At 41.6% G+C, this 72089-nt stretch overlaps 1 protein-coding gene and 1 long non-coding RNA gene across 7 annotated transcripts in view; one reads left to right on the top strand and one right to left on the bottom strand.

Moving 5' to 3' along the window:
* The window catches only part of LOC116423706, a 2724-nt gene extending 2656 nt beyond the window's left edge, over positions 1-68 (bottom strand). The window contains exon 1 of the long non-coding RNA XR_004234212.1: positions 1-68. This exon is cut by the window's left edge and continues 201 nt beyond it. This is a non-coding gene — a long non-coding RNA (uncharacterized LOC116423706).
* Positions 69-11073: 11005 nt separating this feature from the next.
* On the top strand, positions 11074-43799 carry MPP2 (membrane palmitoylated protein 2). 6 transcript variants are annotated; one of them, XM_031966054.1, is made up of 13 exons: positions 11074-11324; positions 14769-14832; positions 21819-21937; positions 28448-28600; positions 28907-29056; positions 30285-30512; positions 32909-33040; positions 33313-33418; positions 33505-33573; positions 33860-34021; positions 36539-36741; positions 37612-37740; positions 41541-43799. In XM_031966054.1, exons 2-13 carry the CDS (start codon positions 14802-14804, stop codon positions 41715-41717), a joined length of 1659 nt encoding a protein of 552 aa, XP_031821914.1. In that variant the 5' UTR covers positions 11074-11324; positions 14769-14801; the 3' UTR covers positions 41718-43799. The 6 variants fall into 6 exon arrangements, with proteins under 6 accessions (XP_031821914.1, XP_031821915.1, XP_031821913.1 ...); XM_031966055.1 differs by lacking the exon at positions 11074-11324 and adding an exon at positions 12513-12674; XM_031966053.1 differs by lacking the exons at positions 11074-11324; positions 14769-14832 and adding an exon at positions 19121-19338 and having other exon boundaries at positions 21819-21919.
* The last annotated feature ends 28290 nt before the right edge of the window (positions 43800-72089 follow it).

Consider the following 72089-nt stretch of genomic DNA (forward strand, 5'->3'; position numbering starts at 1 on the left):
ATGCCAACTTCCTGGTTATGCTCTCTCTGCTCCACCAGCTCCACACTGACATTCTTTTTCCTGCTCTGCTTGGCTCCCAGCCCATCTCTTTACCCTTATGTTCCCCCTCTTCCACAGAGCATGGGCAGGGAACAGGATGGCATCAATTGTACTGAGCAGGAGCTTGAGAAGGGGGAAGCATAGGGGTCAGGAACAGTACGTGCTGAATACATCTAGACTCCTAGGAGCTCTGAAAGGTGCCCCCATCAAGGCAGAGAGTTGGATGTTTGACAGAAATGCTTAGAGAAAGACTTGGATGAGATCACGGTGGTAATTGGAGGTCAATGAGAGCAATAATAACCGGCATTTATAAAGGACTTGGCAGTTTATACTTTCACATATGTGTAACTTAAATTTTCATATCTTTTTTTTTCCAATGGGCAAAAATCTATTTTCTTTTTGTCCCATCTTCCTCCCCACAATGAGAAAAAAAAGGATAAACAAAATCTTGTAACAAATGTGAATCATGTAAAACAAATTCCAGCATTGGTCAGTGCAAAAAACAAAACAAAATAAAATAAAAACAACTCTCATTCTATACTCTGAGTCTATCACCTAGGTGATGCAGCAGATATCATCGTATGTTAACTAAGTGAACATTGGCAAGTCACTTAAGGAAAGAAAGAAGTGAGCATTTATTGAGCTCCTACTGTGTACCTGACACTATGCTGAGTGCTTTACAACTATTTTCCTTGTTCCTCACAATTATTCTAGAGAGCATGTGCTATTATTATCCCATTTTAGAATTGAGGAAACTGAAATAGAGTTATACATGTGTAATTTTGTATAACATTTAGTCCTTTTATATAAGAAGACTCTCATAAAAGAAAAAAATGAAAGAAAGAAAGTGAAAATAGCATGTTTCAGTCTGAATTCAGTCAATACCAGTTCTTTCTTTAGAGGCAGGTAGTATGTTTCATTATAAAGCTTTAGCTTTTATTTACTACTGAGAATAGCTGTCATTCACAATTCTGCTGTTACTGGGCAGTGTTCTGATTCTGTTCATTTTACTATGCATCTGTTTATGTAAATCTTTCCAGGTTTTTCTGAAATCATCCTGCTTGTCACTTCTTATAATACAATAATATTCCATTACAATCATATATCACCTACCAGTCTAGCCATTCCCCAATCGATGGGATCCCTTTGATTTCTAATTCTTAGCCACCACAAAAAGAGCTACTATAAGTATCCTCTCACTCCCTTTTTTTGGATGTCTTTGGAATATAGAATTTAGCTAGCTGCTTCTAATTTAACTTCTATCTGCCTCGGTTTTCTTATCTATAACATGGGGATACTAATAGGTTTATCTCTCAAGGTTGTTGTAAGAATAAAGTAAAAACCTTAAACTGATATGTAAATGCTAGTTATTATTAGATGTTATCTCTATAAGAAGGTGGGTAGAATGTTTCATCTATTTCATCATTCATCCTATGGAATCCTAGTTGATTGATCATTGAGTTGCTCAGAGTTCTTAAGTCTTTCAAAATTGTCTTTATAATGTTGTTAGTAATAAAAAAGTTCTTCTGGTTCCACTCATTTGACTCAGCATCAGTTCATACAAGTCTTCCTGGTTTCTTTAAAAACTATGCCTTTCATTATTACTTATGGCACAATTGTATTCTATTTCATTGATATACTGTAATTTGTTCTGCCATTTCCCCATTCATAGAGATCCCTTTAGTTTCTAATTCTTTGCCACCACAAAAAGAATTGCTATAAGTATTTTTGTACAATTTGCTCCTTTTCCACTTTCCTTGATCTTTTTTGGGATATAGCCATTGTAGTGGTATTGCTATTGATGAGTAGTGTAGTAATTTTTTAGCTATTGCTCCAAATTATTTTTCCAGAATGATTGGACCAATTCACAGCTTCACCAATAATGCTTCCATGTGCCTGTTTTCCCAAAGCCTGTCCAATATTTGTCAGTTTCCCTTTTTTGTCAGCTTTGCCAATCTTATGGGTATGGGATTAGGCTTCAGAATTGCTTCAATTTGCATTTCTGTAATTATTAGTAATTTGGGACTTTTTAAAAAATATGCCTATTGATAACTTTAATTTCTTCCTTAGAAAAATGTCTGTTCCTACCAATCCTTTGATAATTTATTAATTAAGGAGTGGATCTCATAAAACTTGTATTAGTTCCTTAAATATCTTGGTAATGAGGATCTTAAAGAAACTTGCTACAGATTTTCCCCCCTCAATTACCTGCTTCCCTTCTAATTTTAGCTCAATTTGTTTTGTTCATAAAGAACCTTTCAAATTTTATGTAATCAAAGTTGCCCTTTTTTTTTTCTGTATTACTCTATCTTTTATTTGATCATGATTGTTTCTTTATCCAGCAGCTATAGAGTAACTACATGGTACAGTGGATAGAGTGCTGGACCCGGAGTCAAGAAGATATAAATAAATTCAAATTTGGTCTCAGATACTTTTTAACTATGTGATCCTGCACAAGTCACTTAAAAAAAAATCCCAAAATCTCAGTTTGTCTCAGTTTCCTGTAATAATAGCACCTACCTCAAAGGCTAGGTGAAGAACAAATGAGATAATATTAATAAGATGCTTAACATAGTATCAGAGACATAGTTGGTGCTATATATAAATGCTAATATTATCCATAGACCTAGAAGAAAATTTATTCCATATATGTAGTTTCATATGACCCCTGTATCAATTCTGTGACATAGGTGATACAAACATGATGTATATTTTGTAGTTAATAAAAAAAATGATTCTGGGTCTAAGGAGCTGGGACACTGCACCCACTTTTTTCTCTTTATGGGACCTCTTTGCTCTAAACCCATACATATAGTCCAGATCAAGTTTAGTCCTTGGAAATACTCATCTCTAATAAGAGAGAGACCAGGTTTCTTTTCTTCCTGCTGTCTGGCTTGCTAAATCCCCTATCTGGTCAAATTATTTAAAGCTTAGGTTTTTGACTCATGTTGAGGTCTCTCCAATGAGTGCAGGGGCAGGGGGAAAGAGGAGAGGCAGTAAAATTATTCATTATAGCATGAATGAGGTATGGGACAGATAATTTATTCTTATACACAAAATAAATGCTAAATTAAAAGATCAATAATCTAGATTGACAGAATGATGTAAACAGAATTCCTTACTACTGTTACAAGCCTTCTGGGAGACTGATGTTTAAATTTTATCAGAACATAAGGCAGTTTATTTGAAGGATGGTTGAGTAAGCATTTGACATTTCATCTCAGCTCTGCACTGTCTCCCTCAGTTTCCACTTGATTTGTTTACTTTTCTTGGTGGTGAAGTTTTCTCATGAAGTAACTCCCATTGCTTCCAGTAAATTTTACTCAATGGACCTAATAAATTCAGATCTCTGACACACAAGACACTTGAAAGCCTAGATCTACTACCTTGATATTTATGCTTAGTCACCTATTTAAGAAAAGAAACACACAAAAAACAACCATAAGGTTGGGTTTCTGCCTACTCAGGCTGTCTTGTGATAGTGGTTACTAAATTGCTGAGTAGAGGAAGGATCAATACAATCCCTCATCATTCCTAGAAGTCTTATTTACTTAATGTCATGAGGAGTAGGGTAGTGGGGAGGGAGTAGAGAGGTGGACTGGGTAGGTGTGAGGAGGTGGGGAGATTGAAGGAAGAGAGTGTGCAATGTAGGGGCTATCTTCCTTTTTAATTAAGAGAGTGTCTAACCTTTTTCCTGCTGATGTAGCCCCGGTGCTTACTCTTCTCCAGGCTCCAGCCCTTTCCCATCATTCCATAGAACCTCCTCACTCATGAAGTTTGCTGGGTTTCTCATGCTGGTCATGCATACCATCTCACAATCCCTTCCTCTGATTGAACCATCCCAGAATCTCCATTTTAAGAAAGTACCCAGGAGTGCCACGTCTTCTTTTTTCCTCCAGGCTACACTTCAGAGTTTCTGGACTTTCTCTACTTCGGTCAAGAGCCTGTACCTTCTCTTCCCCTAATTCCCCTTTTTTTCAACTTCCTTTTATGTGTTTTCTTCCCCCATTAGAATATAAGCTCCTCAAGGGTAGGGACTGTTTTCCTTTCTGCTTATATCTTAGCACAATGCCTGGCATTTCATATGAGTGTTTAATGATTATTGACTTGACTTGTTGAATGTTTATGTTTCTGGAGTCCCCTAAAACACCAGGACACAAGAGAATCTGAATTCAAATTCTGCTTCAGACACTTATGAATTGTATGAACCTAGGCAAGTCACTCAATCTTATTTACTTCAGTATCTTCATCTGTAAAACAAACTAGAGAAGAAAATGCCAAATCACTCCAGTATCTTTGCCAAGAAAATCCCAAATGGAGAAAACAATGATACACACTCCCTGGGATACTCCCATAAGCCAATCCAATCTTTGTTACTCACAGATGAGAAAACTAAAATCCAGAGAAGGGAAATTATTTGCCCAAAGTCATATGGTTAAAGTAGGGTCCCAAATTCAAATCTTTTAATCTAATTCCAACATCTTTCCTTTTATATCATATCTGCCTTTCTCAGATTACTAGAATTGCACTGAGATTATTAAATCCCTAGTTTATAGCCCACAGTCCACTCACTTTAAGTACTCTCTGCCCCATTGCTCCATCTATTGGAAACCTCTTTCTATTTAAATCTGATCAGATTCCTATAGCAATACAGATACTTCTTTCCCACAAGATCCTATAGGGTCATTTAGTATTGGCCCTGCTCAATAAGTCAAGAATAAATTATAGAAATGATGGGGGTGGGGATGAGTGAGTGCTGTTCCTTAATTGAAGGCTGAGAACAGGAGTTGAAAGACAGGATGAGTGCTGTGGGAGAAGATATTCCCTTACAATGAGCACAGTTTTATGCAGAAACTATTCCCTTATTTCTATCCACCAACTCATAACCCTGTCCTGACCATATCTCATCAAGTGAGAGAGCAGTGTTCAAATAGTAGACTTGGGGTCAGTTTTGTCTTAAGACTGAGGCTAGGACACCTGGTTTATCAGGTTGAAGAGGATGGGCTGATTAATGTTAGAGGAATGTGTGGTATGTAAGTGGAATAGTGCCAAAGTCAGAGTGAATTTGGAATTAGAGTTCCTGGGTTTAAATCTAGGCTGTGCTACTTTCTTTCTGTGACCATGGGCAAGTTCTTTCCTCTTTTTGGGATTCAATTTCCTTATCTGTAAAATAGAAGGAAAAGAGTAGAGAACTTATAAAGTTCTTTCTCTTATTAGAATATGAACTACTGGAAGGCAGATAGCACGTTTTAAATTTTTCTTTGTATCTTTAGTACTTGGCACAGTACCTAGGATATATTAAGTTCTTAATAAAGGTTTATTGACTGACTTCAACCTCTAGACTTATATCATTAATTCTTTACCTTCCTCCTGGTAGTCCCCCTACTTCTTATTCTTTTTTAAAATAGTATTTTTTCCCAAATATGTGCAAAGATAGTTTCAACATTCACCTCTGCATTTGTGTTCCAGATTTTTCTCCCTTCTTTCCATTCCCCCCTCCCTCCTCCTCAAGCAATCTGATATGGGTTAAACATGTGCAGTTCTTCTAAACATATTTCCATATCTGTCATGCTATACAAGAAAAATCAGATCAAAAGGGTTTTGACACACAAAAGAAAAAAAAAAAGCAAGCATACAACCACAGCAAAAAAAATAAATAAAAGGCAAAAATACTATGCTTTGATCCATATTCAGGTCTCTATAATTCTCTCTCTGGATGCAGATGGCAATTTCTGTCATAAGTCTATTGGAATTTCCATGAATTACCTCATTGTTGAAAAGAGCCAAGCTGATCATCAACCTGTTATTGCTGTGTACAATATTATCTTGGTACTGCTCACTTCACTCAGTATCAGTTCATGTAAGTCTTTGCAAGCTTTTCTAAAATCAGCCCGAAGAGCCCTTATTCTTGACAGTGGGATGATGAGGAATTTGGTAGAAGATAGAAAAGGGACTTTACGTTTGGACTCCTGTTGCTTTTTTTTTTGCTCCCTCCCGTTAGCAGAATAAAGGTTAATGATCCCTGATGGACATTTTGGATTCGTATCCCATATATCCTACTTTCTGGACTGTGTGACTTCTGTGGCACCTTTAGTGTACACAAAGAGAGTACAAAAAAGAATAGCTAGCAATTTATAGAACCCTTTGAAAGGAGGGAAAGGAATATTGTTAATGATCTACATTCTTCCTCCTTCCCCCAATCAAAAAACTTCACTTACTTTGTATACCTTGTATTTTCATAATTCTTTATATGTTGTTTACTTAGAGTAGTGCCTACTATTGTGCTACTGTGTTAAGAGCTTTACAAATATTATCTCATTTTTTTTATCCTCCCAATAACCCTGGGAGGTAGGTACTATTATTATCCCCACTTTACAGTGGAGAAAACTGAGGCATACAGAGGATAAATGACTTGTCCAGAATCTAGGTATGGCCAAATTTAAACAAGTTTTTCTCAAGCATTTATTAAATACCTACTATGACCAGGCATTCTGCTAAGTGCTTTTATAGAAATTATTTCATTTTATCTTCACAATAGTCTGACCATGTAGATCCTACTGTCCTTGATATTTATTTGGTAAAAATACTGGAATGATTTCTCATTTTCTTCTCCAGGGGATTAAGGCAAACATAGGGTTAAGTAATTTGTCCATGGTTACCCAGCTAGTAAATGTCTGAGAGTGGATTTGAACTCTTCCTGGTTACAAGCCTAGCATTCTATCCACTTGACTACCTTGAAGCTGTTCCTCATATACCTGACCTGCTTTCTCAGTTTGGCTTCTTGGAATCCTCAGCTCCCTTCAAGACTTAGTGAAAGCATTATCCACTCTTTCTTGATCATTCCCATTGTTAGTGACCCACATTTTTCCTCCTTTCCCCAACCAAAAAAGCCCCACTTTATATACACTTTGTATTTTCATATCTCTTTATATGTTGTTTACTTTAGTAAAATGTAAACACTTTAAGAGAAAGCTTGGTTTTATTTTTGGTACTTACAATTCCAAGCTCTACCTAACACAGAGCACCTAAAGCACCTAACTATTGCTTTAAAGTGCTTATTGAATTGAATTATTTCAAATATCCCATTGTTTCAATGATTTCATGTGTCTTATCACTGTATTAAATGTCTTATCAATCAATAAGTATTTATGTAATTCTAGGTCTAGGGACAGGGATACAAGAAAAAAGAATGACATCATTCCTACTCAGATCTTAACAATTACATTGTTCCAGAGAAATGGTCCCTGAGTTAAGTCAGGAGAAAAGAGCTTAAGTTTGGTTCTGCCACTGACTCTCTCTATAAGTTACTTCTCTGTGGGCAGAGCCATAACTAGCATTTTTTATGTCAAGGTAAACTTTCATAAAAGATGATTCAAGCATAGTATAGTACCTTGAAATCAATTTTTAAAGATGAATTTATTTAGATTTGATGACAGAGGTCCTGGGATATAGATTTTCATGAGTTGAGATCCCCAAAATATAACAAGACTGATTGGAAGGGCTTTTTGGGGTGGAGGGTGGTAGGAGAGGAAGTTAGTGCTAATTAGTAGTTCCCTACTCTTTTTTCCAATTTTTAAACATTTTTATTTAAAATTTTCAATTCCAAATTCTATACTTCCCTTCGTTCCTTTCCTACCTGAGCCAATAAGAAATTAGATATAGGTTATACATGTGCCACTACATAAAACATTTCTATATTAGTTATCTTGTGTAGTACTTTCCTGTTTTAACTAATTCTTGCTTAGATTAGAGTTTGAATCCTGCCTCAGACATATTCTGGTGACATGATCCTGGACAAGTTCTTACTATTTATGTATATGTATATATGTATGCATGTATATATTATATATTCATTTAATCCTTACTATATATGTGTTTACATATATACATATATGTGTGTATATAATATGAATGTTTTGCACATCATAAAGTATCATACTATTATTATAAGAGTTAATTAGACTCAGAGAGGTGAGATGGATAGAGAGCTGGCCTTGGTAAGGCAAAACTCTCCTGATACATTACTATTGGCCTTGTGATCAAATCATTTAAATCTTTTGTATCCCAACTTTTAGAAGACCAAAAATTAATGAGTAGTTACCAGTCTGCTTTGGGAATACCAAGCAGGCATTCTTGATTTCAAAGAAATACATCAGCAAAAACAGAACCCCCAACTCTTAGGTTTTAAGCTTAGTTGTTTCTGTGCTTCTGAAAGAATGAATCTGAACATCCATTATAGTGCTCTGGTTATGACCCTGTCTGTCACCCTGTTTCCCTCCTTTTTTGGTATAGACCTTCAGCTCTAACCATCAAGGAATTTTTAAGTTAAATGAGGCAAGGATTTCATCTTATAATTCTGTACTTGTCCCATACATCAAAGATATCAGTCAGATAACTGGGCTGGGTCAGCCTATAAAAATAACAGGCCTGGAGGCAGGAAGACTTATCTTTCTGAATTAAAATCTGACCTCAGACATTTACCAGCTGTGTGACCCTAAGCAAGTTGCTTAACCTTATACACTATCTTTGCCAACCCCCACCAAAAACAAACAAACAAAAAACTTGGGGTCACAAAGAATCCATACAACTGAAAACAACAGCAATTTCTCAGATGCATTAATTGATAGGTCTAAAATTTGAAAATTTCATTTCCACACTCTTTTATCACCCTTCTCATCTCATCTTTAGAGGAAGAAAAGACTGGGCTTATAAATTATGATAGTTGCTTTACTAGACCAGAGGCCAGGAGGGAAGAATCTAATCCTATTCCCTGTGCTCTCCCCACAAGATACAAAAATCTAAAAGGCCTTTACCCAGGAAAAGAGGATTAGGCACAGGAAATTGGGATAGGCTGACTATAAACTGAGGGCCCTCTTTGAACCAGAATAGAGGTAGTCAGCCCCTATAATTATATATCTGAAGCTAGAAGTCATATTAAAAGTCATCTGTTTCAAGCCTCTTTGCAACACTTTGCAGATGAGGAAACAGACCTAGATATGATAAGAGTATTGCCCAATGTCACATAGTAGGAATTTGATTATGATTTGAACTCCAAGTAACTCCAAATTCACAGCTCTTTCTGTATACAGCCTCTAGTAGAAGATTCTGGCAAACTAAATATCTCAGAGAGGAAAGAGTTAATTAGACAACTCTCAGGTGTCTCTGCCCATGACCCAGAATGGGCCCAGAAGAGAGCAATTCTTTAGCTGGGTTGGAAACTTGGGTATCTAGCATCAATCAATTCAGTTTCCTTCAACCTAATGTTCTTCTGAACCAGGGAAAAGTGTCAAAAAGGGACCTATACTTACCCCCAAATGCTGAGTACATAAGAATTCCCTAAGGAGAAGATAGAAGCCAGTAGAGAATGTATGCAATTACTGGCAGTAGCCAAAATTTCATTAAGATCCATTAAAATAATAATTTATTGGTTTAAAATTGATCCCATAAAACAGATTTTTTTTTCTGAAATGGGAAAAAGAAATGGCATCCGAGGCTTTCAGAAAGGAACAAAAAAAGAAAGAAGAAGAAGGAGAAAGAAGAGGAGGAGGAGGAGAAAGAAAAGGAAAAGAAGAGGTGGAGAAGAGGAAGAAGAAGAAATCATTAAATAGTGCTTTTGAAATTATGACGCTAGGTTAGGCACCCTCTCTGTCCAGTAAGTCCTTGATAAGAAGTCAAATCGCTAGCTTCTGTCACTGTGACTGAGATATGAATCGATGGAAAACAAATTGACTGGAGTGTCAGACAGAGGACCTCCGGTTCGGGTGCCACCTCTGACACCACCCATTTGACCTTGGCAAGCTCCTTCATATATCTAGGACCGTTTGCTCATTTGTAAAACGGGGGCTTGGGCTGGCTAGCCTATGTCTCTTTCAGCTCCGAAGCTCAGAGTCTGTGATTTCCTGGGATAACTCGATTTCTACGCCCCGGGCTCAGCAGTCAGTCTTCTAAGGGATCTCGAAGCGCTATTACAGATAACAGTTCATTTCTACCCTACTACTCTTACTAAGAGTAAGAAAGGAAGTTAAAAAGTATCCGATGATTATTAGCAAGGAGGGGGACTATGTGGCGACGAGACCCATTTCCAAAGACTTAAAGCCATTTGGCCCGAAATGCTCAATCAAGTTTAGAACTGACAGAGGAAGGAATCGAACATCCAGCTCAAGCTTCCAAACTCCACATTCTCGGTACGCCCTAGGACAGAGCATGCTCCAGTTTAGAGCAGCGGGGAACCGAGCATGAGGTTGTTTAACTCTTTGTAAACCTCTGGAGTAGGTGTCCGGAGGCAGGGTATGGAGGAGTCTATGGGGCAATCTTATGGGGTTCTACAACCGGAGATCTGGGTAAATTAGAGGTCAACGATTCTCTCCCAGTTGATAATTTAGGAGACAGCCTCAGAAAAAGAACCGTTTTCCCAGTTTACCGAGCTAGTAAAATAACAGAGCTAGAATCTTGATCCATATCCTGGGAATCCAGGCTCAGGGCTTTTTGCCCTTTCTTCCTGCTTGACTGAGAAGAGGAGCTCTATCCCTTAGTTCTTGTGTCTGCTTCTAATCCCTCTTAGAAGGCCATCTCTTTCTACTTTTAAAGTATGGGACTCTGATGTCCTTAGCTCTCAGGGTTCTGCTAAACAGAACTTTCAGCTCCCTGAAGACTTGGGTTCAAATTCTGCTTCAGTAGCTCCTGGACAAGTCACAAAACTATGCAATGCCTCAATTTCTTTATCTGTAAAACAGGGGTTAGATTCAATGGTCGTCTAGATTCTTTTGCGTGCAGGGGTAAATGGGTGTATACCAAATATCCCCAATCCCTCCATTTGGGAAGTAGGAGAAAACTGAGGCAGGGAGAAAAAAAGGGGAGGGAATCGTTATTTAACCTCTTAAGTACTTAAGTACCCGCCTCCTCCCCACAGCTGGGTAGGAGCGTGAGTACGCTGAGTCCGAAACCCTTCCTCATCGCCCCTTTAAGAGATTCCCTAAATACCAGTGGAAGGTTTCGGGGCTCAACCCGCCTCCTTCCCCTCCTCCCCTTTCAGCTCCTTTCTCCAAGCTGGGAAGCCAGTAGCTGGTCATGCCCCGCCCATTCTTACCACTCGGGCTCCAAGGTTCTGTCCCTCCGCCCATTATTCCCGCAGAAGGCCCCCCCACCCCCGCCGGCTCGCGCCCCCTCTCTTCTTCTAGTGGGGCATTGCCGCTTTAAGAGCGAGAAGAGATTGACAAGCTCGAAGAGCGGCTGAAACCGGAGGCTGAACCGGAGCTGCAGGGAGCAAAGGACTCCCCGGGGCGCAGGTAGGCGTCCTCCTCCCCTCTGCCCCTTCCTTAGCCCAGAGCCCTTGCACAGAGCCCTAGGGCCTGTGTCCTCTCTTTAGTCCTAGTGCATCTTTGAGATGCACAAGATGAGACTCTAGTCAAGGGGACGTGGGCACCCCGCCTGTGCCGCCCCCTCCTCATCCCGCCAGCCCACCGCCAGTCATCCATTTGGCCCCTCCCAGAGGAATCTTCCACCCCAGACCCTTTTCCCCGGGCTCTCTGAGGGGGGGGGGGGGAAATATAAGGAAAGGGCTGACATCCCATGTGAGCCTTCCTCCCTCAGTCTGGCCGTCTTCCTGTTGATCCTCCTTGCTTAGGACTCCAGAAGGATGGGGACGTAGGGGGTGGCACCTGGAGACCTCTCCTATCCACCATGTGAAAGACTCGGAGGTGACGTCAAGAGGCACGGGTGTTGGGGAACTGACATCTGAGTGGCATATGGGGCCCTGGGTACCCCATAACTACTATGCTGATCGGGACTGTCAGAACAGTGTTACATAAGGGTCGTTTTGCCCCTTCTACCTCGTCCTCCGACCCTCTTCCCCGCCGAGTCCATCCCATCTCCCAGGCTTGGGGGAAAGCAGAGCCTGATGGAGAATGGAGGGCAAGGGACAGAGACCTTCTTAGGTGCCTTTGGTACCTTGTGTCCTCCAGTGAGGACGACACCGAAGGGGCAGTGTGCCTTGTGTGCCTTTGGGGTCGTGGGGGGAGGGGGGGGAATTTATTGCTCTATTGGGAATTGAACTGGGAGATGGGGAGGGTATTCTCAATTATGTGAAATGGATGACCAGGGAAGGTGGGAGGGAGGATGAGGGACCCAGGATTGGGGGATGCTGACGGGATACGGTAACTGAGGCGGGGGAGGAGAACTACACTGTGACCTCATCGGTTCTTCTCCCTCAGGCACTCAAGATGCTGTTTCTTTTCATCTTGCACAACACTCGCACCCCCTTCCCAGGTCCTAGTGCCGGGAGTGTTTCGAGGTTGAAGGGGTAGAAGGAGCTGTAGGAATGGGAAGGAGAGGGGGCGGGGACTGAGACTGGGGACCTGGCGGCCAGTCTGTCCTTTTGACAGTGGTAGCCAAACCCTCAGCCCATGTGATCTCAGTCAGTTCAGCTTCTCTTTTATCTCGGTTATTCATGAAAGGGAGGGCGTGTATAGTTAGGCCTTTCTTTTCTCGGAGTACCCTCACCCCTCCCAAGTTCCCTCCTCCTATTCAGTAAATAGCAATCTGGGGATTTAAAAGAATCAGGTGTTACCCCACACCTCCATTTTTACAGCTGAAGCAACTGAGTCCTTTACAGAATATGCAGGGCCTGGCAAGATGGGGTAAGGGGATGTTTAGGGTAATGTTCCTCTCTGTTACTTGGAATTCTCAGGGATTATTTGGGGTTGGTTTCTGAGATTCCATATCATCTCATCTTTCTTGGGGCTTTAGAATCCCCAAATCAGTTGATTTCCAATGCGCTGCCTTGGTGCTGGTGATAGACATGGTAGGAGGGGGTTGTACATGCTCAGAGGTGTGGCTATAGATTGGGGAGAAGGCGGAAGAAAGCACCTGTGCCTGAATTTCTAGAATATGGAAAGCATTTCCCCAGCTGTGGAGATATCTAAGACTTTGGCACAGGACCAGGCTGGCTGGCTGAACTGGCACTGGGGTTTCTGCTTTACCACAGCTCTCATTCCACTCCCTTGGGAGGACTGGGGCTGAGCTGGGGGAGATGGGGGGAGGTGTGTGTGTGGAGGGAATAAAGAGAAGAATTGAAATCGTGGGAAACTGCTTTCCACCCAGAACTGATCCAGGACTTGATGGGAATGAGCTGGATAATGTCAGCTCATGAGCCAGAAGGCTCTTTTCCCACCCCCTTCATACTCCTAGTACACATCCCTTTTGGGAAAGTAGTTATCTGGAGTTACCTTTGTATTGAGCTGGCCCATTTCCAATCAAGCAACACCAACTTGCAGCATTTCAGAGGTGAAGAAAATTCCAGTGGGAAAATAAAGTCGGGAAGCAAGCGTTATCTCCACTGTCTTGCAGAGGAGGGCACAGCCTTAGAATCTGTCAGGTGAAATGAGTCTCCCCAGATTTTTCCCAGGCTGAGTATTAGCTTGAGAATCCTTCGTTTCTCTGGACCTTCTCTCCAACCATCCTCTTGTCCTCCTTGGAGCAGAGAGGGGCTTTCAGCCCTCCTGATTTTCTTACATTGCCCAGAGAGGCCCATGATTTTGAGAATAGGGGAGAAGAGAAGCTGGAGTGATAAGTCTCTGAAAAGATTTGTTGGGGGGGGGGCATTAAAGTTCTGGCAGTCTCTTCTCTCCTCTTCAGGACACAGAACATACTGGGCATCATGCCTCACAGTGGGCACTGCCAACAGGCTTCTGAGCTTTTCTCTCTCCTGCCTTCCCCCCCCCACACACGCACACAATTTCCTCACCCTTGCTATATGTGCTACAGTCTCCTGTAGCCATGACAACTGGGAATTAGTTTTATCTGGCAGTCCAACCCCTCCCTAGAGCTGGGATGGGGGAGGGGAAGATGATCATTGGGTTTACTATTCCTATTCTCTTCTGTTCTAGGGGAGGTGGGGATAACTAAATACTCCCCTTTTCTACCCCTGTCCCAAGTCTGCTGAATTTTTTAAAAATCCTTCCACATAGGGGGATCACATGCCCTAGATTGTGGGCACCAGTCAGAGAGGGCATCAAAGGGAATCTGATAACTTCAACCTTCATAGTTGACTATGACTCTACCTAATTTGGCTATTCATATGTGCTGTTGTTCTATTTCTGTTAAAGTTTATAGAGGGCTTTAAGATTCTGGAAAGGGCATGGATAAGGAATAGACAAAGATCACTCCCTGATAAAAGAGTTTACTTTTGTGAGAGTGGGAGGGAATAGGTTTGCTCCCAGCTGCCCTTTCAGGAACATTTATCTTACTTGGATCATAAATTTAGAACCAGAAACAACAGTCCTGTCTTACAGAAGAGAAAACAACCGAGGCTCAGAAGTTTGTTCAAGGTCACACAGGTAGAAAGTAGCAGAAGCAAGACTCAAATTTAGGTTCTCTGAAGCCAAATCTAGAACTGTTTTCTTTGCACCATAATGTCACGCTGACTCTCAATCTTAGTTCACCACCTTCATGCCCTTCCGTGACCACATTCCCTTCTTTTCCCCACAGATAGGGTTTGGGATTCTTCTCTAGGGCAGTCTAAGACATTCTTCTTGTCTTCATCTCTCATTGCATAAGGGCTGTTCTCTGTGGTCCTAGGATGGAACTTCAAGATGGGGGAAAGATGAGCATCAAGCATCCTAACTACCCAATATGAACAATGCCTTTTCCCTCTTTTTTTTCCTCTTCCCCCTCCTTTTCTCTTTTTTACTCCAGCCCCTCCTTTTCTCATGATGTCTTCTTTCTCTCCACAGGAGAGCTGCCTGAAAACCACAGCTATCCTCATCATGCCTGTTGCTGCTACCAACTCTGAGTCTGGTAAGGGGATAGGATGTCCCTTCAGTTAGGACTCCCTGTTTTAGCCCATAGAGTGTATGAATAATGGGTTCAGAGGGTCCCCCATCTAACACTGTCCATAGTTTGGAAACTCATGGTAGCCATGCAACTACTTGGGCAGAAGCTAGGTGCCTCTGAGAAGTGACACCAAGGAAAGGCAACAATTTTCCCAGAGCCATTATAACACATATTGTTGTTACTGTTGTTCAGTCATTTCAGTCATGTCTGACTCTTATTTGGCAAAGATACTGGAGTGGTTTGCTATTCCTTCTCCAGACCATTTTACAGATGAGAAAACTGAGGTAAACAGGATCAAGGGTCTTGCCTAGGATCACATACTTAGGAAGTATCTGAGGCGAAATTTGAACTCTGGTCTTCCTGATTCCAGGCTCAGCCACCTCGCTACCCAGATGATGTGTTAGGGAGATTTAGGCCATTGGTTTCTCTTCCCCTCAGGAAAGGGTAGACTCCATCCATCCTTTCACTCAGCATTTATTCCATTCCTTTATGCAGAAATTCATACAAAGATTCATCAAGTAATTCAGTACATTCAACAAACAAGCATTAGGGAAGAAGGAGGTTTGGGGCTGGCTTGAAATGTGAGGTGGTTAGTCTATGAGCATTTATTGAGCATCCACCATGTACAAAGTACTAAGAGCTAAGGACTACAAAGAAAGGCAAAACCCAGTCCCTGCTTTCAAGAAGCTCATCATCTAATGGGTAGGATTTTGTTAGGGGGAATTATGGCAGAGAGGGCATTCTAGATAGAGAGAATAATGTGGGCAAAACTCAGAGGTAGAAAAACACAAGATATATTTGGGAGGGACTGAAGAGATTGTTTAGTGTGGACGGTTCATGTAGAAGAGAAAAAGCTGGAGAAGTAGTTTGGGTCCATGCTGTAGATTTGAGTGCTGGGCTAAAGGATCTAGTGTGTATGAAGGATTCTGAATAGGGAAGTGAGTTGCTCAGACACAGACCAGTCCTCAAATAAGAATAAGACCTGCTGCTTCCCTTGCAATTTACAATCTTAAATAGGAAGGTTAAGCTAGAACAGAGGAAATCCACTTGCCTTAATGGCACTACTCAAGGATTCATTTCATCACTCCTCTCTACCCATTCACCCAGTAGGTTGGCCCTGGGGCCAAAGGTTATTGAGTTTAATAGAAGAAATGAAGAAATTACCTCCTTCTCCCCCTACCTCATTACTAACTGGCCTGAGTGAGGTTAAGGTGTATAATTGTGATCCTGCTTACTCGGCCATTATACATACATAACAATAGTACACTATAGGATTAGCGAAGTAATTAATGTAGTTCATCTATTTGACCCTGAGAGATAGGTGCTATTAGCATCTCTATTTTACTGATAGGGAAACTGAGGCTGAGAAAAATTACATGACTTACCAAGGTCATACTAGTAAGTATCTGAGGCAGAATTTCAACTCAGGTCTTCTTGACTAGCAAGTCTAGGGCTATTTCCACTAGACCATCTGGCTGCCTCATTTGGCTTTCAAGCTCTGATTCTTTGATTCCCAGCTTTATATATAGATTCTCTTGTCTTGGACTCAGCTCTTGGGCTGGCCCTCTTCCCTGTGTCACAGCAGGATTGGTGCTGGCTCTCTGCCACTTAATGGAGCTGTATAAACCTGTGCCTCAGGGATCACACTGCCCTACCCATGTGGGTGCCTCTCTGCTCCGTGCCAATCTCTGTGCCCGCTCCACAATGTTTACATTCCTTCACCTTCTTCTTGGTGCCTTTAAGGGACCTTCTGTAAGCTGCTTATGGGCTAATTAAACCCATCCCCCTGAGCTGATGATTAGGGACAGTAATCCTGGACCATCCAGTAAATCCATTAATGGCATGGGGAGAAGAGAGTGGGGGTGGGGTATCAGGACCAGGGTGGACCGTGGACATGCCAGAGACCTGTATCTCTTGCCCAGTGAATCAATAGTGTCCAGTAGGGGTACGGCAAAGTTGGGGAGGAACAACAGCAGAGCCAAGAGAAGAGGGAGATGGGAAACTCTTGTCACTTCTCCAAACACCTTCTATAAGGGACTTCTTTAGAGTTCCTAGAACATGACACTTAGGAGAGGGACTCCCAGTTGTGCCCACTGATCCTGACTTAGGGGTAAAGAGGTAAAAATAAGAACTCCTCCCTCTGGGTCCCTACCTTAAAACTAGTGCTACCTTTCTTTACCTATAATCCTAGACTAATGATGCTATGCTGGTAGTAGAATCCCAGGATCATAGAGAGACCTCAGAAGTTATCTAATCTAAACTCATTTTGCAAATGAGTAAACTGAGGTCCAAGGTGGTTGATATACTTGCCCAAGGTCAGATAGATAGTAAGAGAACTGAAATCTCATGGCTCCATACTCAGCACCCTTTCTACTATGCCCTCTCAACCTCAACAATTTTCATTTATGACCTTTTACCTTCCACAGTGTGCCCCACCTCTTTGGATATTTAGAGCCAGAAGGGACCTTTGTTGTTGTTCAAGCATTTCTTTTTTATTCCCTTTTATTTTTTAAATAATGATTTTTTAATTTTCAAAACACATGGAAAGATAGTCATTTCAACCATGTTTGACTCCTTATGTCCCGATTTGGGATTTTCTTGGAAAAAATAGTAGAGTGATTCGCCATTTCCCTCTCCAGCTCATTTTACAGATGAGGAAACTGAGGCAGAATATGTTAAGTGACTTATCCAGAATCACATAACTAGTCTCTGAGGCTGTATTTGAACTTAGGTTTTCCTGACTCCAGACCCAGCACTCTATTTACTGTACTGCCTAGTTACCCCAGTGTATTTTTTCACTTCAGGCTTATTAATGATAGAGAACAACTTTGGGAGTGGGGGAGGTGGAAGTTTGCAGAAGAGCTGGGGTCTAATATGCCTGTCTATCTGGGGGAGGGATGCTTCTTTATTTAACTCTCCTTCACCCTACCCTCTCTGGTCGGTTGGATTATCTAGAAAAACTACTCGAGTGAGCTTTGCTACTTCTTTTGTCTTATTTAAAGACAGTTGGGCTTTTGGCAGACAGCAGCTTGCAAAGGGTTAAAGTGAGCAAGGTCCTTGCTCTGCTCTATTCCCCTCTCCATAATATCCTGTCTACCGCAGAGGAACCTTCCCTGATCCCTTCTCTCTTATTTGATCCCAGAGAACTTGGGGACGTGCTTTTGCTTTTTTTCTTGTAATGGGTGGGGTAGATGTGGAGTGACATGGGTGGGTTTGTCCTTGATATCTGTGCCTGCTATGCTGGATCCATCCATCCAATTTGCTCTACTAGTCTCCTTCCTTCTCTCAAGGTTACAGCAAAGAGAGAGGGGAGGGAAAAGGAACCTTGGGGGTCTGCAGGATTGTTTCCAGGCTGTGCTGTCCCTTTAAATCTGCTTCACATCCCTGAGTTAATGTCCTAATGTATAATCCTGCCTGCTGCCATGGCAACCAGGGGTGCAGTTCGACCCACCACCACTCCTCCGGGAACAGCAGCAGTACCCTGGTGACCGCTCCCCGGGCACCTCAGGCAGGGAATGAGAGAAGGCAAGGAACTGGCAAGGGTTTCTTCATCCTTCCTTTGCCTCGTGGCCCTCCTAGAGGGTGAAGAGAGTTAGAAATTCAGTCTTTTCTCTTCCTTCATTCCAAAATGCCAATCACGTCAGAGAGGCAGCCCCTTGCCCATCTCCCAGGGAACAGAGAGATGATTGAGGAGGAACAGTGAGGGCTGAGCTGGCTGGTTTTGTTGGTTGGGAAGGGGGAGTCTGAGGCAGAGCTCAATTAAGCCCATTTTCTATGCAGTCCTTGGCAAGACCTGGGGGGTCATTGCTGGGCCATCTTTTTTGGCTGGGCTAAAAACAGAGAAGATCAGAGAACTGGGAGGAGGTGAGCTTGAGGGGATCCTGGGATTGGAGAGAGCAGTGGAGCAGAAGCTTCTGAAGCTATGTGGGGGCCCCTGGAAGAGGGGGTACTTGGGGACTTGAAGTATGGGATGTTTCAAGGTAAGTGAAGAGGAAAGAGAAATTGAGGAGGAAGGTCTCCCTTCCTCTCCGTGACTAAGGTCTTCTTGTGTCAGGTTTGTGGAGAGGTAGGGTGGAAGGGGGTGGCCCTCTGGGCACTGTGCCAGGCCAGGGGGTGGAACCATGCCTGTTTTCCCCAACATCCTCACAGATCTAAATGGGGGAGGGGCCTTCCCTTAGAAGAAGAGACTCTACACCTCCCCCCTTTTCACCCCAGCTTCTGCCAATCAGGAAAGCTTTGGAGGCAGCTCAGCTCTACCATTGGCTAGCCCCTTGGAGGGGCTCCTGGGGTCCCTCCTTCTCCAGGCTTAGTACCTTCAGGCTGGGAGGGTGGCAAACAGTAGCAGCTACTGCAGCACTCAGGGCTGGGGGGCAGGGAACAGGAGGGGCATGGCGGGCAGCCCAGGCAGCGGAGCCTCCTTGGAGGGCATATCCCTGGGGTCTTCAGAGGAAGCGGAGCTCCGGAGGGAAGGTAGGGGAAGAAGTGGGATTGGGGTTGGAATGAGTGTTGTCAGATGGGGCCGCTCTGAGCAATCATGAGGGGGTGGGGGCAGAGGGCACCCTTCTCCTGCCCAATCTTTCACTCATTGTCAGAGGTGTCAGAGGAGGGGGAACCCCTTCTCCCTGGTCTAGCTGGGTTGGCAAAAGTGACATCTGCTGTATATGTCTGAGTAAGGAGCAGGGGGACTTTTTTAAGAGTGAAATTCTCTATCAGGTTCTTCTGTCTGTTACCCCCATCCAATTCAATCCAGCTCAACAAGCTTTTAAGAACCTACTATGTGCAGGATATTGTGCTAGGAACTGAGGATAAAAAGATAGAAACTAGGTTTTGTCCTTAGTGCCCATCATGGAATACACCTGTCCTTACTCTCTTGAAAAAGTGTGACCACTCCACTCTTGAATATATTAGAGATTGGTCAGATTCATTTGGGCACCTGAAAAGGAAGGTTGTTAAGCCAGGGACAAGGACCTACCCCTGAGGAGTAGGGTATTCAAAGGGAACTGGGGAAAAACAGGTGAGAATTGGAGTATCCCACATAGGGTGAGGGGTGAGGAGCTTGGAAGCTGCTCCTTCCCTGACTTCATAGTGTATTATACAGTATTTTAGAGTTTAGGGCATGTAACCCAACCCTTCCTTACACAGAAAGGGAAACAGGCCTGGAGAAGGGACTAGTGATTTGTTGTCCTGTAACTAGGAAATGGCAGAGATGACTCAAAGCCAGATTGTGTGCTGTATCCCTCTGGTGTGGTGGTGATTGAAAACACAGAATAAGAGTGAAGACCTGTTGGTAGGAGGGGGAGACTTGAATTGTATCAGGGCCAGAAATCCTAAAAGATTAGGGAAAGGAGTTGGATGAGGAAGACATTTCTAAGGAAAATGAAGAAGTAGAGGGAAGGGGAACAGAAAAATGGGGGAAGGGGAGCCTATTGCTGCCATTCTGATGAAATCACCCACTGTCTCTGTGCCTTATCCCCCTCAATTCCTCCCTAAAGGAGGGGAGCAGTGACAGGAACAGGCAGGAAGTGCCAAGGGCTGTCTTCATGCCCATTCCCTTGGGTGCTGGTGCAGATGCTAGTGTGGGTGGTATGGGGATGCTGGGTAATGATACCCCCTGTCCATCTTTGCTTCCAGCTGGGCACACCCACTTTCCCCCCTTCTCCCTCATTCTGAAACTCATTTGTTTCCTATGTCCTGCCTGCACACACGCAGCTCCCTCCTCAGGGACCACGATGGGCACTGGTTGGCACAGCTCTGTTACTCCAGTGGTCCCCATACATATCCTTGCATCCCAAGGCCATGGCTGAGGCTTGGAGGTATATCTCCCCAGCACTTAGACAAGTGTATTCTCCAGTCCCAATGCTTTCTCAGGCTACTTTTTGGCCGCTGTCCATGATGGCTTAGAGTCACATACTACCATGGGCTTCAACGTGTCTGGACAAGTCGGTTTTCGAGGTTTAGAGTGGGCACACGTGTTGTTATGAGGAAACTCTGTAAACCTAAAAGTATTGTGTGAATGATCATGTGCTATATATATATGACAGAGACAGAAAGAGGAGAGACAGAGGGAGAGGGGAGGGAAGGAGAGAGGGAGGGAGAGAGTAATGGTATGAGTTATTCAGGTCCTACTGTGTCCCATATGAGTGCCTCCTTAGCATCAGGTCATGTCCTGGTGCCCCGTTGAGCATGGGCTGTCCTACTTATTCCTCCACTGAAGTCCAGCTGGGAGTAGATAGGAAGAGGGATAGGATGGGCAGGGGGAGTTTTAGATTAAAATCCAATTGAACATTTTTTTTTTGACCAATTGACCATTGGATTTTTAAATTCCATGGAACCCTGGCAGAGATGTCCGCCAACTCTGCCTTAATTCCTGGAGCCATCTGACTCTGTAGGCAGAGAATGGAGCCTGGAATCTGATACTACTCCCTTCTACTTCCATTCCAACACACCCAGCAAACAAATACACACACACACACACACACACACACACACAGAGTTCCTCTTGTGGTTGTGTTAACAGTCTCTCATCTGCTATTCTTGGAATACTCAAGGAGGTGGGGGTAGGGAGGAGGAGCCTAGGAAGTATCCAATTTTCCCCCTCATCCCTGAGACTAAGAAGACATCTTCAGGGACCTTGCCCCCTCGGTGACAAGGATAAACTCACACCCCTATGATGATTTGTTGATGCTGTTTCTGCTCCTTAGAACTAAGTTTCTCCATCTGCATTCAGTGGACAGCCAGTCAGCAAGCATTTATTTACTTGCCACATGCCGGGGACTGTTCCGAGTTCTGAGGATACAAAGAGAGAAGAGGGCTGGAGATGTGGTATCCCGTCCTGCCCCTCCTGCCCCAGTAAAAGGCTAGGATGCAGTTGGATCCCACTCTCTGTTCTATCCTCCTAAATTTGCCATCCACCTTTCTTCTTTTCTCCCCCCTTCTCCATTTTCCCACAGCCATGCAGCAAGTCCTGGATAACCTGGGGACCTTTCCCAATGCTACAGGTGCTGCTGAGTTAGACCTAATCTTCCTTCGAGGCATCATGGAAAGTCCAATAGTAAGATCCTTGGCAAAGGTACAGTTCCACAGGGAGGTGGGCATGGGGGTGTGGTATACTGGATGGGTGGGTGAGGGATCGAGGACGAGAACTCAGTCTTTGTCTTAGGAGACAGGCTTTTGAATGTGCTGCCCTGTGGCCTTAAAATCTGGACACACACAGAGAGCATGGGATGATATGTATCTGCATATGTATCTGCACTCATTTATTTATTTATTGGTGGAGGCAATCGGGGGAAGTGATTTGCCCACCCAGCTAGTAAGTGGGTCACACAGCTAGTAATTGTATGAGGCTAGATTTGAATTCAGATTCTCTTGGCTCCAAAGTATTCTTTCCACTGCACCAACTAGCTTCTTGAGACATGAAGTTGGGTGATTGTAGGTAGGAATGCGCCCCCCCCCCCAGATCTGGCTTAGACCATTTTTGTGTGGGTGAGTATGATAACTGATAATCATAACAATCAGTTTATGTAATAACCCTTTTAAATATGTGGCTGTGTATGCTTCTGTCTATGTATGTTTCTGTGACTTGTATGCATTTGTGTATCTGTCCATATCTGAAACTTTGAGAGTCCATCAATGCTCCCCATCCCCTGCCATCTTTGGACCAAATGCTTGTCTCTGCCAAGAGCATCAAGCTCTCTCTGCCTATGTTGGAGTTCTGCTGAGGCACAGTTAGCATCACGTGGCTGTGCAACTCAACTCGGGATCTGGCAGCGGGGTATCCATCCCCTTCCTGCCTTCTCAGAGATTCCTCGATAGGTCTGTAATCCCTGGAAGGGGTCGAGACCACTTTAGTTGCAGTGAGGTGGCAAACACAGAGACTTTTGGGTTGTCATTGTGCCAGATTTGGATGTGAATGGCTAAGTGAGGATGCGAGTGTGTGAGCCTCTATGGTCTACAGGTTAGCATGTCAAGGTATTTGGCCAAAAGCCTATAAACCTTCCAAGGAAAAAAAGCTCTGATACAAGGTAGGCCTCAGGGGATACTTTGTAAAAAACAGAGATAGCAAAATTCAGAAAGGAGCAGAGTTAGACTAAGTTCCCAGGCATGGAAATGGGTAGTGTGTCAGTTTATTTTCTATACCTATATAATTGACGTCAGCCTGTGAATGAACCTACCCCACCTTAAATAATTTTTGCTCTAATTTCCGAAGCAGCTGGCACAGGGAGAACCTCTTAAAGGTTACACGAGTGTCTGCCAAATAGTAAGCAACATCGATTTTTCCAGAATTATTCTTGAATACCTGCTGGTTGGAATTACACACTGGGAAACTTTGGGCACAGTTCCAGAGACACCGGGCAAAAAAGAAAAGACAATGGGGGAGTTGTTGGGTCGGAGAGACTCTCCAGGTCAGGGACTCCATAAATGTTACTTTGCGGAGTCAGAAGAATCTGATGGCATCTGCCTTGGATCTTGGCAGTGGGCCTGGTCTGGGAATGGATAACCGTGGAGATTTGTCTGAGCTTGGAAAAGGTGAGATTGACCAAGGAGAAGCATCTCTCTGCTTATGGTCGTTTTTAATTATCCTATACCACTTGGAGCAATATGGACTTTAATATAGTCAGTCTCAGGGAATTTTGAGCCAAAACCTAGTCATGAAAATTAATTAATGCCTGCTTGAAAATTGACCTGAAAATCTGCAGGATTAGGATGAAGTGGAAGCATCCCACGGTAATGATACCTAGTCTTACAATTCTGAACTCAGAGTGGCCTAGAAGAGTCCAGGGCTGGTCTTAGAATCAGGAAGAACTGACTTCAAATCCAGCCTCAGATATTTATTAGCTGTATGACCTCAAGAAAGTCACTTAATCTGTTTGTTTCAGTTTCCTCGTTTGTAAACTAGGGATGAAAACCCTCCCGAGGTTGTTGTGAGGATAAATGAGATCATATTTGCAGAGAATTGCAAAATATTTGTAAATCTGAAAGCACTAAATAAATGCCAAATGCTATGTGCCTTTTGGGAGAAGCCTTCAGTTTCTTAAAAAATTAATTATGAGTACACATCAGGGAACAAAAGAAACCCTAGCAGGAAGCACAGAAAAGCTGGATCACTTTGAAAACAATGTATAGGATATATTATAGAGGTTTTTGAGAAATGGAAGTTTGTTTTTATTGAATCCTCTCTTATGTTCTGCTGTATACATGGAAATGTTCTTTATTTTTCTTTTCTTATTTTGTATTTAACTTTAAAGTGAATAAAACATTTCTTTTTAAAGCAAAAAAATTAATTATTACCCTGGTAATCTAGGTTCTATTTGAGGGGAATATGTCTTCTTATTATCCATGTGAACCTGGGCAAGTCACTTCACCCTGTCTGCTTCAGTTTCTTCATCTGTAAAATGAGCTGAAGAAGAAAATGGCAAACCATTCCAGTATCTTTCCCAAGAAATCCCCAAATGGGGTTATGATGTCATTCACAACTGAAACCATTGAATAACCACATATTTTTTTTAATGTCATAATCATTTCTAAATATATTCTTCCTCCTCTCTTCTTACACCTCTTGTAACAAGGGAAAACAGTTAAACCAAACCAACTAAAGTAGGGACCCAGTCTGACAGCATATGCAACATCCCATCCCTAGATACACAGTCTCCAGACAAAGGAAGCTCGAGCATTTACATGATTTTAGAATTGAAAAAGAACTCGGAGACCATCTTGTCCAATCTATGTTCAAAAGTATTTGGCAAATGCTTGGAGGCCTCCAATTAGGATGAACCTATCACTTCACAGCTCGGTGGTGCAGTGGAAAGAGTGCCAGGCTTGGAAGCTGAAAAACCTGAATTCAAATCCAGCTTCAAATTCTTATAGCTACTTTGACCCTAGGCAGATCACTTAACCCTATTTGCCTCTATTTCCTCATCTGTAAAATGAGCTGGAAAAAGAAATGGCAAGCCACTCCAGTATCTCTGCCAAGAAAACCAGGGGTCACAAAGATTCAGACATGATTGACATGATTGAAAATCATACGAACTCTCAAACCAGTTGCATTTTTGTATGCATCCTTTAATTCTTGGAAGTTTTATTTGTTTTTGACATCAAGCCTAAAATTGGTGTTTTTATAACTTTACCAATAATTCCTGGGGGAAAGAATAGAACACATTCATCTCCTCTTATACACAACATCCTTTCAAATACCTGAACACAGCTACCATGAACCCTCTAGATCTCATTTCTAGGCTAAATATTCCCAATTTCTTCAGATGATCGTCATGTAACATGGACTTAAGTCCCTTTACCCTTCCTGTTGCTCCTCTGCACATACTCTCCAGTTCATCGATTTCCTTCTTGAAATATGGCATGGTGGGGACAACTAGATAGTACTGTGGATAGAATACCAGTCCTGGAGTCGAGAGGACTTGACTTCAAATCCACCCTCAGACACTTAACACTTACTAGCTGTGTGACCCCAGGAAAGTCACTTATTTCCAATTTCCTTGCAAAAAAGAAAGAGGGAAAAAAATATGGCACGCGAATTCTATATGTGGTGTAGGACAGAGTATAGAGGGTCCTCCCAATCCTTGGAAGCTCTGTTCCTCCATATGGCCCATGACTGACTTAGCTCTTTTGGCTGCCACATCACACTGAGGACTCCTATTGAACTTGTGATCCACTAATCCCCCTGGATATTTTTTCAGAAAGTTTTTATCTATCCATGCCTTCCCCCATCCAGTATGATTGAAGTCGATATTTTGGACCCAACCTTCAGTTTATTGTTGTTCGGTCATTTGACATTTTTGATCCCATTTGGGATTTTCTTGGCAAAGATACTGAAGTGGTTTGCCATTTGTTACCCCACCCTATTTTACAGATGAAGAAACTGAGGCAAATAAAGTTAAGTGATCTGCTCAGGGTCACACAGTCAGTCCTTTGCCATTTCCTTCTTCTACTCATTTCACAGATGAAAAAACTGAGATAAACAGAGTTAAATGATTTGCCATAGCTACTTTGTGTCTGAGGCTGGATTTGAACTCAGGAAAAGGAATCTTTGAGACTCTGGGCCTGGCACTCTATGTGTTGTGCCACCTAGCTGCCCAAATGTTAGACTTTACATTTATTTCTATCTAATTTCATCTTATTAGATTCATCGCAATGCTCTAGCTTGTCAGTGTCTTTTTGGATCCTGATGCCATCATCTATGTGTGTAAGTGACCTTCCTGGCTTCATATCACCCACTTCTTCTGAGCCCGCTACCTATGTCTTCGTCCACCTCCTCATTTATTCTCTCCTTCCCTGATAATGAGACAGACCCACATAGGGTATAGAGACTTGGACTCGGAACTGGAAAGACCCATCCACCTCTTTCACATAGTAGCCATGTGACCCCTCATCTGGCCAGTTAACCTCTTAAGGCTCCAACAATAATGATAATAGCCAGCTCTTCTATTGCTCTTTAAGGTTTGAATAGTCTTTTGTCTATTATTTTCTCTCATTGATGCTCATAGAATCCTATGATATAAAAATGCACCCCATTTTACAGATGAAGATACTGAGGTCCAGACTAATTAAGTGACTTGCCCTGAGTCATATAGCTAGTAAGAGACTGAGATGGGATTGAAAATCAGGTCTTCCTGGTTCCAGGATCTATTGTCTCTTTCAACTAATTATTCTGGGTGATTCTCAGACTACAAGTTACAAAATATGGTATCCATCTGTATTGGGAGAGGATCGTCTAGGGTTCCCTAAACCAATAAAACCACAGGTCCATTCCCTTTCTCTTCTCTGATGATATAATTAGAGCACTTGGAAAGATATCAGCCTAGGAGCTAGACAGTGGGTACCAATGCAAATCTCCATTTACAGGCATGAAAACTGAGGTTAGAGGGGGTGAATTAATTCAGTTTGGTCACATGCTAATGCTAATGAGTCTAAGTGAGGTCCAGAATCCTAGCTTTCTGAATTTTCCTTGATGCTTAAAAAAAAAAATCACACTATGCTTCTTCACAGATCAGAGCTGCCAGAATATCAGGGAGCAAAAATAATCTTTAAAAAAATAAAAAAGGAAGAAAGGGAAAGAAACCATTTAGTAAAGTTTTCTGACTTGCATTCTGGGCAGTCTTCCAGTCATACTGCTCTGCATCATAAAGAATTCTGACAGATGCTTTGCTATAAAAGAGGTTTAGTCATGCTTATTAGCTGTGTGATCCTGGGTAAGTCACTTACTTATAAACTGTTTGCCGCAGCTTCCTTATCTGTAAAATGAATTAGAGAAGGAAATGGCAAAGCATTAAGTGTGACCCTGGGTAGGTCACTTAACTCTGTTTGCCTCAGTTTCCTTATCTGTAAAATGAATTAGAGAAGGAAATGGCAAGCCACTGCAGTATTTTTTTTTGCCAAGAAATCACCAAATGGGATCACAAAGAGTTGGATATGACTGAAAAGCAACAATTAACAGTTGAGGAAACAAGACGGTCAAGTTAAATGACTTACTTAGAGTAACACAGCCAATGAGTGTCTAAGCCCAGATTTGAATTCTAATCCTCCCAACTCCAGGTCCAGTGCTCTAATCACTGCTTCTGAATTGGATGAAATGATGGGGTTGGGCCAAATAGTAGAGTCATACAATGACTCCAGCTGGAGATTGACCCCCTCTTTAAACTTGCTTGCTTCAGAGTGGAGAGGCTCTTGGATTTTCCCCAGTCTCCTAGTTTGCTCAATAGGTATTTATTTGAGAGGTAGTGTGATGCGACAAATAGTAGCAGTTGGGAATCTGATACTTTTTAATCCAGGTGAGCATGCACAAGTCACTAATACTTTCTGAGCCTCAATATCTTCATCTGTAAAATAGAGATAAATATACCTGTAGTACCTGTTCCAGAGGGTTATTGTAAACCTCAGCTTTGACTCACAAAGTGCATCGAGGACTTTACAATTCATAGAACCCTGTATAAATGTCAGTTGTGATTTCTACCATACAAGGGTATGAATCAGAAATAATTTATCATTTGATAAATCTGAAAATGCAAAGTACTAAAGAAAGAAGTCTCTGATTTAAAAAAAAAATTGCTTGGAAAATGGAAATCAATCTGGTGGAAATTAGGCTTAGACCAATTTTCCACAATCAATTCAAGAGTTATTGAGATATCTGGAATAGGGAAGGGAAAGGGGCATGGTGGGTAAGATTTTAAGATTTCTACATGGATGGTCAAATTTCATAAGAGTAAGCTGAAGATACAGAAGTACTGAGGAACTGAGTGGACCACTAGACTCTCCTTGTCATGATTTGAGTGTCATCTAAGAAAAGAAATTGTTAGGGGGAGGAAAAAAGGGTGAGTGTGCATCCGTGAGTTTGTGCTGGTGATTGCATATGGGATATGAAATCTAATTGTGTGCATGGGGGTGGAGGGTGAGTTCTGCCAACTATACTGTTAATTGGTATTAAGTGGCTGGTAGGGATGCTCCAGCTGCCAAGTGAGAGGTGCCAAGGAGGGGATCCCTGTAAGGGTTTTATATTTCACAAGGGACCTCTGGTGGGGTGGGGGTAGAAGGTAATCTAAGTTCTTCCTTTCCTTCTCCCTCTCATCAGGCCCATGAACGCCTGGAAGAGACCAAACTGGAAGCTGTTCGGGACAATAATCTGGAGCTGGTTCAGGAGATCCTTCAGGACCTGGCCGAGCTGGCTGAGCAGAGCAGCACTGCCGCTGAGCTCGCCCATATCCTCCAGGAGCCACACTTTCAGGTTGGGGTCCTCTAGGTGGGAAGGACAGGGGACCTGAAAAGAGAAGTCTGAGAGACTGGTGTTTGGGTAGAGATTTGGATAATAGGATTAGTTTGGTCCTGGCAGATCCCCCAGGGAAGTCTAAGGAAAGAAATTGGATGGAGGAAAGAAGGTTGGGTGAGGAGTTAAGACTCAATGAGGGAGACCTGGGAAAGAGGTATGGGAAGTGGGGTTCTGATAGGGAAGGGGCATGTGGGAACTGATGGGAAGGCCTCCGGGGCAGGGAAAGCTGAGCACTGCTGTGTCCTGACTGCTGTGTTTCCCTAGTCCCTCCTGGAGACCCATGATTCTGTGGCATCAAAAAGCTATGAGACGCCACCTCCTAGCCCTGGTCTGGATCCCATGTTCAACAACCAGCCTGTCCCTCCAGATGCTGTACGAATGGTGGGCATCCGAAAGACCGCAGGAGAGCACCTGGTGAGGGCACTAGGGTAGGAGGTAAAAGGAAGAGGGTGAAGGGTCATCAGAGAGAGTGGTGGGCACTGGGGAGGGCATGTCCATGCCATGGCCAAGGGGGACTGCAGAACACACTAAAGAAGGGATTGTAGAGGGCTTTGGGGAAGTGGGGAGACATAGAGGCAGCTGGGGAAAGGACTAGCAAATGAAGCAGGGGGTCACCAGTGAGGAGGGTCTAACCTTAACTCCAAGGGAGAAAATACAGAAATTCCAGCATCTGGGGGCATATATACATTTCAGGGTCCTTTGTCAGTAAGTAAAAGACAGGAAGAAACCGTTGTGGTTTAATAAAAAAGAGGACTGGATGTGGGTACCAATCCTACCTCTGATAATACTCAATTGTGGGGTCATTAACAAGGCATTTCACCTTTTGAAGCCTCAGTTTCCCCATCAGTAAAATAAGGATAATAATACCTTAGTACTTGTGAAGATCAATTACTCAACAAATATCAGTTAAGTACCTACTATGTGCCAAGCAAGAGGGATACATTCAACACAGATGAAAAGTAAAACACTCTCTCCCCTCAAAGAGTTTCCATTCTTTGGTAGGTGAGAGTAGGTGCGTATTAAGTGGATATAAAATAATTATAGGCAAGCTAACTTTGGGGGTGCTGTGAGGATCTCAAGAGCTTTATTTAGGAGGTGGCCCAGTCTGAGCTGAGCTTTGAAGAGCAAATGAGGTCATTTTAAATGCATATAAATCTTGAAGGACTTTATAAGCTCCATGATTGATTATTATCATTACTATTATTTTCCCCTTCTCTGAGTTAGGGCTGCCTTATTAATTGCTTCATCTGGGCTAGTTAGTAGAAGGGAATTAGGGAAGGAGGTGTGTGTTCTTAACCTTGGCTTCTAGCCTAGGAGGTCAAAGAGAGGAAGAGGAACATGAAGAAGAGCAGGGAGAAGAGGAGAAAGAGGGAAAAGGAGGAGAAAAAGGAAGAAGAGTAGGAGGAGGAAGAGAAGAAAGGAGAAAAATAAAGGAGCAGGAGGAAGAAGGGGAGGAGAAACCATTTAAAGAAGCTCTGCTAGAGGAGCTGAGGGGCCTGGAGCTTTAGGTGGAGATCCCAAAACACCCAGGATCCTGAGAACCGATCAGGAGTTTGGGTTGGGAATGGGAATGACAGGTTCTGGAGAGAAGACCAGGACATTTAAGCCTGTCCTTTAACCCACCTCTTCCTGCTTTGCCCAGGGGGTGACGTTCCGAGTGGAGGGCGGAGAGCTGGTGATTGCCCGCATCCTTCACGGGGGCATGGTGGCCCAGCAGGGCCTACTGCATGTAGGTGATGTCATCAAGGAGGTAAATGGGCAGCCTGTGGGCAGTGACCCCCGGGGGCTGCAGGAGTTACTCCGAAGTGCTAGTGGAAGTGTCATCCTCAAGATCCTGCCCAGTTACCAGGAGCCCCACCTGCCTCGACAGGTGGGCATTCAGTTGGCATCTGTCCCTCAAAATCAGGCCCTGTCCCTGGACCCCAGCATCTTTTCCTCTACACTTGATTGCCCCCCCACATTGTTGGCTGTTCTGAGGGGAGCTTCATGTAGACTCCTTTCTCTCCCCCAGATTGTGTGTATCTGTGTATGTGTGTTACAGGTGAAGTGTGACCTGGGTATACAAGCATGTGTGCATGTTCTGGATGAAAGGGTTTGTATGGTCTGTCCCCACGCCTGCTCATGGGGGGAGACTGGGATCTCTGCACAGAGCCTGTACATGTAGCCTGGCACAGATATGGCGTGGAGATGCATGCACGTGCAGAGACAAGGGGAGGTAAGGAAAGAATGCTGGATCTGGAGTCAGGAGAGGTCTGGTCTGTCCCAACTCCCGGGTATGTGACCATGGCCAGTCATCCTCTCCGAGCTTCAGTGTCCTGGAGGTGAAGTAGTACCTATTTCATAGGGTGATGGTTGGGCATCAGATGAGTTCATGGATACAAAGCACTTTGTAGACCTTAAACTGTTATAAAATAGCCAGTGACCAACAAAATTACATGTGTGTGCAACACCCTTATACACATGTGTGCGTTCTTGAACTTGCATGTGCATTCCATGTACACAGTGTATTCTTGCACAGGCATATGCATTTTTGCATATATGTATGTTCTTGTGTGTGTCCTTGCATATCCATATCCAGGTGTGCATACATGTGCATATACATCCATCCATGTAAACAGTACATGCATATGCATCCATGTATGTGTGTGTCCTTGTACATGTGTTCTCACGTGTGTGTCCTTGTACCCATGCATGTATTTGTATATATACATTGCATACATGTACACCGTGAACCTTGTACAGACAGATGCATTCTAGTACACGTGTGCATTGTTGTATAGGCATGTGCATTTTTGTATATATGTGTGTTCTTTTGTGTATGTGTCCTTGCATATCTGTATACAGGTGTGCATACATGTACATATACATGCATCCATATAAACAGTAAATCCTTGTACATGCATATGCTTCCATGTATGTGTGTCCTTGTAGATATATGTGTGTTTTTGTACACATGTGTGCACCTTTATATATTTGTGTATGTGCAATGCATTTATGTACACTGTGCATCCTTGTACATATACATTCTAGCACATGTGTGCATCCTTGTGTGTTATGTCCTTGTACATGTGTGTGCCCTTATACACATGTGCATTTGTGTGTGCCCTTATACACATGTGTGTGCCCTTATACATATCTGCATTTGTGTATATGCATTGCACCTATGTACACAATGCATCCTTGCACAGATATATGCATTCTAGCCCTTATATACGCATGAATTTGTATATATGTGTGTGCGCCCATATAAACAGTGGATCCTTGTAACGCAGCCATGTGTGAGTGTCCTTGCAGACACTTGGGCATCTTTGTGTGTATGTGTCCTTGTATAAGCATGTGCACCCTTACATGCTTGTTATTTGGTTAGTTCAGTGATGTCTGACTCTTCATCTCCCCATCTGGGGTTTTCTTGGCAAAGATACTGCAGTAGTTTGCCATTTCCTTCTCCAGTTCATTTTAAGATGAGAGAACTGAGGCAAACAGGAGTAAGTAACTTGCCCAGGGTCACATGGTTACTAAGTGTCCTGGGCCAGATTTGAACCCAGGAACGTGTGTTACTCTGTGCACTGTGCTACCTAGCTGCCTCTTGTATATTTGTAGGTACATATATTGCCTTGTACACATGCATGTGTTTGTGTATGGCATGTATGCATATAAGCCTGTGTGGAACATTTCTCCTTCTGGCACTGAGCATAAACAGCCAGGGCTACTCCTCCCGTCAAAATGAAACTCCCCAGGCCTGGCTGTCTCCCAGCAGCCTGTGGGGTTTGTCTCTAGAAAGTGCTTTATCACAACTCGAGCCCAACTGGCAAGAGAGGGAGGAGAATGAGGGATCCATCTTGTTGTGATGGATCCCTTTCCTTCTCCCATTAGAGACTCTGGAGAGAGATAAGGAAGAGTGATAACCCTGCCCATAAATGGGAGGGACAAAGACAGAACGAATCCACTGCCCTTTGTTCTGGGCAGAGAAAGGAGCCTGGCAGTGGATGGCAGAGCAGGCAGAGACAGTGACATTCCCCCTTAAAGGGGCAAGGGCTGGTGTGTGTGAGTGTGGCTGTCTGTATGATTCTCCTTTCCGTCCCACTCTCTTCCGTCCCCCTGGGACTTTAGAGGCTGGGGGCTCGTACCTGGGTACCTGTGAAGTAGGGAGTGGGGCACTTGTCATTTCCATACCATCCCATTCCTGGACTCCCTTCCTGATACTGTGCCTCCTCCCCCCTGCCCCATGGCCATTGATCCATATGTGTTCCTCTCCCCTTTCCCCAGGTGTTTGTCAAATGCCACTTTGATTATGAGCCGGCCCGGGATAGCCTGATCCCCTGCAAGGAGGCTGGCTTGCGCTTTTGTGCTGGGGACTTGCTCCAGATCGTTAACCAGGATGATGCTAACTGGTGGCAAGTGAGTGCCCATGACAGTACTTGTTGCCCCCAGAAGCCAAGCCCTGTGCCCCAAGGATGCCTTGGATCCTCCCTGACTCTGCTTGTTCAGCTTAGTCCAACTAAGCAAGGGGGTGGTATGGCTATTGGGAAAGGGGGAAACCCGAATGTCCTCCCTGAGGCTGGTCTTTTCCTGAGGGAGGGTATCAGAAGCCGGCTAGATGGGAGGGAGAGTGAAGAGGAGCAGGGGGGATTGCAAAGTTCTTAAGCCTAGTGGGTATGGGGGTGTTTCAGGCATGCCATGTCGAGGGGGGCAGTGCCGGGCTCATCCCTAGCCAGCTGCTGGAAGAGAAACGGAAGGCCTTTGTCAAGAGGGACCTGGAGATGACACCCACCTCAGGTAAGCCCATTTGGGTCAGCTCTCGCCAGCATGGGAGTATAAGGAGAGCACTTCTAGGTACCCATCTCTCCTCTCCTCATGGCCAGGTGCCCTGTGTGGCAGCATTTCGGGCAAGAAGAAGAAGCGAATGATGTATCTTACTACCAAAAATGCGGGTAGGTATGCTCACACCTGAGCACTGCCGTCTTTTTCTGCACCTTACCCTCAGCATTCTTGCCCTGGATGCCGCATGAAAACTGTACCTTAGTGTTTCTTGGACTTTGCCCCCAAGCACTAATCTCAGGTCTCCTTTCTGAAGATTTCCTACTGCCAGCCAAGACCCCTTGGCCCCTAGCACCACCCGTGGGCATTGCATTCATCTCCCTGAATATTCCTCCGTGTCCCTGCCCTACGTATCCACGCCAGTCTGACAGGTGGTGCACTTGCTCCCTGTGCTCTCAGAATTTGATCGGCATGAGCTTCTGATCTATGAGGAGGTGGCCCGGATGCCCCCTTTCCGCCGGAAAACCCTGGTGCTGATTGGAGCGCAGGGCGTGGGGCGACGTAGCCTGAAGAACAAGCTCATCATGTGGGACCAGGACCGCTACGGCACCACGGTGCCCTGTGAGTTGATGCTGGGTGGGCACTATAACCCAAGGGAGGGCACCAGGTGGAGCAGTAGACATTGGTTTACCTTTGTTTCTTTCTCAGCACCTAGAGCATGGTCTTGTCCATAGAAGGTATGGAAAGAGGTATGTGGGCAATAAGTGGAAAGCCCGACCTGGAGCAGGAGCACAGGTGCAAATCCCATTCTAGACACTAGTGTGTAATGCTAGGCAAGCCACTTAACGTTTGGGGACCTCAGTTTCCTAATCTGTAAAATGAAGGGGTTGACCTTGATTATCTAAAATTCCTTCTAACCATCTTTAAAAATTATTTGGTAAATTAAAAAGTACAGTTTGGGAGGGGCAAATTGGGAATGCAATCCAGGCGGGGGTGGTAATATAGTAGTAGGAGGTGCTGGTGGTGGTGGGGTTGGAAACACCTACAAACCTTCCCTCTCTACACCACCCCTTTCCTATTATATACCAAAAACTACCACAACACCCAAACACTACCACATTTAAATGCAAAAACCACTAACTTTACTCCCCTAACCTAAAATATTACTGATTATCAAACCCCTTCTCCCTACATGTCCCTAAAAAACCCACCTTACATTTTGCCACCGCTTGGGGTTAAAATTAATGTGGGCCCTGTGTTGGAATGAATATCACCCTTCCACTACCCCTCCACCCACACTATTTCACCACTCTCCCCCTCCCTGCCCCTCTTCCCCCGCTTGCTCCCCTTCTGTTTCAAACCCACCTCTTTCCCTTTTCGTTTTACTGCCATCCATCCCCATGCCCACCCACCCACTCCTGGTGCCATACCCCTTCCCACTCCCCCCACCCTCTGCTCTCCCTCTGCCCCACTGCCACTCTCCCCCGCTTCCCCTCTCCCACCCCCCCTCCCACTCCTGCCCACTCTACTCCCCATACTACTCCACACCCCCCTCCCACTCACCACCACCTACACTACCACCACACCACCACTACCCACACTACCCACCATGCTCCACCTCTACCCACTACTACTACCCTCCCCACTCCCTACACCCCCACTCCACTTACTCCACTCACCCACCCCTAACACCACTCCCCTACTCTACTACTCCACCACCCCCTCTACTCCCCACTTGGCCCCCTCTACTCCACTTCCCCACCACTCTCTCCCTCCCTCCCTTTACCACTCCACTCCCATTACTCCACTAACACCACCCACCTCTACTACTACTCCACTACCCCACTCTACTCCACCCTCTCCCTACCCCCCACCCCTCCCCCTACTCCCACTCCACTACACCTCACTACTACCCTACCATTACCCACCACACCACTCTATTGAAAGACGGGAGTCAGTCATCTGGGTAATTACTTTCACATTTATCTTGACAACACTATCTTCTCCCTGGGCCTCATCTTGTCATCTATAACATGACAGAGTTGGGGTCCATGATCTGCAAGGTCCCTTCTAGCTCTAATTATTAACCCTAGGAGGCTGGGAAATGTCAGCTCTTATTTTTTATTGATATTGTACTTGATTAGTCAGTGAGCACCCTCTTCTGGTGGACAATGGGTACTGCATCATTGAGTTGGGAACTGCAACCCAACATGACTCTAGGTGTTATATTGAGATGTGACCTTCTTAGCCCTTACCCTCCCCTCTAAAAATAGTAATGATGATGATAATAATAGCTTGTATTCATACAGCATTGTAATGTTTTCAAAGTACTTTACGAACATCTTCTTTTGTTCTTACTATAATCCCAGGGGCAGGTATTATTATCATCATAATTTTACAGATGGAGAAACTGAGGCAGACAGAGGTTAAGCGATTTGGCTAGAGCATACTAGGAGGTGTTTGAGACTAGATTTGAACTCAAGTCTTCCTCCTTTCAGGCTCAGTGTTCTATCTACTGGGCCACCAATCTGCCTCAAGAAATTGGTAATGCAGCTTACAAGATAAGACATGTCTATAGCCTTCAGTCAGAAGGGATCAGGGATCTCAGAGATTACCTAACTTCTGTGTTTACATCTCTGGAGATAGGGAAATCATTACCTCTTGAGGAACTGTTTCCATTTGGGAGACAGCTTTACTCTTTGGGAAGTTTTTTCCTGATTTTTCCCAAATTTTCCTTTATAACTTCTGCCTGTGGGCCCTTCTGAGCTCAAGCAAACTACGTTTATTCCCTCTTCCATGTGCTAGCTCTTCAGTAACTCTCATGTCTTCCTTATTATGACCCAAATGGGGTCATGAAGTGTCAGAAATGAGTAAACAAGGTGTGACTTTCTCTGGGATTGTGAGCATCCCTAGTTAGAGAGTGGGGACCACAGAAGGCTCATACTACCAATGTAGGTTGAGCCTTTTCTGGTTTGGAGATGGGGAAGTTGAAGCTGAAGTTATGTGACTTGTTTAGAGTCATAAACCAGTTAGGGGCTGAGACAGGATTGAATTTAGGTCTTCCTGATTCCAAGCTCGTGATGCGATTTAGCTGCCTCAGCACATTCCTACGTGTTTTCCACCCTCTTTGCTTACTAGATACATCTCGTCGGCCCAAGGACACTGAACGGGAAGGCCAGGGGTACAGTTTTGTGACCCGGGCAGAGATGGAGGCTGACATTCGTGCCGGCCGCTACCTTGAGCATGGGGAATATGAAGGAAATCTGTACGGCACTCGAATTGATTCCATCCGAAATGTGCTCAGTGCTGGCAAGGTGTGCGTGTTGGATGTCAATCCCCAGGTAAGCCCTGATCTCCTGGCCACTTCCAAGCTACACACCTATCCCCAAGAGGGAGCTTCTTCATGCCAGCAGCAGCCCAGTTTTCAAGGAGCAACCCTAAATAACATTGCCATCCCTGGGATCCTGAGTTTGATTTCCAGTCTGACTATCTTTCTACCTCTATGTCTTTAGGTAAATCACATAGGACCTCCGAGCCTCAATTTCTTAATTTGTAAAAACTGGAAAAATGGACTGGATAACCTCCAAGGTCTTTTCTGTCCTTAAATCTACAATTCTATGTTTTTATGTATGATTGCTCATTGTATGATCTATGACCACCTTTACCCTTCTATTACCAACCCCAGGTCATCTTCCCCCTGACCTTCCTTACCCTTCTCATGAGTCTTCTTCTCTCACTTTTTTTTTTCTTAATGGATTCTCCAAGATACCTAGATCTCCCTTTCCTGGGAGCAAATTCTACTCTGACTTTATATGCTTTTTTTTTTTTTTTTTTTGAGGCAATCAGGGTTAAGTGACTTGCCCAGGTCTTATTTGAATTCAGTTCCTCTTGACTCCAGGACTAGTACTCTATCCTAGCTAAATGGTACAAAGCTGCCTGTGATATACTTTTAATATTTTCCTTGACCATGGACAATACCCCATCTTCCAGGGACCTTCTGTAACTTTATATAATACCTTTTACCCATCCCTAGAAACCCTGGATTTGAACCTCTTGCTTCTATCTCTTTACCAAGGCAGATGAAGATCCTCCTCCTATTTTGTATTTCATCTGAACCCTGAAGTTGGGAAAGTGCTATAGAGATCCAATATTGGGGAGGGGAATAAAGAAAAGTAAGGAGATAATGCTAAATACCCTCTCTTCTTCCTCAGGCAGTGAAGGTGCTAAGAACTGCTGAGTTTGTTCCATATGTGGTTTTCATTGAGGCTCCTGACTTTGAAACTCTGCGTGCCATGAATCGGGCTGCTCTGGAAAGTGGGGTGGCGACTAAGCAGCTCACGGTGAGCAGGACACAGAAAAGAAGTGGAAAGATGGGCACAGGGGTGGAAAGTATAAGGATAGGATAGTTGGGCTGGCCCAGTGGGAGGGGTACAAGAAGGGCTCAGGGTACAATGTATTCCCCAATGGGATACAGTGGGAAGGCTGGGTCGCAGGTTGCATTTTCATCCTTTCACAATAATTTATCAAACATTCATTAAGCAGCAGCTCCATTGTTGGCCCAATGAAGACATAAATAGATATATTAAACTCAATTCTTGCCTCTCAGGATATTACATGAGATAACAGGACAGTGTGATAAGAGACAGGAGAGAAAGACAGACAGACAGACAGACAGAGACAGAGAGAGAGGGACAGAGATCTTGATCTAGGAGATATGCAAATTTTTCATGGGAGTGATGGCATTTGAGACTTAATCAGGGCAGATAAAGATAGAATGGAGACCTGGGATACTCCAGTTAGTTTGGGATTGGATCACAGAACTGAGTGGTAGGATAAGGAGTTTAAATTTTATTAGACAGGCGTGGATAGTTACTGGAAATTCTTGTGTAGGGGAGTAATGGGATAAAATGGAGCCTTTAAAGATTTCTTTGGTGTCAATGAGGAGAATGGATTGGGTTTCAATCAGGAGGCAATTAGAGGGGTCAAGGTGACATGTGATGAGAACCTGAACTAGATTAATGATTTGGAGTGCCATGGAGGAAACATAGTTGATATTGAAGAGGCAAAATTAACAAGACTTGGTGACACATTTAAGTGGAGAACAAAGAAGATTCCAAAAGTCACTCATATGTTTTAAGCTTGAATAACTTGGAGGGTGGTGGTACCATTGCCAGTATTAGGGAAATCAGGAAGAGGAATGGGTTTAGTGGGGCAGATGATGGATTCAGTTTTCTCTATTAAAATTTAAGATGCTAGTTGGATAATTGGATGGAGCTGATAAATGACAGTGGAGAGAAATAGAAAGGAAGAAAAGGAAAGAGGAAGGAAGGAATCTTGATCTTAGAGGAAGAAGCACTGGTAGACTGGTGAGGATAGAAATCAATAGGAAGGGGGCCAGGCAATGAATTTTAAATGAGGAAAAAGTGAAGATTAATGAGTATAAAGTATTTTCTTGAGAAGTTTATTAGTGAAAAGAGGGATAAAAAATAAAAGAACTCTTTGAGATGTATCCAAGTGACAAGAATAATTTTTTCCCTTTCAGACAGTTCTCCCTGTCTTCCTCTGACCCAGAGGAAGATAGCAGTACAGGGGGAAGAGACTGAACATGCAAGCAATGGGGTTAAAAAAATGAAGCAGGGTTTAGTAGGAGATGGGCAGAACTAGCCTGGAGGGCTCAGGTAGAAGGGTTGACTTGGGCAAGAAGAGACATTTCTTCCCCTGGGAGAGAAGAGGAGAAGGAAATGGGTGAAGATTTAGAAATACTGAGAAGCAGAGAGGAGGGGAGTCAAACTGGATGTCTAGATCTCTGAAAAGTAGGAGGAACCAAGCATGTGTTCTGAGAATATAGGAAGCAAGGAATTTAAGTGGTATGGGAACTTATAGTTAGTGGAAAAGTTTTGAATCCACCTCTGTAGGGAATACAGTGGAGAGTCAGTAAGAGATTAATGAAAACCTTGCTGAACAGAAAGAAGCCCATTTAAGCGAAAGAGCTGTGTTGTTGGCCCTTGTTAACCTGTTTTGGGGACTTCTAGAAATGCTAGGTTGCATAGTGTTTAGAGTGCCAAGCCTGGAATCAGGAAGATTCATGAGTTCAAATCTGGCCTCAGATACTTAACTAGCTGTGTGATCCTGGGCTGCCTCCAAAAAAACTTCCCTGAGAAACCTGCTTTCTCCCAGAGAGAACTATTATTATTTTAAAGAAGAAGATCACCACAACTTAATCCTGTCTGCCTCAGTTTCTTCATCTGTAAAATGAGCTGGGGAAGGAAATGGCAAACTGCTTCAGTATCTTTGCCCAGAAAATTCCAAGAGAGGTCACAGATTCAGACATAACTGAAAAACAACAACACATAGAAAGATGGCCTATTTGGCAGGATCATATATAGAATATGTAAAAAGGACTAAAATATAATTACTTTGGGAAAAATGAATTGGAATCCAATTGTAAAGGGCCTTAAATGCCAAGCAGAGGAGTTTCTACTTAATCCTGGAAAAATAAGGAGCCATTGGATGACATGGTCAGAATCGCACTTTTGGTAGCTGAGTAAAGGATAGATTGGAGTGTGGAGACTGGAGGCAGGGACAATAATTAGGAGGCTATTACAATAATAAAGGTGAGAGGTGATGAAGAACTGGAGTAATATGATGGCTTTTTGAGCAAAAAGATGAGATGAATGCAAGAAATGTGAGAAGTCAAAGAGAAAGTATGTGGGGTGAGGTAGAGAGAGGGTTTGCGGAATACTCATCAAGGGAGGTGTCAGGGAAGGGAGTGGTACAAAGAGATAATGAGCTCTGTTCTGGACCTATCAAGTTTGAGATGCCAATGTGACACTCAATTTGCAATGTCCATTAGGCAGTAGGAAATGTGAAATTGGACTGGAGCTCTCTTGAAAGGCTGAGGATTTCTGTCTATAGCCTTTTCAGGGAATGAATCTATCCATCCATCCATCCATCATTCTATCATTCTTTCTATCTCTCGTTCTAGCTACCTATTAAGTGAAGCTCCAGATATTGGATATTATCTAGAAGAGAAATGAACATCTATGTAGGGACTGGTTGGAAGCAGACTGGTGGTGGAGAGGTGTGCAGGAGACAGTGCTGCTGGATCAGAATGCTCAGAATGTGGAAGGAGGACATTAGGAGGAGATCTTCCTGTCTGCCTTCCCAGACTTGGCACAGGCTTGGCAGGGATCACTCTAGTCCCTTTCCCAAGGTTTGGTGCTCTCCTTCTCCATTCCTAGCCTGACCCAGAAGCAACAATAAGACAATGAGAGAAAAGATCCAAGTTCAATAGGAGAGGAAAGGAAGGACAAAAGGAAGAATGTGATTAAGACAGAGAGGGAAAGAGAGGGACAGGATTAGAGAGAGAAGCCTTCTCTAGCTAGAGAGTTCCACCAAGATTCTACCCCAGCCCAGGCTCTCAATAAAGTTGATCAGTTTCTGCTCAACCCCCAATCTTCAGGTTCTCTTTTACTGGTGGACATAGGTGGGCAGCAAAATCTTGGTCTCCTGTGATCTCTATCAGGTTGGGGAAGGCATTTCTTAAGCAGATATAAGTGGGCACTCTTGGGGTTTCCATGAATGACAACTGGAGCAGCTGATTGTGGGCCTAGATGGCATGATAAAGTGATTCAGTCAGTTAGGAAATGAGATAGGGCTTGATTCATGTGGTGCTTGCTAGCTGTGTGATCTTGACCAAATACTCTTAATTTCCCTGATTCCTCAGTCGGCTCATCTGTTAAAATAGAACAAATGATAGCATCTATCTCACTCGGTCATTGTAAGGCTCAAATGAAATCATTTATGGAAAGTGTTTGGGGCTATGTAAATATGAACTATGAAGCTGATGGTGACTTCTTAGTGAGCCTAGGTAGGAATGCCCCTGCCCTGGAGATCATCTTCCCTCAGCACAGGGAATCGGTGATCATTTTAATATGCAACATAGAGGGAAAATCCTAAGGGGAAGGGACTATTCAATTCAGCTGTCTGGGGGCTGTCTCTCAGAGATCATTCACATTCAGAGAAATAAGGGAGGGCATAAAGAGGATGGGTTCTCATCTAGGGGAGGGGAGGTGATTTGGAGGGAGGAATGGGATGGAAAAGGAGCATCTGATTTAGTGGATCTCCCTGGGCCCTGCAGGAAGCGGACTTGAAGCGGACAGTTGAAGAAAGCAGCCGGATCCAGAGAGGGTATGGGCACTACTTTGATCTCACTCTGGTGAATGATAACCTTGAGAGGACCTTCCGAGAGCTTCAGACTGCGATGGAGAAGCTGCGGACAGAACCCCAGTGGGTGCCTGTCAGCTGGGTATATTAATCCTGCTGCCCATCTCTGGCACAGAGATTCACATCCCCATTCCACACTCCTTAGTCACTCAGACCTCATCCTCTGTCAGGTGGTATCATTGAGCATCCTCTGCAGAGGTTCCCATGTCCCTTAGCCCAGCTCCCTTGGGAAGCTGTGTCCACTCCTTGGGATAAAATGCCAGGTGGGCAATGAAAGCTATCATCAGCTCTCAAGAAGATACTGTCAGGGTAAAGTATGTTCATGGGGCACTTTGGTGCCCAGGTGCTGCCCACCTTTCTCATTGTTAGCTATCAGCCTACCTGGTATCATCTCCACTCCTCTTTAAAGGGACCAAACTGTGCTTAGGAGGGTGGGAGAAGGGGAGAAGCCTCCCAAGGTACCCATCAGTCCATAAATGAGAAAAGCTGACACTTAGGTGAGCACCAAGGTCCTCTGCTGCCACTTTATTTAGTCACCTTTTCTCCTCAGGGCTAGCATAGATCTACTCCTACCCTAGTGCCCTTCCTACTGGCTAGTCACTTAATCCTGGGGTCTAGGGATGGGAGAATTGTTATGTCACCATCTAAATGAGGTGGCCATTTGGTCCAGACCTGCCTAGGAGCGAGTTTTGCCTGGTGCTACCAACCCAAAGCCTGGGAAAGATCGAAGCCCATGAAGCCAGGACCCAGGGTGAAAATGGGCACCATCTTTCCGGATGTTCCTGGAGAACAGAATGGAATCTGTGTTGTGAAAGATTCCCAGGGCTCAACCTCTCTCTCTTATCTCCACTCCCCTCCCCCAAGTACACAGCAACTCACTGCCGAAGACTCCCCTATTTTATCTTCCGGACCTCTCAGCACTGCTCTTCCCCAGCCTCACCCGGGAGGTATTGGGATGGGCAGAAGACCTTGGCCTTCAGAAAGGAAAATAGACCTCCTATATAGTTACTGCTGAAGATTTCCATGAACTTGGAAAACTGAGAGGGGCCAGTGAACCTCATGATCTGGGCCCATTATTCCTTGCTGTATCACCAAGGGCTTAGTCTTTCCTCCTTAATCCCTCCAGGCAATCTGAGTACCTGCCTTTTCCAGCTGACAGGGCCTGGCTCTGGGAGTCCCATTTAGGAGAGTGGAGATAGGAAGCCTGGATAACCTGGAGAGAGTGGAATGGAGAAGGCCAGGTGGGAGTGAAGCATGAAGAATAGAGATGCTTCCTTCCATGTCACACTGATCCTATATGTGAGACACATATATGTGGGCCTCTCTTTCAGGGAGGGATGGGAGAAGAAATTTTGGAGTCTCTGGTGGGACTGGCTTGAGTGGTCCCTATTTCTCCTTTGTATTGTGACAGTCCCTCTCCTTATACTGGGGAGAGAAATCCAGTCTTAGAAATCATCAAATTTTTATTTTCCAACCCCTGTTTCCATGTCCCATCCTCCAAATTGAGAGGGTACACCATGACCCCCTAATTTAGGAGTTTGGAGTAGTGCAGAAACCAACTTTGTAAAATAGAATTTCCCTATAAGAAGAGAATGCTGTTAGAATTTCCAGGGTCATTTCATTTATTCCCCTGCCTTCTAATAGGATAGCCCTTTTATCCCACAGGAATCATCAACAGAAAACCTTGAAGGGAGGGGAATCCCCCCAAAAAAACTAGCCTCTCCCTGATATCCGTTTGGGGCCTCTACATGCTTATCCTTACTTGAGGGCCTAGTCCTTCTGTGTGTTTAACCTCATCTTTCTTGCTGCAATGTCAGTTCAAGCTGGCCCCTGACCCACTGTGCCCTGCCCAACCCCATTGTATTGGGGAGGGAGGGATGTCCCATTCCAGGAGGCCCAGGAAGCTTGTGCTCCCTAATCCTTTCTCAGTGTCCCCTTCTTGTTTAGGACCCTGGGAGGGCCAGGAGTTCATTAGCATATTCCTGAGAGAAGGAGAAGAAACATATAAGAGAATTGAGTAAAGAGAGAATAAACAGACTTATTTATTACAAGTGGTAGAAATAAATTATTAATATGTAAATATTGTTTGCATAATATAAGCAAATGAAATGTAGAGGGCCTAGCAGCTCTCCTGGTTGTTTTTCTCTCTGCATCTCATTTGTAAAAATCTGCATATGCTATGTCTACATTTTTTCTCCATCTTCATCTCCCATTTTCTCCCATCATCCCCTGCTGTCTTCTGGTCTAGCCTGCAGAGCCAGTGGGAGGGGGAAGAAGGGATTCTCTATTGCTTGCAGAACTAGTCCCAGTTGTAAGAGAATTTACCCCTTGCTATTACCTATCCCCCAGCCTCTTGCAGAAATTCCCAGTTGGTGACTTCAAGGTTCCTTTTAGCCCTAGTTTCTGTGATCTTATTACAACATTTTGCCCTTTCTCTCAGATCAATCTACACGGGACTTGGAGATGATGCTTTTCTAAGGATGAGAGGGGAGATACAAGAAGCAAGATTTGTCAGGACCCAGGGAATCTAGCAGACCCTTTCTAGCCTGGGGATCCATTTCTAGAGTTGCCTCAGGGCTGGCCTGTACAAGTTCCTGAATCTATCCCCTCGCTCCCTATTCCCCCTAGGATTGGCGGGAGAGGAAGAGCTGGGCTAAGACAATGGGGGCTCTACAGTTTTTATTTTGCCTTGCTGCCCACACTAGGATTACCTGCCATTCTGTTTGGGGAAATTTGGAGTAATTCAATGGGCATCTTGGGAAAATAGAATTTCCTTTTAAGAAAGGAATGCTGTCACTGACAAGACCCTCTCCCTGGGGAGAGCCTGGAAACTTGTTGCGCCATCTCTATAGGAAAGTGAGACCTCTTTATTCTCCGTATAATATAGCACTATATAAATGGAAGCTTGGATGAGTAGGATGGATGGACTCCTTAAGTCTCTGAATGCTCTTACCTCACAATCGCACACAAAGACAGACATAATAACCATCCATATTCCCTTCTGGAGACACACAAATAAGTTTTAGACTCAGTATAATAGAAAACAGACTAGTCTGGGAATAGTGAGTTATTTCAAGCACTACATGTAATTAAGGAATGTACCTTTTATAGGACTCATTTAGCCATACTGGGCAGCTAGGTGGCTAGAGTGCTGGGCCTGAGTCAGGAAGACTTTAACTTGCTGACTTCAAATCCAGGCTTGGATACTCACTAGCTTTGTGACCCTAGACAACTTAACTAGACTATTAGTTAACCTAGACTACTTAACCACATTTACCTCAGTTTCCTCATCTGTAAAATGATCTGGACAAGGAAATAGCAAACTACTTCAGTATCATTGCTAAAAAAAAAAAGCCCAAAAGATCAAAAAGTCATATATGACTGAAACAATGGAGAAAACACACACACACACAAACATGTATTAAGCACGGACTGTATAGAGAGTACTGAGATAGGTTTTAGGGAAATAACATTTTAAGGAAGACAGTCTGCAATCTGTAATGGATCCCAGACACAATTACTCACATTTAGACACATTGTAGGATCATAAGTCTAGAAAGGAAAGTGATCTTAGAAATTATCTAGTCCAACTTATCTAAAGCAATTTGAGTGGTGGCTTGGCATAGAGGAAAAGGTCTGAGTTTAGAGTCAGGTAAGTTAGCTCAAATCCCGGTTCTGCCATTTCCTCACTATGTGATCTTGGGCAAGTGGGAGAAGGGAAGGGAAGGGACATTTAATAAATACCTAACGACTAGTTGTGTGACCCTGGGCAAGTCCCTTAACCCCAATCACCTCAGCAAAAAATAAATAAATGCCTACGATGTACCTGGCGCAATGCTAAGTACTTTACAAATATGATCTTATGATCTTCATAACAACCCTAAAGCAGGTATTATTATTATCCCCACTTTACAGTTGAGGAAACTGAAGCTATCAGAGGTTAAGTGACTTGCTCAGAGTCACACAGCTTAGTGGTTTGTCATTTCCTTCTCCAGCTCATTTTACAGATGAGGAAACCCAATTAAAAAGGGTGAAGTGACTTGCCCAGGGTCAGATAGCTAGTGAGTAATTTGAAGCCTAATTTGAACTCAACTCTTTCTGACTCCAGACCTGTCACTTTATTCACTGTGCTAACCTAGCTGCCCTGGAGGGGCATTTTTATTATCCTCATTTTACAGTTAAATCACTACACCATCTAGCTTCCTGTAAATCACTTAATCTCTCTGGATCTCAGTTTCCTCATCTGTGTAATGGCCCTAAATGATCCCTAAGGAAGGGACTACTCTATGTCTCTAATCGACATAATACCTCTGTGAAGTAGGTATTGCCACTTGCATTTTCCTGGTGAGGAAAACAAGCTTCAAATGAAACTGGAACACTTGAAGATGGACACAAAGTAGGTGTTTGAATGCAAGTCTCCTACAGCCAAGGCTGGCACTCTTTCCACGACAGTTCATCTTCCCTCATGCCATCAATATGTGGTGTAACTTTAAACAAGTCACTTAGGCATCAAAGTGACATGGTAGCCAGAGATCTGAGCTTGAATCCTATCTCAGATACTTATTGACTCAGGTTATGGGCAAATTAAAAAAAAAAAAATTAAGCAAAAAAGCCCGTTACTCAGTTTCCCCATCTATGAGGAAGTATGGACTCAATGGCGTTTTAAAGTTCCTTCTAGCTTTAGATCTATGATTCCATAGAATCTAGGGTCATAGGACCCTGATTGTATGTGTGTGTGTGTGTTAGTAGGGAGTGGGGAGTAGAGCCCAACTAGGTGGTGAAGTGGATAGAATGCTGGGCTTGGACTCTGGAAGATTCACCTTCCTCATTTCAAATCCAGCCTCAGACACTTTAATAGCTGTGTGACCTTTGCAAGTCACTTTACCCTGTTTGTCTCAGTTTCCTTACCTGGAAAATGATGGAGAAGGAAATGGCAAACCACTAACTCTGTCTGACTCTGGGTAGATCACTTAACTTATAGGCTTCAGTTTCCTCATCTGTAAAATGAGCTAGAGAAGAAAATGACCAACCCATTCCCGTATCTCTGCCAAGAAAACCCCAAATGGGATCACAAAGAGATGAAACTACTGGAAAAAATGACTAAACCACTAAGGAAGGGTAGGAAAGAGGGACTTTCATTGAGTCTCCTCAACTCTGTGATCCTATGATCTCTTTGCGTCTCATTTCTCCTTCCTGTAACATGGAGTTCAACTAGTCAATCTCTAAGATTTCTTCCAGCTTTCATTGTAGGGTTTGCAGCAGCTAAAACACAAAGTTAGTTAGTCCCCATTCCAGGGACGGTCTTAAACATCCATCTTGTCACACCCTTGCTCCTTTTAGGTAGAAGGTGAGAAAATTCTTTCCCATTAGAGGTGGTGAAAGGTGGCTGCTAACCAGAGGTCATAAATGAGTCAGCTACAGCTAGTTCCCTACCCAAAGTTCCTTTCCCTTCAGGTCATGGATGATCTTTGTTCCTCACCTTCCCTTGGATGGGGATGTGTATAAAGGGCCTAGAATTATTTTCCCAGTGCTCTAGAATCCTAGGATTCAGAGCGGAAAGGCACCCTGAAGACCATCTATTCCAAACAATCCATTTTAAAGATGAGGTCCAGAAAGGCTGGGGTTGGAATTGCCCCAAGTGGCAAAGCAAGGATTGAACACTGGTTCTCTGACTTCAAATCTACAGCTTTCCTCATAATACTATTTATCCGATAACTTTAGAAGTGACTTGAAAAACCTTCAGTTGGTTTCTGAGCTGTGCCACTTTAAATGCATATGCCACTGTCTTTTTTTAAGCAAAAAAGAAAAAAAAGTAATTGGAATAGAAAAATTAGAAACGGTCTAAATTCATTTAAAGTTTCTTTCTAAACGTCTAGAATTATTTATAATCAAGAATTCTAAAAAAATTAGAAATGTTGATCCAATGAACAAATTTCCATTCTTCCCCCATCCTAGTTTGAAGAGGAGCCCACCTTTATACCTTCATCCCCAACTTCCTCCCTACTTCCAATCCCTCTCCATCCTAGATTCCTGCCTAAAAACTGGCGATGGTTATGTTTACATGACATTGCAGGACTCTTAGAGACCCACTCTGTTTAATATGCACTTTTCTCTGAGTGTGGCTAAATGTGATTTCATAGGTAAGTATGTGTGTTTGTTTTGTGTGACTATGACTGTGAGCAGGTTCTTTTGCTCTTCAGGTCTCAATTTCCTTTATCTGTAAAATGAACAGATTGGACTACATGGCATTTAAGGTTTAAATCTAGAATCCTATACTGTGTCCAAATGCATAACTATGATTTTGTATGATTCTCTGTGTGATGTAGTATGTGACTGTGTAACATACCTGTGTCTCTATGAGTGCTTCCATGCTTGTCTTGCCCTCACAACTCAAGAGATCTAACATTTCTCTATCCCAGTCTTATCTGATATTGGGCTTCTACATCATCTGGGTCAGGATGTGCTTCTTTTCCAGCAAGGCAAGGAGTAGGTCTGGATCTGCCCATTAGTTTGGGAGAAAGCAATCTCAGGGTGTCTTATGGACCCTTCCCTACATTCCCCAGGAGCCTTGGCACTGAGTTCTGAAGAACAGTGAGTTTTAGGAGAAAGATAGACCCTTCCCCCGTCTAGGAAGTTTGGGGTGGGACTATGGAAAGTTAGAGATGAGCAATCCTTGAAAAGTTCAGAGTCTGGGTCACTCTGTAAGAAGCCATAACTAAGGATTTTGGAAGGGCCAGATTCAAGGCTCTGAAAGAGGAGTCACCAAAGATGGTGAAGTATGGTAAAAAATTTTTAGTCTTCCAAATTTCCTCCCCCAAACAAAGAAAGAAACAAAGGCAGAACATCATCTCAGAAAAGCAGAAATAAATACAACATAGGGTAAATCAATCATCCGTCTAAGATAATTTGAGAAGATCCCAGAAAAGACCCAACCTTCAAGGGCCCAGATTTGACCAAATGAAAAGCAAAGACCCGCCAGGCCAATTATGCAGAATCAACACACAAGCCCTGGGGATAGCTGGGTGGAGAGGTAGCCTCAGCCTTAGAAATTCTCATCTCAAAAATCTTATAAGGGTCTGACAACTGAATAGAAGATTTCAGGACTTTCCGTTGTTGAGGGATGCCAAGCATAGCTGTGCTGACCAGACCTGTCCTGGGAGAAAGAGCTAGCACATACCAGGTGAGTGCAGCAGTGGAGGGGCAGGGACCCTACTGGCCTTTCTGAGAGCAGAGTCCCTGGTTTCAGTTCTAGGGCAGAAATGACAGCTCTAGTTTGCAGCCTTGGAGGGATCACAGGGAGCAAAATCATTTGCAGGACAGTGTGGCTAGGGACCTTAGCTTGGAAGTGGAGAAGTCAACCCAAGATTGGAACCCAAGACTGACCTTATAAAATAACAGTAAAAAAGGACCTGAGATTTGGGGGTCAGGATTACAACTTGATTACACTAAAAACAAACAAACAAAAATAAATAAATGAATAAATAAAGGAGAAAGAACCCAAACACAGATCATTACTATGGGGACAGAAAAGATCTGAGATCATATTCAGAGGAAGATAATAGAGCCAAAAGTCACTCTTTTTTTTTTCATGAAAAACACCAAATGGCCCCAAGCACAAAAAGAGTTCTTAGAAGAATTTTTAAAAGGACTTTAACTATTAAATAAGAGAAATTGAGGAAAAATGAGAAAAAAAATAAAGCAACCCAAGAAAAATAGGAAAATTATGAAAAGAAAGTCAACCAATTGGAAATAGAGAAATAGAAATAGAAAATAAAGAAAGTTAAGGAAGAAAATAATTTCTTGAAAACTAGAATCAAAAACCTAAGGAAGAAAATAATCTTGTGAAAATTGGCAATGGGAAACCAGTGGAATTCTAAGACACCAACAAATCATAAAACAAAATCAAAAGAATGAAAAAAGAAGAGAAAATGAAACAAATCAGAAAAACAACTAACCTGGAGAACAGATTGAAGGGAAATAGAATAGTAGTACAACTACCTGAAAATTATGATTTAAAAAAAGTATCTTGATAACAACATTATAAGAAATTATCAAGGAAAATTGCTCTGAATTTCTAGAACAAAAACCAAAGGTAGAAATTAAAAAAAAAAAAAAATCCACTGATCACCACTTGAAAAAGATTACAGGAGGAAAACTGACAGGAATAGCACTGCCAAATTTTAAAGTTCCCAGGTTAAGGAGAAAATATTGGAAACAACAAGAAATAAATTATTTAAACACTGTAGGGCTTTATTACACAAAACTCAGCAGCTACTGTATTGAAGGATTATAAGTCTTAGAATATTGTATTCTATAAGAGCAAAAGAATTAGAGTTACAACTAAGGGTAATTTACACACCAAAGTATAATCCTGAATGGGAAAAAAAAAGACATTTAAGAAACTTAAAGACTTTCAAGTTTTTGTGACAGAAAATCCAGAACTTAAGGGAAAATTTTATATATAACCTATATAACATAAAAGATAAGCATCAAAAACCAATTATAAAGAACTTTAATAAGGTCAAATTTTATACTTCTTATATGTGAATATATTAGCAGTATATCTTATGATTGTCATCATTATTTCGATAATTTGAAGGACAGATATAGGCTGAGATTCTAAAAAAATGAAACTAGAAGCAGATAAAAAATAGATTTAAAAATTAATTATCTCATACAAATGAGATATAAAAGGAAAAATTGATATAGAAGAAGCTAGTGAGGGGGTAGGTGATGCTAGAACCTTACTCTCATCAGGAGTGGGTTGAAGATGGAACATAAATATCTAGAAGAATATAAAAGTCTTCTGTGGGAGAGGAGAAAGGTTGTTAGAGAGCTGGGTAGGTTAAAGAAGAGGAGAGGGCAAGATTATGGATAGAAGTAAAGCAAAGGAGTGAAGAAAAGTAGAAGAATAGTGAGGAAAAATTGGAAGAAATGTAAATGGGATAATTTGCTCATAAAATAGAAATGGATAGCAAATTTAAAATTGGAATTTAACAATATGTTGCCTTCAGAAAACAAAAATAAAAGATACACATACAAAGATAAAAAAGACAGGAGTAGAATTTTGTATGTAAAAAAATGGTAATAGCAATCATGATCGTAGACAAAGTTAGAGTTTAAAGATTTAATCAAAAGTGAAAAACAGAGAAACTATGTTATGTTGGCAAAATTATTCAATAGTTTTAGAGCAGTTAAAATACCTAGACAGTATAAAATACCTGAGTATATAACTGCCAAAAATAGACACAAGAACTAAATAAACATAAATATAAAATACCTTTTATACAAATAATTATTGTTAATGGATAGGTAAAGGCAAAATAATTTTTTAAATGACAATTTTATCTAACATTTATTCAATGACATTCCAATTAAATCACTTACAACTTACCTTACTGAGTTAGAAAAATTAATAATAATAAAAGTTCTTTTGGAAAAATAATAGGAGAAATTTCAAAGAAACCTGGGGGGAGAGGGGGAAGATGTTAAAAAAAAGTAGATTCAGGAGTATCAGATCTTAAACTATATTATAAAGTGAGAACATTGTAGAAATGTAAAAATAATAACTTTAATTATTTTACGTTGCATTTTTCTTGTATAAATAAAACTCATGTAGCCAAGAATAGACAAAATTGTAGAAAAGTTTGCGTGTGGGGGGATAAAATTTTCATAGATAATCTCTCAAGTAGCACATGATAGGGTTGGAATATTGCTGTGGTATAAAAATAATGAGCTAGTTGATGTAGAAAAGCATGGCTAGACAAGAACTTAGGAAGGAAAAGGCTATCCATCTTCAGAGAAACAGATGATAAGAGGGAATAACCATAGGACAGTCATATATATGTTTATAGATATCCATGTATATATGCTTATATGTGTGTGTATATGCTTAATTATACCTTTCTTTAGGGTGGTAGGGAGTGGAAGGTGAAAAAAATAAAGTAAAAAGTGAACAGCAGAGAACAAAAGAAACCAACAAAATACAAAAAAGTTGAGCAACTTTGAAAACAATGTGTAGTATTTATTATATAGGTTTTGTTGAAATAGAAATTTATTGTTTTATATTGAATCTTCTCTTCTCTTCTGCTTTGTACATGACAATTTTTTCTTTTCTTGTTTTGTATTTACATTTAAAATAAAAAATTATGGAAGAAAAAAGGAAGAAAGAAAGAGGGAGGGAGGGAAGAAGGAAGGAAGGAAGGAAGGAAGGAAGGAAGGAAGGAAGGAAGAGAAGGAAAAAAAAGGTAGAAAGACAAGAAGGGTTCACCAGAAGATCCTCAAAGGACAGGTTTAGAGCTGCTAGATGAAACTAGGCAAGTGAACAGGCTGATAAGCTAAACAATCATCTCTGCCAGTTACTATTTAGGTGACTTCCAGGTAAATCCATTAAAGCCCATGTTACCTGTTTGAAACTCTGTTTCCTCCTTGGAAAATGAAAGGATTAGGGTAGATGGCTTTTCCAGCTCTAAGCCTATGGATGGATGTCTTCCATTTGCCTGGTCTATGAGTCTCTATGTACAGAGCTTCTCTTGCTGATCCTTTAACTCAGGGCCTCTTTAACTTGGAGTCTCTGCAGACCCTAGGAATCTATGACTAGATTTCAGTGGGAGGGGTCTGTGAACTTGAATAGGGGAAAAAATATTTTTTTATTTCAACATGATTGATTTCCTTTGTAATCTTATATAATTTTATTTCATATATTTAAAAGCATTAATCCAAGAAGAGATCCATAAGCTTCACCAGATAGCCAGAGGGGTCTGACATAAAAAAAAAAGGTTTTTTGTTTTCAATTATTTCAAGCATGTCTGACTTTTTCTGACTCCATTTGGGGCTTTCTCAACAAAAATCTTCGGTTGATTTTCCCTTTCCTTCTCCAGTTCATCTTACAGATAAGGAAATTAGATTAAATAACCTAGCCTAGGGTCACAGAGATAGTGGTTTGCCATTTTCTTTCCAGCTCTTTTTACAGATAAGGAAACTGAGGCAAACAAGATTAAGTGACTAACCTAGCTAGGGTCACAGAACTAGTGGTTTTCCCTTTCCTTCTCCAGCTCATTTTACAGGAAACCGGAAATTTACAGGGCTAAGTGACTTACTCAGGGTCACACAGCTAATGGTTTGTCCTTTCTCCAGCTCATCTTACAGATGAGGCAAGCAGGATTAAGTGACCTACTCAGGATCACATAGCTAGTGATTTGCTATTTCCTTCTCCAGCTCATCTTACAGGTGAGGAAATTGAGGCAAACAGGATAACTAAGTGTCTAAGGACATATTTGAAGACAATCTTCTTGACTCCAAGGCTGACAGCCTATTCAATGTGCCTCTTAAATGCCCTTAAGATTCCTCTCAACCCCACCTTCTTTGTTCTCTATGGCAAAGGCCAAATTAAGCTATTTATAACAAAGATCCTTGGTGACATTGCTTTATGTTATGTTGATATTACCCAGATCACCTTTGAACTGTTGGATCTTATATAGTTGGCTTTTTTTTTCTCCTTAAGGAGAAAGTATCCTATACCCTAAGGAATGGCTTGAGTGGAATTACTGCCTTATTCAGAGATTATTTTCAAAGACAAAGGGGAATCTGTGATGCCTATCGGTCAATAAGCATTTGTGAAGGTTTACTGAAGACCTGAGCTAAGCCCCAGGGGGCAAATAGAAGCAGAGTCCCTGTCCTCTGCCAGCTTGTATTCCAAATGAGGAAGATAACACATAAAAAGGAACTGAAAAGGCAGGGAGAGGAGGATGAGATCAAAGTGCTCAACATGGAGACTTGGAGGGCAAGTTCTGAATGTAGCCTGAAAAGAAATGAGACACGGCTGGCCTGGGCACCTTCCTAAAATGGAAGTTGTAATTTTGTCAACATGAGGAAATGCACATTGCAATTAATCTGCAGCCTAGTAGATAAATCTTTGAAACTTAGTAGCCTGAGGCAGAAAGGAATTAAACTATTAGTCAGTCAGGAGCCACTTAGCTGCTCCAAGCCTAGCATTCCTACTATTCTTCACAAGTCCATGTAATAGATCAGATTTATTTAAAGCTACAAGGTTCATGAAATCCTTTAAAATATACATTATTTCAAAGCAATCCCAACAGACTTTGGACAGAAAATGCCATGTACATCCAGAAAAAGAACTGAGACTCAATGAAAGACTTAATGAAACACATGCTATGTTCAAAAAACAAAATAAAACAAAAACAAACAAAAAAAAAAACCCATTGTTTCATATGATCTTCACAACAAGATAAGGTAGGTAGACCCTGTCATTACCAACATAATTTTACAAATGGGGAAACAGACTCAGACAGATTAAGGTAGTTTTCTCAGGATCATAGTATCTGAGACAGAATTCAAATCGATCTTTTTGATTTAAAGTCCAGTATTCTTTGCCATGAGTGGCTAAGTGGCACAGTGGAGAAAGTATTGGGCCTGAAATTAGGAGCATTCATCTTCCTGAGATAAAATCTGCCTCAGATACTTCCCTAGCTGTGTAACCTTGGGCAAGTCACTTAACCTGTTTACCTCAGTTTCCTCATCTGTGAAATGAGCTGGAGAAGGAAATGGCAAATCATTCTTGACAAGAAACCCCGAAATGAAGTCATGAAGAGTTGGACATGGTTGAAATGACCAGATAACCACAATAACAACAACCCTATGGCCTATGCTGAGCTACTTTGGAGGAGACTATGTAAAGAGTATTAATCTGATTTACAGATGAGACAACCAAGACTTGGGACAGCTAATTGATAGAACTGATAAGAGTGCCATGCCTAGGGTGAAGAATACCTGAGTTCAAATCTGAATTTAGACACTTACTAGCTGTGTGTCAGTGGATAAATCACTTAACCCCTTTTGCCTCTGTTTCCTCATCTGTAAAATGACCTGGAGAAAGAAATGGCAAATCACTCTAGTATCTTTGCCAGGAAAACACCAAATGGGGACATAAAGAATCAGAAGCAGCTGAAACAGCTGAATGAAAATAATAGTTGAAGTCAAGAGAAGTTAAATGGTTTCTCTGCAACCATATTAGCCAAGAAGTATTAGAACTGTGATGCAAATGTATGTCTTCAAACTACCAGCCCAAGGTCTCTTTCTCCTGTACCTTATTACACAGGTGGCCTTAGCTCATAATCTTCTTGACTTCACTCTTGACAAGAACCAGGCAACACAACATGTTTTCCCATGCTGTTGTCTCCTTCCCAGGAACTTTTCAAATTTTAAGAGCAAAATTCTTTCTGCTGTTTTTGAAAATTAACATTTTAGTGATGAGCTTTGCTTTTTGAATCAGTCATTTTCAGATATTTTACTTCCCCTTCTCTACCCCCATCTACATAGTGATCAGCCCTTAGGTAATCAGGGGCTCAAAGCTCATTTGCATTAGGATCCTACTCATTAGATCTAATATCTTTATCGGATATTGATTCCTCAGGACTCTGCAGAGCTCTGCACTCCTTCACCAAGGAAGACTATTTTATGCAAATATGCCTGAAATCCTTGGTTATATTCAAAACAAGAACAGACAAATAAGTAAAAACAATTGAGAGAGTAGCCATATGACCATGAGCATTCTAAGTTGAGTCTCCTTGGCTCTTCAATGAAAGGATGGGATATTTACTAGGGTAGCCTACTGGTGCAGTGGATAGCATTTTGGATTCAGAATCAAGATAGCCTGGAGTTCAAATCCTTACTCAAATATTTACTAGCTATGTGACCTTGGGCAAGTCATTTAGCTTCTCAGCCTCAGTTTCCTCATTTGTAAAATAGAGATAATAAGATGCCTACCTGATAAAGTTATTGTGAAGATCAAAATAATAATATCAAATTAAATATGTGAATGTGTAAAAATAATATTTTTCAAGCACTTTTCAGACCTTAGAGTGTTAGATAAATAAGTTATCTTTTCTTAAGGGCCATTATTCATTACAATTATATGATGTTTTACTTGGTTTTAATGTTCTTTTTGTTAACATTAATATAGTCATTGTGTATATTGTTTTCCTCTTTCAGGCTATAGAATTCTTGCTGTGTTCCCTTGAATTCTGCGTGTTTATAGTTTCTTAGAGCAAAACAATATTTCATGACATTCACATACTATATTTTGTTAAGCCATTCTTTGATTGATGATCATTCATTTTGTTTCCAGTTTTATTGCTACTGCAAAAAGTGCTGCTGTGAAATTTTTTGTAAATATGGGGACATTTATCTCTGTCTCTGATTTCCCAGGGTGATGAATAAGCAATTGAGTCACCTTTTATTATGATTCCAAATTGTTTCCCAGAATGGTTGAATTCAGGGGCAACAAGATGGCACAGTGGATAGAACACCAGCTCTAAAGTCAGGAGTGCCTGAGTTCAAATCTGATCTGGACAGTTGACACTTAACTAGCTGTGACCCTGAGCAAATCACTTAATCCTAACTGCCTTGCAAGAAAAAGAAAAAAAATGGTTGAATTAGTTCATAGCCCTACCAAGAATATATTTCTATATCCATTTTCTCGCAGAGCTTCCAACATTAACTATAACCATCCATTTTCTGTTTATACCAGTTTGATAGGTATGAGATGAAACATCAGGGGTTTCATTTCCATTACATATTTGCTTAACACACTTCATAATATTTATTTAGGGTTCTGAGATGAAATGATCCTGAGGATGTTTCAACTTTGAGAGGTAACCACTGAACATTGGAAAATGAAATGAACCTTTTTATTCCCAGCCCCACCAACAATTTGCCAAGTTTGAGGGACTAATTTGGGTTCTGCTTGCTGTTCCATTACCAATTTGAATTCTTCAAGGATAGATGAGGCCCACTGGTCCTAATGTAGAACCAAATTTTTTCATCCAGTGGACGGACATTGCTCTTTCACTGGAGCAGTGTAAGAATGCTACTTTTGGAGTTAGAGAATTCCTGGTTGTATTATTAGCTCTATTACTTAGTAGAGCTGTGACTTCAGGCAAATCATTTACCCTATGGGCTTCAGTTTCCTTATCTAAAAATGAGGCAATTGGACTCAATCAAGGATTTTTAGCCTGGGGTCTAGGAGCCTGTTTATATCTATGTCTATAGATATTTATAGATATAGATAGATAGATAACTGTTTCAATATAATTGGTTTCTTGTATAAGCCTATGTATTTTATTTTATGCATTTGAAAACATTATTCTTGGCTTCAGGCTGCCAAAAAAAGGGGGGGTAAAGTTAAGAATGTCTGGATAAAATGATCTTTATAGTTCCTTTCTAGATCTAAATTCTATAATTTATGAATAATTTGATCTTTTCTTGCTGTTGGTAGCTACAGCACTACTTGGGCCCTTGCTAATTTCTCGAATTCCCAGGAAGTTTTCCAGTTGTCCATTATAAACATCAGGATAGAATGTGGCCTATTGTGATGAATGGTCCACAATTTTTTAGCTGGTGAGGATACTTTATGCACAAATAATTAAATCAAGTCAAGTAGCAGTTATTAAGTGTTTATTAAAACAGTGCCAGACAGGGTTCTAAATTAGGAGGTGGGTGTGAGATGAGCAGGAATTAATACAAATAGAATGTTACTTCCTACTCTCAAGAAGCTTACAATTAAAGAATGCAGCGGTGAATGATGGGGAAGAGATAAAGAGACCAATGGAGAGAAAATCTAGGAAAATCAGGAATGCAGTTTGGAGAAGAATTGTTATGCCAAAGTTCCCTTTGGGGTGACCAGTTCCTCCAATTGTCCTATTTCATTATTCTGCCTTAGGTTATAACCGTCCCCTCTTAATGTTTGAGATAAAGGTTTTAAAGACATTCCTTAATGTTTCACAAGATAAAGGTTTATCCATTTCAGATGTCATTAGAATATCAGTAATGTCATTGTTCTTGTTATTCCATAAAAAGCTTGCTGCCCCAATACTCAGGGCTAGACTCTTTGAGATGATAGTCTCGTCTAGCCCTGGGATCAACATGGATGCATTGGTCCCAGTATTTCTCTCCATTTAATAAATTATTGAATTGGTTTCTAATCTCTGTCTTGCTCAGTTTCTTTTGAAATTACATTTGGAGGCCCCAGCGAGATAATTAGAAAATGAGCAGGGTTAGAGATGAGACTTTTGGGTCTCTGTCTTGGGCAGGGTGGCTGCGAATCTGAATTCTTGGCCTGGAGAGGTCGGGCCCTCCTGGATTTCTTTCCAGAGCCTCCAGGAAAGAGAGCAGTTTCCAGCCACAATAGCCTGATGGTAGACAACCCCATTTTGGCCACAGGAGAGTCAGTTTGTCCGGATACCTTTTGGGGTACCATCTGGTTATGTCTTAAGACTTGTTTTGTTTGTTTGGTTTGGTTGATTAGTGAATAACCGGACTGCACGGTTGTACGGTTGTCACTTTTGGGGTGCCCTTTTCTTGGGGTACCGGTTGGTTTGGTTGATTAGTGAATAACCACATGCGGTTGTCACTTGGGGTGCCCTTTTTGGGGATGCCATTTGCTTGGTTGATGAGTGGCCTGCTGGACGTGGGGGTCGCTACTGGAGTGTGAAATACGGAATCCTGGACAAGGTAAAAGATTTTTTCTTTCCTTATCTTGTGGTAGATACTGCAGGCATCAAGACTGCAGTCATTGTTTGGAGCTCTTGGGAGCTCTGGCACAATTCTTTACGAATTGCTGCGGCTCTATCTCTAAAAAGAGATACGAGGGAGACTGCAAAGATTTGGAAAACTTAAGTTTTTACTTGTCCGTAATCTAGACACTCTGCCACCTCAAAAATCTTTTCCTGGAGCAGATGCTTTGCTTAAGGAAACTCTTTCTGTCCAACCCTTTTCCAGAGACAAAGGCCCGTCCTTTGCATCTCAATGCATTTCTAAGAGAGGTCCTCCCACTTCTTCCATTGAGTGGGAAGTATATACATTTGAAAATGGGACTCAATTTCCCTGCTTGGGTCATCCTATGTTAGTTAGAGTAATGCCGGCCCCTCCCGCTTTTGCATGCTCAGGGGCTATCTACAAAGACTGGGGCATTTTAAAAATGCCATTTGGTTTGGCTTTAATGTTAGTGTCCTACTGAATGTTGTAATTGTGCAGATTAAGTGGGATCAGTGAGTGTTCTGTATGTCTTGTATGTTATTAGACAGTCTAGTTGTGCTCTGTATTCTATGTGATTTTTGTGAAATTGTTTGTAATTTGTTTGTCTGTTTCAGTAACTTAAGAGCTCTGTTAAATTTAAGAACAATGATCAAATTTGGGAATTGGTTATTTCAATACTGAACTCCAGCTGGTGAAAACATTTGATAAGGAATTTAAAGATGATTCTAAATTTGGGAAATGAATTGGTTATCCTTAAGTATAAGATCTTAAAGGAACAATAGCTTGTTAAAGAATGTCTGTTAACTTGCCTGAAAGAGGTCATGTGCCTCTAATTTTACCTAAAGTTTGTAACAAGGACTTTTCTGAAAGCTTCATCCCTGGCCAAGCTGGGCTTAGGAGAAGTCCATTGGGAATAATGGCCACATGGGGCCAGAAGGAGAGAAAGAAACTATGTTGTTTTATTATTTGAAATGAGATAGAAATGGATTATATGCTCTGCTGGACACATAGGTTTTATGGGATTCCCCCACCCACTCACTGGTTTCTGCTACTTTAAATGTTGGATGGGGTAGGGATCTTTTGTAAAGATTTAAACTCCTCCCCACTGCTGCTACTTCAGCTATAGGAGCACCTAGTTAGCCTGGAGTGACTTTGCTTCCCACCCTTGTGGAGTTGGGGGAAGGGTAGTCACATGGAATTCTATTCTCCCTCTTCCCTCTAAACTGTTCCAGACATTTTTTCAAAAATCAAGTTGTAGCTACCTGGTTCTTGGTTAAAAAACAGCAAACTGATAAGGTTACGATAAATATCTGTTTAAGATTTATTACTAGAGGTAAAATATCTTGGGTTTGTAGTTAATATGCACTGCATTTTTTTCCCTCCTGTAACTGATTTCTATAATGGTCAATAAGAAATTGTTAATTCAATTATGTCATACCTTGCTGTTTCCAATCTGGTTATGTGTAATCACTATATCCTAAATACTTGAGCAAATAAGTATTTAGTCTGGTCATTTATTGGTTACCAGATATTGTGTCTGGATATTCAAGTTTTTTTTAAGGTTTTTAACTAATGAGAGGCCACATCTTGTAGCAGTCCTTGTGGACTTGTCTTTCTATCTCAGACTGTCCTAACTTTTCTTTGTTAGATTTCTTTTTATTTCTAGATTTGGTCAAATTGCAGATATATTGACTTGCTTCTGGGACCTAGATCAAACCTTTGTTTGTCAGCTCGCCACATTACAGACCCATCCCCCTCACGGACTGAGCATCATCCCTAGCATCGTCCCTGTCCAGCTTGAAGAAGCAAATGACAGCTATTGGCCGCGCCCACTTTTCCTGATGTAATTTGGACTGATGGGGGGAAATGGGAAAGTGGTTGACTTGTTAAAATTTTTACTGTATACTGTGTGTTTAAGATTTGGAATGGAAATTGTTAAACTTGTGTAACTATTGCTGTTATGTTTGAGGGACTTTTAGTCTGTTATGTATATGCATATGTGTATGATTTGTATGTGGGATGGTCATTTGATAATTCCTTTCCAAAAAAAAAAAAAGGGGGGAGGAGAAGAAATAGGAAATAGGGAAAACTGGTACCTTGCTAGTTCAGATTTAATTGGAAGTCCTTTACTCCTTGCTTAAATTTACTAGACTACGATTTGCTGGTTGTGCTTTAACTTGGAAATCCTTTATTCTGTTGGAATTGCACTGGCAGACTCAGTTTTGGGGATTATTTTTTAGAAACAACCAGAAATTGGATACCTGTCTTGGAACTGGCAGTCTCTCTGATCTGTTTCTCCACTCCTGTTACCCCAGGTCCTTAATTAGTATTTCAGCGTACTTAAAAGGACCTTGTTGATATCGAGGCCTCTAAAAAGTTGGGGTTGCCTGCCTTGGTCTAACTGCATAATCTGCTCAGAAATCTGTATTCTAGAGGCAGCCCTGTTTGTTCCTCTGGGTGGGAAGGTAGGGCTACTCCAAGCCTCTCCCTTCTCTCCTGGAGCCAGCCCTCTGAATGGGCAACACAACTGCCTTGAGCCAGCTGCTCTTCGTAAGCAGAGGCCGAGTCATGCACAAATGACCACAGCTGTCCATATGCTCCCCAACTGCAGAGGATCTGACAATTGATTGTCAGAAATAATTGAAATAAGGAACTTTGTGTATTCCTGATTAATTCTGGGGTTATCAGGGAGAAACTTGCCCTTGCATTGGTCTAGCTTTATTTTGATTTACTTCACATAGGATTGTTCAAATTATAGTGCTAAGGCCTTCTAGAGGAAGGTAATTCAAAGAATTGAATAGTTCCAAGAGAAAAAGGAGGGAATGTAATGCTAAAGTTCACTTCTAATGGGGTGACCAGTTCCTCCATTTGTCCTATTTCTTATTCTGCCTTAAGGTTATGACCGTCCCTTCTTAATGGTTGAAATAAAGGTGTTACAGACATTCCTTAATGTCTTTAGAATATCAGTAACCTCCATCTATGAGGCTATCCCCACCTAGGTCTCTGCATTATGTCATTGTTCTTGTTATTGCATAAAAGGCTTGCAGGGCTAGATTCTTTGAGATGATAGTCTTGTCTAGCCCTGGGATCCATTGATCCCAGTATTTCTCTCCATTTAATAAATTAGTGAATTGGTCTCTAATCTCTGTCTTGCTCAGTTTCTTTTGGCATTACATTTGGAGGCCCCCCCAGCGAGATAATTAGAAAATGAGCAGGATTAGAGATAAGAGACTTTCGGGTCTCTGCCTTGCTCTTATGTTTGAGGGACTTTTAGTCTGTTATGTATATGCATATGTATATGATGATTTATATGTGGGATGGTCATTGGATAATTCCTTTCCAAAAGAAAAAAAAGGGAGGAGAAGAAATAGGAAATTGGGAAAACTGGTATCTTGCTAGTTCAGATTTAATTGGAAGTCCTTTACTCCTTGCTTAAATTTACTAGACTATGATACTACGATTTGCTGGTTGTGCTTGGAAATCCCTTATTCTGTTGGAATTGCCCTGGCAGACTCAATTTTTGGTATTATTTTTTAGAAACAACCAGAAATTAGATACCTGTCTTGGAACTGGCAGTCTCTCTGTTTCTCCACTCCTGTTACTCCAGGTCTTTAATTAGTAGTTCAGCATACTTAAAAGGACCTTGTTGATATCAAGGCCTCTAAGAAGTTTGGGGTTGCCTGCCTTGGTTTAACTGTGCAGAAATCTGTATTCTACTGGCAGCCCTGTTTGTTCCTCTGGGCAGGACAGGTGGAGCCGCTCCAAGCCTCGCCCTCCTCCCCTGAAACAGGCTGCCCCTCTGAATGGGCAACACAACTGCATTGAGCCTGCTGCTCTCCGTAAGCAGAGGCCAAGTCATGCACAAATGACTACAGCTGTCCATATGCTCTCCAACTGCAGAGGATCTGACGATTGATTGTCAGAAATAATTGAAATAAGGAACTTTGTGTATTCCTGATTAATTCTGGGGTTATCAGGGAGAGACTTGACCTTGCCATAAGTCCTTGGTCTAGCTTTATTTTGATTTTTATTTGGTCTATTTACTTCATATAAGGTTGTTCGAATTATGGTTCTAAGGCCTTCTAAAGGAAAGTAATTCAAAGATTTGAATAGTTCCAAGAGAAAAAGAGGGGAATGTTATGCCAAAGTTCCCTTTTAATAGGGTGACCAGTTCCTCCAATTGTCCTATTTCGTAATTCTGCCTTAGGTTATAACTGTCCCCTCTTAATGTTTGAGATAAAGGTTTTATAGCCACTCCTTAATATTTCACAAGATAAAGGTTTATCCATTTCAGATGTCATTAGAATATCAGTAATGTCATTCTTGTTATTCCATAAAAAGCTTGCTGCCCCGATACTCGGGGCTAGACTCTTTGAGATGATAGTCTCGTCTAGCCCTGGGATCAACATGGATGCATTCCAGAGAAAGAACTCTGGGAGATGACTAAGAACCATTACATTGAATTCCCAATCCCTCTATTTTTGTCTGCCTGCATTTTTGATTTCCTTCACAGGCTAATTGTACACTATTTCAGCGTCCGATTCTTTTTGTACAGCAAAATAACTGTTTGGACATGTATACATATATTGTAGTTGACTTACACTTTAACATATTTAACATGTATTGGTCAACCTGCCATCTGGGGAAGGGCGTGGGGGGAAGGAGGGGAAAAATTGGAACAAAAGGTTTGGCAATTGTCAATGCTATATAATTACTCATGCAGATAACTTCCAAATAAAAAGCTATAATTAAAAACAAAAACAAAAAAAAAAAAAAAAAAAACATGGATGCATTGGTCCCAGTATTTCTCTCCATTTAATAAATTATTGAATTGGTCTATAATTTCTGTCTTGCTCAGTTTCTTTGGCATTACAGAATGAAGGCTCAGCTGATCTGGACCTCCTCCTTAAAAATGGAAGTTTTGAAAAAGATTTCCTTCTGCACAGGGAATGCTCCAAGAGTGGGAAATCCCTCCTTCACCAGCAGACAGCAATGAAATCTAAGACTTAATAGATAAATCTGAACAAAGTGTTACAAAGAACTAAGTGACTTGGTTGGAGTCACATAGCTAATAAGTATCAGATGTTTTGAATCTCTTTTTTAGACTCTAATACCAACATTCTATCCATTGTGCTACATTATCCTAACAACAAACAGCTTATGTGGCTTGCTTGTATTTCCTTCTCTTGATTGGGCAAGAGGATGTTAGATAGTTTGTGGTTAATATTGTTGAAACAATCAAGGAAATAATATTAACTGTTGTGGAGGCAGGGAAGTAGGAGCTATTGCCAATACCCTAAAGAAGGAACCAGCCCTGGACTAGGAGGACCTGAATTCAAATTTGACTTCTGACACTTACTCGGTGTGTGACTATGGACAAATTACTGATTGCCTTAAAAAAAAAGGGGGGGGGGATGTGTGGGTGGGGTGGGTACCATCCTTTCTCATACTATGAGGCAGCCAGTGGGTAGCATATGAAATCAAGACCAGGTCCTTTGAAAACAAAGAACACCCTCCAAGGCCTAAACAGGCTTTTAGACTATTTTGCTGACTGCATTTATTGATGGTAGGGCTAGGGAGTCACCACCTCTTGGTATCAGTATAGTAAGTGATTTTCCCTGAGTGAGGTTTTTTTTTCTCCAATATTATGTGTATCCTTGGGAAAAATCTTTTGTAGGAGATTTAACTCACACAGTAGACACCAAAGAGTCTTTATAATAATGCTAGTGGGTCATAAGTTCAGCTAAAGAACTCTGAAATAGTTCCTATCCAACTGGAAAACGATTATTAAATTTTCAGTGTAAATATTTACATTTCACTAATCAACAGGATTCATTTAATAATTCAATAATATATAAATAATAATAGCAAATAACATATTAAAATCATGTTAAACAATATTTATATTATTTATCTATTATCCATTCGTGTTATATATTATATATAAAATAACATCAATTAAATTTAACAAAATAATTTAATAAAGTAACATAATGCAATAAAGTAGATGATATATTAATAACCAGGATCCACCACTAGTTTTTGTGTGGCCCACAAGATAAGAATGGGCAAAACTCATTGTTTTACTAACCCCTTGGTCTAGATAGAGAGCAATGGAGAAAATTAAAATGCAAATTAAATCCAAAAATGTGTCTTGTGAACAATGCTTTTTCTTTCTTTGGGAGAGACAATTATTAAACTTTTACTAGTGCACTAGCAGTTTCACTCATTAAATTGTGAGCTCCTTAAAGACAAGGGCTATCTTTTGTCTCTTTTAATATCCGCATTGCTTAGTACTCTGCTTGTCAGATAGTCAGCACTTGGAAAGGGTTTATTGACAACTGATGATGTCCTTTACAAGAGGAAAGAGGACTGAATCTGGAGTTGGAATCAAATCCTGACTCTGACACTAGCTGTGTGATCTTGAGCTAGTCAAAAATCTCTTTGGGCCTTGGTTTCTCTATTTGTAAAAAAAAAAAAAAAAAAAAAGGGGGGGGGGTACAGGACTTACAATGGATGATTTCTAAAGTCCTTCTCAGCTCTAAATCTATGATCCAACAGCCTTCTGAAGATTTGCTTGTTCTTCCAGATATACCTGTTGCAGAGGCCAGGATCTTAGCAGTCAAAGGTTTGAGATCTAACAAAATGTCACTGAGGGCTTTAAGGCTAGTGAAGAGTGACTTTGGGACTGGAAAACAGACTAATAAACTCCATCTACACCACCTAGATGAACAAATCTCCAGTGAATTGCTGGCATTTTAGTCTGGGATTTTGAGGGGACATTCAGCCTAAAAAGAATCAGACCTAGGGATTTTTGGTTGAAAATTAGGTTGAAAAGCTTAGGTGCCGTTAGTCTGGGACTGAGTAGATTTGTTGTTGTTGTTTTTTGCAAATGTGTTTAATTACTTCACCCTTGGTATATTATTTCTGATTTTGTATATTTTCTTTCTCCTTATAAATAAACCCTAGAAATGTATCTGTACCATTCTGAGGCCATAGTGGTCAGGGATTAGAAGGAAGAAAGTGAATAGATGCTATCTCATCGGGCCATTCAGTTAAGCAGCAGCAGGCAACTAAAGCAGGTATGATATTAAGAGTCAGCCAGATGATCCAGTGGATAGAGTACTGGAATGGAGACAGGAAGACATAAATTCAAATCCAGACACTTACTAGCAATGTGACTGGGCAAGACACTTAAAATATTTGCTGACTCAGTTTCCTCAACTGTAAAATGGAGATATTCATAGCACTTATCTTCTAGGGTTGTTGTGAAGATCAGATAAGATGTTATTTGTAAAGCTCTTAGCACAGTGCCAGATACATAGCATGCATTTAAATAAATACTTGTTTCTTCCTTTCCTTAAAGGTGGAGAAAAGAAGACAGACCCCCACAGTAGGGACAAGGAAGTTCAAGAGATCTGGGCTGTAGAAGTAAGGGTCAATTAAAGTCTGACTCTAATTCTCCTTTGGCTCCTTAAAATATAGGTAGACATACCTATTGGGATCAGATAATCTACAATGGTAGGCTAAAAGGAATGTCATGAGATCTTCAAACGAAACCCATTCTTCTACAGGGAAAGAAAATGAAGTCAAGAGATGAGTGATGTGTCCCAGATCATACAGCATTAAAATAAAGCTCTCAGCTTTCTAGATCCCAGAGTGGTGCATTATAAAGGATCCTTAGAAATCACCTTGTCCTGTATACATATATTGTATTTAACTTATGCTTTAACATATTTAAGAAGTATTGGTCTGCGTGCCATCTGGGGGAGAGGGTGGGGGGAAGAAGGGGGAAAATTGGAACAAAAGGTTTTGCGATTGTCAATGTTGAAAAATTATCCATGCATATATCTTGTAAATAAAAAAACTATTAAAAAAAAAAAAAAGAAATCACCTTGTCCAATCCTCTCCTTTTGCAAATAAGGAAGCAGGCAGGTAAAGTGAGGCAGCCAACTTAATATAGATGATTAAATAGCAGACCGGGATTTGTGTCCCTCCTAATTTCCCTGTTTCTGTTGAGGATATCACATTCTTTCTAGGTAGTCAGACTTAGGAGTCTTGGATTTTTCCCTTACTTTTTTTTTTATTCACACCTTTGTCTTCTAGGTTTAATCAGCTGTTGAGTCCCAATGATTCTACTTTGCTATACAGTTATGTTTGATTTTTTGGAGACTCCATTTGGAGTCTTCTTGGCAGAGATGCTGAAGTGATTTGCCATTTCCTTCTCCACCTCATTTTAAAATGAGTTAAGTGACTTGCCCAGGGTCATATAGCTAGTAGTTTACCATTTCTTTCTCCTACCTCATGTTACAGATGAAGAAACGGAAGCAAACAGGGTTAAGTGAATCATCCAGGATTATACAGCTAGTGATTTGCCATTTCTTTCTCCAACCCATTCTATAAATGAGAAAACTGAAATAAACAGAGTTAAGAAAATTGTCCAGGGTCACACAACTAGTATCTGAGGCTAGATTTGAACTCTTCCTGACTCCAGGGTTGGCATGCTATTCACTGCAGCACCTAGCTACCCTCATCCTAACCTTATATCTCTTGCAACTGTCCCTTTTTCTTTATTTATACAGTCACAAATCTTTCAGACCTTCTCATCAGAACTATTTCAAAAGCCTTCTGATTAGTTCTCTGTATCTTGCCCTATCCTTCTCCAAAGTCATTCTCCACGGATCTAAACATGTCACTTCCATGCTCATGACATCCTAGTGGCTCCCTATTACCTTTGGGGCAAAATATGAATTCTTCCATTTAGCATTTAAAGCTCTTTATAATCTAAAGCCAACTGATCTTTCCAGACCAGTTAGATATCACTACCCCTTTCCTCTTCTATATTTCAAAGTGGAATGCTGTTATTCACACACAACATTCTATCTCTTAACCCAATATTTTGCTCAGGTTATTAGCCATCTCTGGAATAATCTTCCTCCTTCCCTCTGCTTTAAGAGCCACTACATCCCTTTAAACCTCAGCTCAGGTGCTACCTCTGGCAAGATGCTTTTTCAGATTCCTGTAGTGGCCAATAATTTCAGCCCATCCTGAAGCTATTTTACTTTGTATTTGGGGTGACTAGGTTGCTCAATGGATAGAGCAGTGAGTCTGGAGTTCAGTTCCAGCCTTGGACACTTACTACCTCTGTGACCCTAAGCAGTCATTTAATTTCTATTTGCCTAAGCTTTTCTATCTGTAAAATGGAGATAACAGCATCCCTTACCTTCCAGGGATGCTGTGCAGATAAAGTAATATTTGCAAAGTACTATATAAATGGTGGCTATTATTATTATTCCATAGAGGAGACCAAGAGGTAAAGTCAACAAGCATTTATTAAATACTTACATATGTCAGGCACTGTGTTTAAATCCTGCAATATGTTGCTTGGAGATGTTTTAATACAAAGAACCCTGGACTCCAGTCAGGAAAGATGCACATTCAAATCCTGCCTCTAACACTTGCTAGCCCTCTTGCCATGTCTGAGCCTCAGCTTCCTGGTCTTTATATAAAATAAATAAAGAGTACAATAAAGATTTCTATACTTACCACAAAGGGTTGTTGTGAGGATCAAGTGGCATAATCCATGTAACTCACTTTGTGCTCCACAGAGCTTAACGTGCCCTACAAATGTCAACTATTATTATGCTAGTTAATACATCTTGAAGCTTGATGGTTGCTAGGAGGTACATGGCACTGTGTGGTCACTGTGACCAGCTGTAACGAGTAGCAAATAGGGAATTTTTTGGCAGTTACAACCAGAGCACAGGCTATCAATCAAGCACTCGGGCCCTCCTTCATTTCCCAAAAGCAGATGATTCTCTGGGGGAACTTTTGTTTGACTGTCCTGGAGGTGGCTGTCACTCATGTATTGGCTGTATCCCCTTTCTGCAAGGCTAGGCTTTGTCCTATCTCAGATTAAGAACTCATAGCTCCATCCTTCCTTACTCCCATTACCACTATGCAATTATGGAGTTGTTTGTTTGTTTGTTTGTTTTTTATACAAAAGTGTGTATAGATAGTCATCTTAATCAGAATTGTATAAATTAATCAAAGCAAGTAACAGGAACTCACACCAACAACAAGGAACAGCACTTAGGTACACCAAGGTGACTCTTGTTCCCAACATCAAACCCCTATCTCAGTCAACCCCAAATCCTGGAAATTTGGCTCTCTCAAACTTTGGTTCCAGTGGGAACCTACCCAAGGGAATTTTTGCTAATTTTTTTTCTTTTTACTTTTTTTTTTTCTTTTAACTTTTAACTTTCTTTTAACTCATTGGATGCAGTCAATTGATGACTGGAAATTTGGATATCTCGTCCAGAGAAAAGAACATCACAGCAACGTCAAAAGAACAGTCTTACCATTTCTAGTATCTATTAAGCCAGTTTTGGTTTCCCCAAATGTGATTTTTTTTCCCCTAATAATTTCCCAGACAGAGACCAGGGAGAGAGATTAGATTTTAGAAAGGAAGCCAGAGGAGGAAGACCATCTATAAGCCCTACTTTACCATTTTAGAAATGAGATGTATATGTAGTTATCCATGTTCAGAACTTTGCCACAGCATCACCCCATCCCAATACCACTCCCACTTCCTTCCCATCCTCTCTGGTCAATTCTCTTTCTATAACACCACACACAACTATCCCCCCTTTTCTACTCTAATGATTTCTGTCTCAGTTCAGGAAAGAAACCAAGTATTTCTTAAGTATTTTCTATGTGTCAGATGCTCTGCTAAAGACTTTATAAATATTGTCTCATTCATTTGATTTCCACAATAACGTTGTGTGGTAGGTGTCTATTATCATCTCCATTTTGCAAATGAGGAAACTGAGGCAACTTGTTCAAAGTCAATAGCTTGCTCAAACCTGACCTCAGAAACTTACTGTATGAACCTGGGCATGATCACAGCACCTACCTCTCAATATTGCTGTGAGATTCAAGTGAAATAATAATTATAAATTGCTTAGCATAGTACCTGGTACATAGTAAGCACAATATAAATGTTAACTATTTGTAAGTGTGTGAGGTCAAGTTTGAATTTGAGGGTTTTTTACTCTCTGGCCCAGAGCTCTAATCAAGCAACTGGACTGCCTCTATCATATTTTCTCATTATCCCTTGACTAGAATATTCCAACAACCTTCTTTTTTTTTTTTTTTTTAATAGCCTTTTATTTACAGGATATATGTATGCATGGGTAACTTTACAGCATTAACAATTGCCAAACCTCTTGTTCCAATTTTTTACCTCTTACCCCCCCACCCCCTCCCCTAGATGGCAGGATGACCAGTAGATTTTAAATATATTAAAATATAAATTAGATATACAATAAGTATACATGACCAAAACATTATTTTGCTGTACAAAAAGAATCAGACTCTGAAATATTGTACAATTAGCTTGTGAAGGAAATCAAAAATGCAGGTGTGCATAAATATAGGGATTGGGAATTCAATGTAATGGTTTTTAGTCATCTCCCAGAGTTCTTTTTCTGGGCATAGCTGGTTCAGTTCATTACTGCTCCATTGGAAATGATTTGGTTGATCTCGTTGCTGAGGATGGCCTGGTCCATCAGAACTGGTCATCATATAGTATTGTTGTCCAACAACCTTCTAATTGGACTCCTGACTTTCAATCTCTCTCTCATCAATCCATATTCTATACAATTCTATACAATCTTACCAAAGTGGGACTGACCACATCATTCTCCTGTAATGGCTGCTTGTGTTTTGTCTTCCTCCATGAATATGAGACCATTAGGAGAAAGGAGGACTATTATTTTGCCTTTCTTTGTACCAGCAGCCTTTGAGACAGTGCTTGGCACATAATAAGCTCTTTTCCACATTAGTCATGTTGTGACAGAAGAATCAGAACAAAAGAGAAAAAAAACTGTGAGAAAGAAAAAAAGGGAAAATAGTATGTTTTGATTTATATTCAGATTTTTGTCATTTTTTCTCTGGATATAAATGGCTTTTTTCATCAAGACTCTTGGAATTGTTTTGGATCACTGTATTGCTGAGAAGAGCTAAGTCTATCAAAATTGATCATTGCATAATGTTGCTATTCCTGATTCTGCTTGCTTCACTCAGCATTAGTTCATATAAGTCTGAGGTTTTTCTAGAATCTGCCTGCTCATCACTTTTTGTAGAATAATGGTATTCTATTGCAACCGTATACTGCAACTTATTCTTCAATTCCCCAGTTAAGGGCATCCACTCAATTTTCAATCCTTTGCTAGCACAAAAAGAATTGCTATAAATACTTTTATACATGTTAGTCCTTTCCCCCATATTTTAGGATCTCTTTGGGACATAGACCCAGTAGTGGTATTGTTGGATCAAAAGAATCAAAAGTTATAGCTTTTAATCAATGTTTGTAACCAAACCTCTTAGGCTTCTCTTCTTGGATAAAATACAAATACCTCAACTTGACCATTTAAAGCTCTTTATGACCTGATATTCTCCTTCGTGCATTTTGCATTACAGTTGAATGGGCCTTAGTGTTCTCCTAACCATCCACCTCCATGTCTTTTCCAAATTTGTTCCCCCATGTCAGAAAATCACTCTTCTCTAAGTTCTACCTCTCAGAATCCCTAGCTTTCTTCAGTGCTCTACTGTTGTGTCACTTTTTATAGGAAGCCTTTATTGTTATATGGGCAGCTAGGTTGCAAAATGAATAGAGTGCCAGGCCTGGAATCCAGAAGACCTAAATTCAAAACTGGACTCAGACATTTACCAGCTATGTGACCCCAGGCAATTCATTTTAAAAATAAACAAACCTCTCTTTGCCTCAGTTTCTACATCTCTAAAACGTAGGGATGATCAAAACTCTACCTCCCAGGATTGGTGTGAGGATTAGATTCGATAATAATTGTAAAACTCCTAGCCCAATGTCTGACACATAGCACTATATAAATACAGCTATTATTATTGTTATTTATTTTCTTTTTAGTGATCACCTCATTAGTGTGCTCTTTCTTTTCCTTAAATTAAAACATATAGATATTGACTTGTTTGTATAATATGTTCCTCCTCCCGCAGTTCCTTTGAGGACAGGGACTGTTTTTTGATGGGTTTTTTGATGTTGTTGTTGGTAGTGGTGGTAAGTCAATTCAGTCATGTCTGACTTTTCGTGATTCCATTTAATGTTTTCTTGGAAAAGATACTGTAGTGGTTTGCCATTTCCCTCTCCAGCTCATTTTCATGTGAGGAAACTGAGGCAAACAGAGCAAAGTGAACTGCCCAGGGTCACATAGCTAGTAAGTTTGAAGCCACATTTGAACTCAGTTTTCCTGACTCCAGCACCAGTGTTCTATCCCCTGTACCATGTAAATGCCCCTTTGTCTAAAGTAAATCTGGGTCAAAACTAACCCATTGAGCTTTAACAAGATGAAAACACTTTTTAATCAAATGATACAATTAGAGCTGATTATGAACAGAGTCAGTATATCTCCTTCAATCAATCAAGCTATATTCTATGGAATTTTTGTAAAAGGGAGAAATTAAATCAGAAGGGAGTAGAAGTGGAAATGAGAGGAGAGGTGGGAAGAGATTTTGAGCATCCAGATGTGAGACATCAGAGCTATCATGAGGCCAAGGCAAAATTAAGCTGGGTGAGGGAAGAAGATGTTAGAAGAGAGTCATTGGTTCTACAGGTACTCAGAAAGGATGACCCAGGCTAAGGGAAGTCCCAAGAAAAGACTACTTCTTTCTCCAATTTCCCCACCTGTTAATCATCCACAGATACTCAAATATAATCTGCTATTTCATTACTCAAATGTTTCCAGTAAACTGAATTTTGTCTCAAGCACAAAGGGACTGGGGATATACTAGAGGTATATATACCTTTATATAGAGGTATGTGGATATAGATATAGATGTGTAGAAATTAGGCACAAAGCCCAATCTTTAA

The sequence above is a fragment of the Sarcophilus harrisii genome, chromosome 4 (genome assembly GCF_902635505.1).
Source record: "Sarcophilus harrisii chromosome 4, mSarHar1.11, whole genome shotgun sequence".
NCBI lineage: Eukaryota > Metazoa > Chordata > Mammalia > Dasyuromorphia > Dasyuridae > Sarcophilus > Sarcophilus harrisii.

Bases quoted from the DNA above. Each gene is read 5' to 3' on its own strand.
- MPP2 (XM_031966052.1), top strand. From the start codon at position 19,257: ATGGCGGGCAGCCCAGGCAGCGGAGCCTCCTTGGAGGGCATATCCCTG. The intron at 30,513-32,908 runs GTGGGCATTCAG...CCCTTTCCCCAG, and splicing joins AGCCCCACCTGCCTCGACAG to GTGTTTGTCAAATGCCACTT. The intron at 33,419-33,504 runs GTAAGCCCATTT...CCTCATGGCCAG, and splicing joins GGAGATGACACCCACCTCAG to GTGCCCTGTGTGGCAGCATT.